The sequence below is a fragment of the Gorilla gorilla genome, chromosome X, assembly GCF_029281585.2.
Source record: "Gorilla gorilla gorilla isolate KB3781 chromosome X, NHGRI_mGorGor1-v2.1_pri, whole genome shotgun sequence".
NCBI classification, from domain to species: Eukaryota; Metazoa; Chordata; class Mammalia; order Primates; family Hominidae; genus Gorilla; species Gorilla gorilla.
In genome coordinates, this window is record NC_073247.2 from 32,333,359 (window position 1) to 32,405,447 (window position 72,089).

General features: G+C 38.7%; 1 protein-coding gene across 4 annotated transcripts; it reads left to right on the forward strand.

The window, feature by feature from the left end:
- The first annotated feature begins 1,894 nt into the window (after positions 1–1,894).
- On the forward strand, positions 1,895–47,707 carry MBTPS2 (membrane bound transcription factor peptidase, site 2). 4 transcript variants are annotated; one of them, XM_004063906.4, is made up of 11 exons: positions 1,895–2,133; positions 5,496–5,644; positions 7,478–7,694; positions 13,801–13,904; positions 15,666–15,793; positions 30,692–30,810; positions 31,723–31,903; positions 40,321–40,415; positions 40,776–40,971; positions 43,182–43,257; positions 44,717–47,707. In XM_004063906.4, the coding sequence occupies exons 1-11, from the start codon at positions 2,059–2,061 to the stop codon at positions 44,937–44,939; spliced, it is 1,563 nt and encodes a 520-aa protein (XP_004063954.1). In that variant the 5' UTR covers positions 1,895–2,058; the 3' UTR covers positions 44,940–47,707. The 4 variants fall into 4 exon arrangements, with proteins under 4 accessions (XP_004063954.1, XP_018875238.1, XP_055232353.1 ...); XM_019019693.4 differs by lacking the exons at positions 30,692–30,810; positions 31,723–31,903; positions 40,321–40,415; ... (1 more) ...; positions 43,182–43,257; positions 44,717–47,707 and adding an exon at positions 18,856–20,773 and having other exon boundaries at positions 1,917–2,133; XM_055376378.2 differs by lacking the exons at positions 30,692–30,810; positions 31,723–31,903; positions 40,321–40,415; ... (1 more) ...; positions 43,182–43,257; positions 44,717–47,707 and adding an exon at positions 18,823–20,773 and having other exon boundaries at positions 1,930–2,133.
- Positions 47,708–72,089: the final 24,382 nt, after the last annotated feature.

Genomic DNA, 72,089 nt, shown 5'->3' on the forward strand with positions numbered 1-72,089 from the left:
AAGAGGTCGAGACCAGCCTGGCCAACATGGTGACACCTTGTCTCTACTAAAAATACAAAAATTAGCTGGGAGTGGTGGTATGTGCCCATAATCCCAGCTACTCAGGAGGCTGAGGCAGGAGAATTGCTTGAGTCCGGGAGACGGAGGTTGCAGTGAGCCAAGATCGTCCGACTGCACTCCAGCCTGGGCGACAGGAGTGAGACTACGTCTCAAAAAAGAAAAAAAAAGTCTCAGTATAGTGTTAAGCTTTTAATAACTTCAGGAGTATAAATTATATGAACTCATACATTATTTGAAAGTAAAATTATTTAACTGTATTAACTATAAAATTATTTAACTGCCTATTTGGTTTGTGAATTTTTGAACAGAAAATGTGTTTTAATTTTTTGTTTCAGTCAATGTTTGCCATCTTCCGTTAAAGGGACTAAAAAATTTAAAAATGTTCAAAATTCACAAAATAAAATAAACATATAAGAAATTTAAATAAACCTTCAAGTGACTTTTTGCAAGTTTGTAGCATTAATACTTCAGAAATTATTAAAGCTTAAAACAGCACTAAGTCTTTTGGGATACTTGTATATGGAAAACTGTGGAGTAACAGGGTGCTTGAATACAAACTTTTATAATTTACACCCAGCTATGTCCAAAGAAAACGGAAATAATTTATAACAACACATACACACACAAACAGGCAAAGATATGTAAAACAGTCATAAGCTGTCTTGAAGCTGGAGAAACATGTCCCTAAGTGAGTAAAACTTTAGGAAAAGCAGGGAGAATGAGGCAAATTAGTAGCAATATTTGTAATATAGGTTTCTGGTATTATTGTATATTTTCACTTGGAAGGGGGTTGAGGATACATTTTTATTTGGGATACTTGTTCTTGAGATAGTATTATGTTCTCAATATTTTGGTATTAGCATTATTATAGCTAATGATACTTTTCCAGAAAAGCTGAAACAAATAACTTTTAAAGATGCACATAAATAGAACGTAAAAAAACCCCAATAAATAGTTTTCTTTTCTCTTAGAGATTATCTAGTTCAGTGGTTCTCAACCTTGGCTGCACAGTGCAATGACTTGAGGAGCTTAAAAAGTATAAATGCTTGGGTCCCACTGAGCATCTGATTTAATTGGTCGAGGATACAGAACGGGCATCGGGAATTTTAAAAGACCTTGGTGATCCTAAAGTGCAGGTAAGGTTGAGAACTGCTGCTCTAGTTCAATATATAATCAGGTATACATTAACGTTAAAATGTGTAGGTGTTCAGAGTTCTGATTTTTAACCATAGCACCATCTCAAATATTATAAAAGGTTGAAAAAAGAGCCTAATTTAATCAACATGGATAAATTTCAAAAAGCATGTTGAACGATACAAGCCAGACACAAAGAGTACTTATTGCTTTCTATTTACATAAAGTTAAAAATAATCAGAACGGGGGAGGGGCTACTGACTAGGAAGGGACGCAAGAGGGAAATTCCTGAGAGGGAAGTTTTCTCTATTTTGATTAGGGTACACGGATATATATATATATTTATCAAAACTCACAGAAATGGACAATTGAGCTCTGTATGTATGATTTCATTACATGTAAATTTACACTTCAGTAAAAAGGATAAACGTAATTAAATCTGGATATCTATGACAGGGTCGGGGAGGGAGAGATGATTACTTCAGACGACCCCAAATCCTCATGGGTTAAAAGAAACAGCAAACCCCTGACCAGAACTGGCGAGAATGGAGAGTAGACAGCAGGGAGGGCCAAAGCCTAAGAAATCGCTACAAGACTAGATGCCGAGTTCGAACTGCTGCCTGGACGGCAGCACCCGAGCGCCCGCAAAAATAAGCCCCCGCGCCATTTCCGGTACTAGCAAATCCTCCTGTATGTCCCCACTGGAAGAGTCCGGTGGGAAACCGTGCCACCGCAAGGAAGGAGCCGGCGGTAGCTTGGTTCCTGAGCGGATGCTGGGGCTGTAAGGCGCGCGCGGTCAGCTGTTGGCGGTGCAGGGAGGAGGACGCCGGGGCTCGCCTTCCCTCCTCTGCCGCCGCTGCCGCCATGATTCCGGTGTCGCTGGTGGTGGTGGTGGTGGGTGGCTGGACTGTCGTCTACCTGACCGACTTGGTGCTGAAGGTGAGGGCCTTGGGCCTAAGGTCCAAGCCCGCGGTGCCCATGGCCGGAGCGCAAGGCCTTCTTTTCTCTTCCCCTGCCTGGCGCCTCCCGGGCTGGACGGTGCCCACGTGCGACAGTCCGCGTGGTGGATCGGCCCGGTGGAGTAAATAAAACATTGCCGGCCGCGGGAGGGGTGTGGCGGCCTGCGCGGCTGACACTGTTGCAGTGCGGGGCAGTGCAGGCCCTTCAGCCTTCGGGTCCTGCCCGGGAGGCGCCAGTGGTGGGATCGGGAGGGCCGGGGCCCTGCCAGACCCAGCAGCTGCAGTGCAGTAGGGAGGAAAAGAAAACGTCTGCTTAGTAAAGACAGTGCTTTCCCTTATTGTTTTTAAGGTCAAAACGCTCTAGAGACTCAGATATTGGAATGAATCTAAATCAAGTCGTGATTGAAATCAGTAGTCTCAAATTTTTAAATGCATATGATCATCTGGTTTGCGGTCAAAATGCAGATTCCGATTCAGCAGGTCTGCGGCAAGGCCTAAAATTCTGCATTTCTAACCAGTTCCCAAGTGCTACTGATGCTGCCAGATCACAGAGTGTACTTCAAAGTAGCACACTCAAATAGCAAGGATTTACATAACCAGTTTCTAACTACTTGAATTCTGATTTACACCCTGCACCCCACTTCTTCACACTAACCAGATACCCTGGGTGCACGGTCCATTTTCCATTTATTTGAGAAGGGTAGCAAAAAATCAGGAAGAGTCGTCTGACCACATGCTTCAGGCAAGCTTTTGGAATTGAGTACTGGGGGGTAGGGGATGGGGAAGAGTAACTATATATGTGGAATAAGATCATATAAATTCTCAAGTGTTTAATAAAAATTCCAGTTATGAATAGAAAATCTTCATGTTATGAATACCATTTAAAATAGAAAACCATAGTATTGCATGTTTTAGCTTTAACAATAAAATGAAATGAGACTTTTCCTTCTATCATTTAAACTTGTAAAGTGCAGGAGGTTATATAGCGTAGTCCTTAGATCCAGGGCTGGGCTTCTAGCCAATGTGACCTTGGGAAAATTGCTATCTGTGCCTTGGTTTCTCATCTTTAAATAGAGATAATAGTAAGGATCTCCTAAGATTATAGAGAGAATTACATTAGTGTATCCACATAAAGTCTCGCTCCTCAACTTGAGGTTCAAGGACCAGTAGCACTTGCATCATTTCGGAGCTTGTTAGAAATGCAGAATCCCAGGCCTCACCCCTGACCTAGGGAATCCGAATCTGCATCTTAGCAAGATCCCAGGTGACTCCTCTGCACCTGTTTGTGTTTGAAAAGCACTGATGTGGCCGGTCACAGTGGCTCACACCTGTAATCCCAGCACTTTGGGGGAGGCTGAGGTGGGAGGATTGCCTGAGTCCAGGAGTTTGAGACCAGCCTGGGCAATATAGTGAGACTTTATCTCTACAAAAAATTTAAAAGTTAGCCAACCATGGTGGTGCATGCCTGTAGTCCCAGCTACTCTGGAGGCTGAGGTAGGAGGATCTCTTGAGTCTGAGAGTCAGAGGTTACAGTGAACCAAGATCGTGCCACTGCACTTTGGCCTGGGTGACAGAGCAAGACCCTGTCTCAAAAGAAAAAGCACTGATTTAAAGTACTTGGCATAGTGGTTAACATGTCATAAGCAATACAGGCCACAATGATTTTGTTGTTTGAAAAAGCCACATGAGCCAGTCATGGTGGTGCAGCCTGTAGTCCCAGCTACTTGGGAGGAAGAGGCGGGAGGACCGCTTGAGGCCAGGAGTTCCAGGCCAGCCTGAGCAACATAGTAAGACACACACACAAAGCCACATGATTTCTTCATGTTGCATATGTGAAAAAAAATCTAAAATAAAAAGAACTTTTACAGTCCCTAGTCACAAGTGTGTGAGGTGACCAAGATGTCACTGGTTTCAGTAACAACCCCTAGCTCCTTAAGAATGCACCAACCTCTGAGCAAAAGACCTAACGCCTACTCAGAGTATCTGCCTGGGAAATGGAGAGACCTCAACTTTTAGGAGCCTGCACCTTTAGTTTCTCTGCCTCCAGCTTGGTCTGCTGATCCACCCTGGGCTTTTCTAGGATTTCTGCATAGACATCTGTTGGAGAAGTTGTGTCACTCCTTTTCCAAGTCTTGGAAAACAAGTACACTTAAAATTTAACTACCTGAAGACTGAGAGCAGATAATACTACAGATCCAAAGCAAACAGCTACCTATATTCAGACTATGGTCATTTTTTAAGACTATGATAGGGCTAAGATTTCCTTCCTGGACAGATAAGTTTCTCACATGGGTGGGCATGAATATGACAATACTTACTGTACTTACTGTAACTGTGTCAGGTATATAACACAGCCTTATGTCATCCAAAATCCTATATTAGTCAAGGACTTCAAACTTCCCTAAAGGTAAAACTCTTGTTGGGGCTGTGTATAAGCCCCTATCCCCACAACCCCAGAGAATTTAAGGGACATTATTGAGCCCAAGATGGCTTTAGATAAGTTTTTTACTTTTTACATGATCGAGGTTGGCCTAACTTCTTAGGGTTGTTGCTCAGAAGAAGAAAGCAAACACTGATCGCAACTGTCCCTTCTCTTGGATTGGTAGGGTTTTTTTTTTTTAATTATAACACAAGGCTTCTGGACCAGTGCTGTCCAATATGGCAGCTATTAGCCACATGTGGTTATTGAGCCTTTAATCAGAGCTAGTCCAAACTGAGATGTGCTGTAAGTATAAAGTTGATGTTGAAATTCAACGAATTAATACCCCCCCAAAAGTAAAGTATCTCACCAATAGTGTATGTTGATTACATGTTGAAATATCTTGGATATTTTGGGGCATAAGTATATGAAAATTAATATTTAAAATTTGGCTGTTAGAAAATTTAAAGTTATATATGTGGCTTACATTTGTGGCTCACATTATATTTCTATTGGACAACACTGTTCTAAGCAGGGGTCAGCGAACTTTTTGTAAAGTGCTTGGTAGTAAGTATTTTAGGCTTTTTGGGCCACACAGGGTCTCTGTCGCATATTTTTGGTTTTTATTGTCTTTTTATAATCCCTTAAAAATGTGAAAACTATTCTTAGCTCACAAGTTGTGTGAAAACAGTCTGTAGTTCGGATTTGGCCTGTGGCCCATAGTTTACCAGACCCTAATCTCAGTAGACCGGTTAGGTCTGTGACCTTTAATATTCTGAAGAATAAACATAAAGCTTTAAGATTATAAACATTTCGGAAGTCAGCATCTTAATTTCCTCTAGAAAATACTTTGTGTTATTTTCTTACACATTATAAATTGTTCTTCAAAATTGAGTGATGTAGAACTTTTCTTTCTCTCTTAGTCATCTGTCTATTTTAAACATTCTTATGAAGACTGGCTGGAAAACAACGGATTGAGCATCTCCCCTTTCCACATAAGATGGCAAACTGCTGTTTTCAATCGTGCCTTTTACAGTTGGGGACGACGGAAAGCAAGGATGCTTTACCAATGGTATTCTTCATCTTCTTTTGTTTGGTTTAGGTTAATCATTAAGTGATCACGACAGACAGCTTGTTAAATTAACTATTTCCATTACTTTGCAGTTTTCTGAGTTTTAAAATATTGACAATATTAAAACTTTCTGGTTTTATATAACCTTATGGGATTGTATCATTGTGGCTTGCATACATTAAAAATCAAGGCATTTATGGCAATTTATAGTTAGGGGCTTTACAATGATCTCTGGGACACCCAAGATACAGGCAGGTTCTGTAGATGAGAGAATGTGAGGGTCAGGGGTGGCATGGTCTAGATTTCTTTTTGTTAAAAATTTAGCCCCAAATGGATTAGAGCTAAATGTAAACAATCAGATCATCAGAGTTAGCAGAAAATGCAATAGCAGATCAAAGCATACAAAGTGGAAAGAAGGATATAATAAAGATAAGAACAGAAATCAGTGAAATAGAAAATATACAATAGAGAAAATCAGCAAAGCCAAAAGTTGGTTCTTTGAAAATATTAATTGGGCTGGGCGCAGTGGTTCACACCTGTAATCCGAGCACTTTGGGAGGCTGAGGCAGGTGGATTGCTTGAGGCCAGGAGTTCGAGACCAGCCTGGCCAACATGGTGAAACCCTGTCTCTACTAAAAATACAAAAATTAGCCGGGCATGGTGGCGCACGTGGTCCCAGCTACTTGGGAGGCTAAAGCACGAGAATCGCTTGAACTTGGGAGGCAGAGGTTGCAGAGAGCCAAGATCACACCACTGCACTGCAGCCTGTGTGACACAGCAAGACCCTATCTCAAATAAACAAATAAATAAATAAATAGAAAATATTAATTGATAAACCCCTACCATGACTGATGAAGAAAAAAGAAACATAAGTAATTAAAAATGAGAATTGAGGCCAGGCACAGTGGCCCATGCCTGTAATCCCAGCACTTTAGGAGGCCGAGATGGGTGGATTGCTTCAGCCCAGGAGTTCGAAACCAGCCTGGGTAACATGGCGAAACCCCATCTCTACAAAAAATATAAAACTTAGCCAGGCGTGGTGGTATGGGTCTGTGGTCCCAGCTACTTGGGAGGCTGAGTTGGGAGGATCACCTGAGCTCTGGGAGGTGAAGGCTGCAGTGAGCTGTGACCGTGCCACTGCACTCCAACTTGGGTGACAGAGTGGGACCCTGTCTCAAAAACAAAAATTGGAATTGAAAAGAGGACATTACTACAGATTCTATAGGCATTAAAAACATAGTAAGACTATTAAGAAAATTCTATGCCTATAAATTTGACAGTTTTAGTGAAATAAACAAGTTCCTTGAAAAGCACAACTTACCAAAGTTAGAAAACATGGCAGATTATCTCCACTATACAATGGTAGCTTTTAATAATTAAAACAATAGAAAAAAGAAACTATTATTAAATTATACCATGTTAATATTTAAGCTCATTTTATCACAAAGTAAAGCTGAAATACGATGCAGACAATAGAAGAGGTAGATGAAAAAGGATGGATGTCTATAACGTCAAAAGGGCTTTCATAACGATATAAGGACAAGATCAAAACAATGTTATGTAAATGAGCAAGTGCATGAGAGGAAACAAACTTTTTTATTGGGAATGATATTCGGATTCTTTAGTTATCAGAGAATTATAAATTATAAAACTGCTTAAACTAGTGCTCATGCTGCAGTCAAATATTTGAAGTTCATGTAGGAAAAAGAAGCAGAGTTACTGAAATTTTTTAGCCATTATTTTAAAGCTATGAAATGTGGCTGCTTAGTGAATTTGCTAGTCCATGAATTGGGAGAAATTGTAAATTAACATGATTTTTTTCCCTTTTGACAGGTTCAATTTTGGAATGGTGTTTGGCGTAATTGCCATGTTTAGCTCATTTTTTCTCCTTGGAAAAACGCTGATGCAGACTTTGGCACAAATGATGGCTGACTCTCCCTCTTCTTATTCTTCCTCCTCTTATTCCTCTTCCTCCTCTTCCTCTTCCTCTTCTTCCTCTTCTTCCTCTTCCTCCTCCTCGCTTCACAATGAACAGGTGTTACAAGTTGTGGTAAGTATCGTCTGTTTGCTTTAAATAACTATCGAAATAGAGATGCAAGATACCACTTCTGATCTAGTGTAACTCCTATCCATAATATAAATATGAAAATAAATTAAAAGTCTCATAATTTTCAAATTACCTGCTTACACAAAAAAATTAATAAGAATACAGCAAGGAATTGTTGAAATATTTGGTACTAGTTGTAATATTAATGGTAAAAGAGAACAAATGAACCATCATTAAGACTGTCAGCAATTAAACAGATACGTGACTGTCTTTTTAAGATATTAAATGATTGTTATTTTCAAAGAATAAGCATGCTGATTTAAGATCTCTATAATGTATAAGTAAATTGCATTCTAATTATATGCAAAGTGTTTCCCTTTCCTTTTCATGGCCTTCAGAGCCTAACCAATAATATCCTTTTAATTAAAGATATAAGACCTTTCTGAATGGTCACTGTGATTTCTTAATGTGAAGAATAATGTGCTGAGTTGTACTCCTTTAAAACTCATGTGTAGACCTATACCTTATCATTTTATGTCTCCAAAGTTTGGAAGGGGGCTTTACATTGGCTCACTTTTATTTCACATTTTTACATTTATAGTTCCCATTTCCATGAGTCATGGATGTTGTTTTTAATCATGTTCTTATTAATGGAGTAGACTAAGGATTAGTAACAGATTGGGTTTTTTTTTTCTTGTCTCTTTGTGTCCTCTACTAGGCTGGGTCACTGGGAAGATTTAGAAGTCATTTATAGAGAACAATAATCTCTCCTATGGCCATAGCTCTTTCTTAGAGATTAAAAAGATTTAGCAGGTGAGGCCTCAGAAGAAAGTATTTCTTTCTTCAGCAAGCATTCCCTGCCTTACAGATGAGAAAATCAAGGCACAGACACGTTAAGTCACTTGCCTGTGGTCACAGCTCATAACTAGTAGATCCATCATCACTGATCTTACAGCCTATAGACATTATGCTCTATTATTATTTTATTATCATTATTATTATTATTTGAGACGGAGTTTTGCTCTTGCTGCCCAGGCTGGAGTGCAATGGCGCGATCTCAGCTCACCACAACCTCCGCCTCCCGGGTTCGAGCGATTCTCCTGCCTCAGCCTCCTGAGTAGCTGGGATTACAGGCATGCATCACCACGCCTGGCTAATTTTGTACTTTTAGTAGAGATGGGGTTTCTCCATGTTGATCAGGCTGGTCTTGAACTTCCGACCTCAGATGATCCACCCGCCTTGGCCTCCCAAAGGGCTGGGATTACAGGCATAAGCCACTGAGCTTGGCCTATGCTCTACTTTTAAGAGAGACAAATAATTCTTCAAGGAACTATAAGTAATTTTACTTACAGTTTTATACCTCTAGGTATATGGTGGGAGGATAGGTGGGACTGGAGGCAAGAGAACAGGATAGTGCAGGATATAAGGTGGGAGATACAGGTAGGGTCTAGGTTATGAAGTTTATATTTTACCTGTAGGTAGCAAGTCTGTACAAAATGGACCAAAGTCATTAGAGTGAAGATGTGGAGATCATTTAAGAGCAGTAATTTATTTTAGAAGTGATAAAGATATAAAATTAGTGGCAAGGAGAATGAAGGGGATGGATTCAAGTAACCTTTTGGAGTAGAATTCTCAGACATTGGTGATTAATTAAATGTGAGGCTGGAGGGAGAAGGAAAAGTTTAGGGTGACTCTCAGGTTACACAATTGGTTCTTGTTCAACAAGAAAGAGGGTAAGAGAGAAAGAAGCCAGTTGGAGAAAATATGATCACTGGCTTATCTGCCTGCTAGAATTAGAATGGCAAAACGTTGTTTAGAGAAGAAATTATTTCTTCTCTTTGCCACTCAGTTTATTCATAGTACTCACAAAAATGTCAGCTCTATTAGGAGATCCGTGCTTTGGAACCATTAAGAAGTCAGCTGCCCTCTGGAGCCCACCATGCATATTCATGTATAAGTTTAAGAATGTTATGAATCCTGACTTTGACATGAGCTCTTGTAGCTTAAGTAACATACTTTCTGTTTACTCTATAATTCCTGACAGCCTTGTTCAGTATTAATTCTCCAAACCATGGCACTCTGTGTTGTTGAAAGTATTCTGTATTCAGTATTCTGGTACATCTGATACCCTGTGTGAATCATGGCAGAGACAGATGGGCAATCGTGTACTGTTGCCAGCAAATAAGACCTACCATCTGTTGGTATTATCACACATTCAAATTCTTACTTTATCTCACTCACTAGTACATGCAGAAAATAATAAAGAGAAGGAAGAAATATCCTATTGGACCAAGCTTACTGATTTATTTGAAATAAAGGTAAGGTAAGCAGGATATTTTGTGATATAGAGGGTATGTATGACAGTCTTAAGTATGTAAATTTAGAGAGGGGTCAGAGAAAAGTATAATACTGGAAAGATGTCTGACAACTTAGGAATGGAGCAGGTATATAAAAAGGGACATAGAAGTTCTTGAGAAAAGTTGCTCAATAGGGTCCAAGTAAAGAGAATTTCAGATAATGAACATTATAAACATATCCATTTCCTTTGACTCTTTACCTCCACATCTGGGACTCTAGCTTAAGGAAACACTTTCAAATATAGAAAAAATAGTATTCATTAAGCTCTTTAGCCTAACGTTATTTATTATTATGAAGAATTAAAAGCAACCAAAATATCTAATTGAGGAATGGTTAAATTATTGGATTGTCATTCAATTAGATATTATGCACACATTAAAAATGATTATAACTAGTTTCAGCCGGGCTCAGTGGCTCACGCCTGTAGTCCCAGCACTTTGGGAGGCTGAGGTGGGTGGATCACCTGAGGTCAGGAGTTCGAGACCAGCCTGGGCAACATGGTGAAACCCCGTCCCTACTAAAAATACAAAATTAGCCGGGTGTAGTGGCGTGTGCCTGTAGTCCCAGCTATTTGGGAGGCTGAGGCAGGAGAACTGCCTGAACCTGGGAGGCGGAGGTTGTAGTGAGCCAAGATCACACCATTGCACTCCAGCCTGGGCAACAAGAGTGAAATCCCAGCACTTTGGGAGGCCAAGGTGGGCGGATCACGAGGTCAGGAGATCAAGACCATCCTGGCTAACATGGTGAAACCCTGTCTTTACTAAAAATACGAAATAAATAAATAAATAAAAATTAGCCGGGCGTGGTGGCGGACGCATGTAGTCCCAGCTACTGTGGAGGCTGAAGCAGGAGAATGAGATGAACCCGGGAGGCGGAGCTTGCAGTGAGCCGAGATCGCGCCACTGCACTCCAGCCTGGGCGACACAGCGAGACTCGTCTCAAAAAAATATATAAATAAAATAAAATAAAACAACAACAAGAAAAATGATTATAACTAGTTTCTTAACTAGAGAAAGGACACTTGGAATTAATGGAATTTAGAAAATGATTCAAGCAGCATTGTTTGAATCTTCAGTTACTAAAGGAAGCTTTTTAGATGAGATTTCTCTGTGTCCATAAAAATAAATTCCAGTTGAATTAAAATTAAAACTTGAAACCATAAAAGGCCTTGAAAGAAAAGACCCATGTTATCATTTTTATGAGCACAGAATGAGGAAGACATAGAGTGCATAGTAGAAACCATGAATATTTTTTATGTAACAGTAACACCTTTATTTTTTATTTTTTAAATACTTTATTAGAGCAGTTTTAGATTCACAGCAAAATTAAGAAGGTACGGAGATTTCCCCCCTTACAATGATGAACCGACGTGAATATGTCATTACCACCCATAGTTTACATTAGGGTTCACTCTTGGTGTTGTAGGAAACCATGAATACTAATAGATTTGACTACCTAAATTTTATATATCAAAAACTAAAAACAAAGTAAAATTAAAAGGCAAACAAACTGTGGAATACATTTATGTCATGTATTACAAAGGACCAATGCTGATATTTGAAGTGATCTTACGGATCAGTAAGAAAAAGTTGAATACTTTAGGAGAAAACAAGTCAGGTTATCAGTAGGCAACTCGCAGAAGCACCAAAAAATGGTCAAAAGTCCGGGGAAAGTTCAGCTTTACAAATGGTCAAAGAAATGTAAATCACATTGCAGATTTGAATAAAACGAGCTTGCCCAAGGTTATGGAAGGGTCTGCTTTTAGAGTATAATTTGATGACATGTATCAAAATCTTTTAAATTTTGTGTAATAATAGCATTTACTACCCTCTCTGTGAGGCATAACATTAAACATTGGACAAAGATTAGCTCATTTAATCCTCAAAATTACCCTTTTGTGCAAATGTGGTTATTTCCATTTTAATGATGAGAAAATAGGAATGTTGGAGGAATAATGCCAACTTTCCCAAGGTCATTTAGCTAGTTAAGAGATAGAGATAGGACCGGCCGGGCGCAGTGGCTCACGCTTGTAATCCCAGCACTTTGGGAGGCAGAGGAAGGCGGATCACGAGGTCAGGAGATTGAGACCACGGTGAAACCCCGTCTCTACTAAAAATACAAAAAAAAATAGCCGGGCGTGGTGGTGGGCGCCTGTAGTCCCAGCTACTCGGAGAGGCTGAAGCAGGAGAACGGCGTGAACCCAGGAGGCGGAGCTTGCAGTGAGCCGAGATCGCGCCATTGCACTCCAGCCTGGGCGACAGAGCGAGACTCCGTCTCAAAAAAAAAAAAAAAGAGACAGGACCTCAAACCCATAACATGTCTCAAGAGCCCAATCCCTTAGCAAGTATGCTCATCTAAGAATTTCTTCCTCCAAAATATTTAGGTGTGTGTGTCCAAATATCTTTATCACATTATAAGAGCAGAAACTTAATTAAATGCCCAACAGTTTATTCCATAGAACACAGTGTAGCTATTAAAAATCATATTGAAATAGAAAATACTCATGGGAAGATGTCTGTGATACTGTTAAGTGACGGGGCAAATTTCAAAACCAGATTTATAATAAAAGTATAGTTTTTAAAATTATGTGTGCAGGAAAAGACTAGAAGGACATACATCAGAATGGTTCACAATGGTTTTGTATGTGTATGTATGTTTGGGGAGCAGAATTTTAGGCTTCTGTTTTGCTTTGAATTTTCCAGTTTTCTTGCTTTAAACATATTTTTTATAATTAATATAATTATAAAAGAAAGCAGAAATTTCCTCCAGAAGGATACCTTTTAGTCCCAACTCCTGGACTGTAAGAAATAGATTCTCAGTATGTAAATGGTATTCCTGAGCCTGGTGTGTCCCACTTAGCCTAATTTATTGTCTCTCTTTAACAGATGACATAACTTGGGAGTGATTACTTATCTTACGAGAATATATCTTTGCTATCTAAAAAAATTTGCTGTGCAGCTCTTATGTTCCCTTGTGTATGCAATAATATATACCTGCACATTTTAGGAGCACATGATTGTAAGACAACTCCTGCTTCATATGTTTGTAACATGTCTGTATGTTCCAAATGCCTTAATTTCGACATTAAATTTCAATTTTAATGTATTTGTGTATCTCTTCCACACTATTTTTCTGACCAACATAGTAGACCAACTAATGGAATAGAAGGGTATGGTGCTCCCACACTGATCGGGATCCCTATTAGACCAGCTTTCATTACCAACTCACCTATAACTTGAGGATATTAAAATGAAACTCGCTGATTAATAATATGGAGTTCCTATATTAATCAACACAAATACTTGGAACCTTGCAATAACAATTCAGCGGAAGGTCTAGGAATTTTAACAAGGATTCCCAAATCAGGCATCCAGCCCTTGAGGTTGGGTCAGCTGCTGCCTGCTTCACTGTCATCCTGCATTCCTTGGCACTTTGCTGGGCTGCCTCATTCTTTCCCAAGGTGAAGACTCCAGGAAGCTAACATTTCAACTGTTTAACCTGGTGTTTCTCATTCTCTTTAGACTGGTGGTGTGCTTGTTCCAGAGAAACTGGCTAGTTCGAAAAATGAAATAGTGTTTTTGCTTTTTATTATGATAGAAATGGAGAAGTGAACCATTGTCATATTACTTTTAGTTTGCAGAACATTCAGCTTGAAGGTTTAATACAGAATGAACATCATGTATCTTAGTGCCCAAGTGGGACTCCCCTGCACCCCCACTGATAATTGCTGCCATATTGTGTCTATGAACAGGTTCCTGGTATAAATTTACCCGTCAATCAGCTGACCTATTTCTTCACGGCAGTTCTCATTAGTGGTGTTGTACATGAAATTGGACATGGGATAGCAGCTATTAGGTAATGATATTTACCTTTTTCTTTGTACTACATGCAAAAAACTTTTCATTTAGGAGGATTTATTACTAAAATCTGCTATATTTGATACTTCACTATTTTTCTTTCTGCGGCTATTGCCTAGTGCATAGCCATCATTTGTTACTTTGAGGAAACTTCTCTTTTTATAGAGAAGATTAATATGTTGATGAATATGCTCCATTAACCATGGGCATATCTGTAATCAGGGTCTTTCTATCCTTTGCCTTTTCCAGTGTGGTTATCCTCATGATGCCTCAAAGTTTTTTACCAAGTCCTAAAAGCCAATCTTTCTATTCATCGAGTCAGAATGATAACCACTGTACTCAAAACCCACTCACCTTAGAACTTGATTTGACTTATCAGCTGAAATAATTTCCTGCTTCTGCTTATGTCCTCTGCTGGCTAGAGCAAGAAAACTGAAAGCACTGGGTTTAACAAATATCATAGTCTATCTAGAAACCCAAGTGGAAGATAAGAAGACACCTGGGACTAGCTTTGAGTATCACTCCCTGTTCTTGGTCTTGGCTTCCCAAATGTATCATTGTAACTATACCTAAGCATTTAGAAGCCTATAACACATATAAAATCATGATGGGGAGAGGGCCACATCATAACTCCCCTGCTACCTCCATTGATAATTACGGCCATAATTAGCAAGCATGCTAATAGGAATGTGTTTTATCCTTTCGGTGTGTGGACCAGAGAAAAGGTTAAAAACCTCTGTTTTGGCAGAGAAGATGTAATCACTTCTTATTACTTTCCAGTTGTTTATGAACAAGAGTCTATTTATTGGCAATAAATCCTCATCTTGACAGAGCATATACTGTTACACAGATGTGCACAATAGTGGCTTAAAGTGGTGGCTGCTGGGTTTTTTTTTTTTCTTTTAAAATCGCCTTCAGTGCTTTGCAGCCTTTAGGATTTTACCTATAGACACATCGTTAATAACAGCTTAACAATTTACAATATGTTTGTAAAAATAACTTGGGTAATTTTTTTTTAAATCCCAACTGCCAAGAAAAAAAATGAACTGTACGGTTGTCTTATATATTTAGTATTAAGCAACAGCACAATATATTTAGGTGATACTTTTTTCTAGGGGGGCTGTTTGGTTTTATGAGACTTAAATATTAATTTTTGGAAAATGAAGTGATAAAAAATGGTTCTCTTTTTTTTTTAATATGGAGATCAAAACCTGCTGAAAAAACTGGTTCTCTTAAGGACAATCTGAGCATTATGCATGTTTAAACATACTTATTTAACGTTAGCTTGATAGGAATACACCTAGATAAATCTCCACCATTATTTGTAATTGCTAAGACAAATACAAGTTATTAGGTAATTTACTTGAATTATATCGTCTCCTATGTTCTTCTCTGAAAATAGTTCAGAGTAAACCATAAAAATGTTTTTCATTTAGTTTCTCATAAAAGCCATTTCTGTATATATGTGACTAACTTCAATTATTTGCTCAACATATTGGTTTCTAAAAATTTTGAAGTTATGTCTATTTCAGTATGCCCTATTTTGCAAAATTCAATTTCACAGATAACCAAATCTGTACATTATTATAAAATTAAGATTATATATAGTATAGGTATAATTTTTTTGGCTGTTCAGAGAGACTTTCTGTTTTTTAAGCAAGAATTCAAATTACAGTGAAAAGTTTTAAGATTATGTACACTATTAATTTGATAAATATAATAGTAGTAGTAAACTCCTTTTTCTTATGTGATTTCTTAGGGAACAAGTTCGATTTAATGGCTTTGGGATTTTTCTCTTCATTATTTATCCTGGAGCATTTGTTGATCTGTTCACCACTCATTTGCAACTTATATCGCCAGTCCAGCAGCTAAGGATATTTTGTGCAGGTAACAGACTTAATTTTGTTTTAATATTCATCTGTGGTTTTGGTTTTGATTTTCTATGGTTAGTGCTTTTTGGAAAATATATCACAAATAACAATATCTTATCTTTTGGTTAATAACTTCAGTTTATAAGACCCCTTCAAAAGTAGAGGAGTAAAATAATTTACATTCCAGCTGCTTCCTTAAAACCAACTAAAAACAACATAAATTAATTTTAAAAAATTTAAAAACAGAGGAAAACTTTGTTTTGTCCACAACATGAAATCACAAACTATGAAGAATGTCAACTCAGCTGAAATAGAATGAAATTTGCATCAAATCAAGGGAGAATATGAAGAATTGACTAAGAGATAAATCAAAAGTATCCAGGAATGGGAAAAAAAGGGTTATGAAAGGATGAGTAGTGAACTCTAGCACTGTCAGAGTTCAATCAGAGAAACAGAATCCCTTGGAGATGGAACCACAGTTCCAGCTGAGTGAAACTGACATACGACAAATTAATCACAACCCTGCATCACTTTTAATGGAATAACTGAGGCTAAGCAAGTGTGGAGTTAGAATTCTCAAACTAACAACGACAACAACAACAAAAAAAACTTGAAGGTGGGAAAAACAAAAACGGGAAATATAAATACTAATTTCCTCAACTTCATAGTGGAGAGGACATCTGCCTGAACCTGATAAATCAAGAAATAGAGGCTTGAGTATATCACTTAAGATTATAAATGTAAATACTACAAGATCTAAAAACACACATAAACTTTTCAAGTTATCACAGTGAAAGCATGAAACACAGACCAAAGAAAACAGACCCTATATCAAAAGATAAACCATGGTAATGAATTTAAGACCAAAACACATTTATTTTGTCAATAAACATAAATGAAATAAGCTCACCTACTGAAAGAAAGATGCCCTTAGTTTGTATTTAAAACATGTCCCAAATATGTGATGTACAAAATAAATCTAAATAATTACTCAAAAATATTGAAAGTAAAATGATGAGCAGAACATAACATGCAAATGGGAACAGAAAATAAGACCAAAAGCATTATATTAGACATTGGGGGCCATTTAACAATAATAAGGAATATAAGCCACAATGAAAATATAACAGTTGTGAATCTTACTGTATCAAGTAACAAACCATCAAAGCAAAACAAAAATGGGAAAAGTATAAGAAGAAACAGGTAATAAAAAGACTCACGCTTTAATACATGGCAGATAAGTATAAAAAAGTTAGGCTAAGGTAAAAATAGGTATGTCAAACTCTATACCGTGAACACAGAAGACAATATTTTTTCAAGTGCCCATGGGACTTAAAGTCACAGTAAATTCCCAAGAGAAGACTAGCAAACTAAGTAAAAACTACCTGAAATTTAGAAATTTATCTTAATCACACCTTGGATCAATTTAATTCAAACCTGTGATTTCAGTAGATCTAAAAATTATGATGATGAAATCATTTTACTGAGATAATGTTTAAAGTTTTGCTAAAAGAAAAATGCACTGCCTTAGGCAGTTATGCAAATACAAATGGAAATAGATTAGTTGAGTATTAAACTTAAGTGAGAAAAGAACTGTAAAATAATTAAGAAATGATGATGTAATTAGTAAGGATATAGGCAGAAAATAATAAATTAGAAAAAACAAAACTAGATCTGCTAAATCCAAGAGCTCTTAAAAAAAAATCAAAGGTCGAACAATGAGAAAAAGCATCTAAAGACAATTAGCAATCAGATTGGGGAATGACAATTGATAACAGAGAAAATAAAAACAATTATAAGTGTTGTTTGCTCATCTCCACAAAAAAAATTTCAAAACCCTGTATAAATATAAGAAAATAAAAATAGCTGAAATTAACCCAAGAGGCAATCAAAAAAATCTAAATAGGCAAATAATTACAATGGGAGAAATTAAGAAAGTTGATAAAGAACGCCCTTTCTTTTTCTCTTGAGATGGAGTCTCGCTGTGTTGCCCAGGCTGTAGTGCAGTGGCATGATCTAGGCTCACTGCAGCCTCTGCCTCCCAGGTTGAAGCGATTCTCCTGCCTCAGCCTCCCAAGTAGCTAGGATTACAGGCACGAGCCACCACGCCCAGCTAATTTTTGTATTTTTAGTAGAGAAGGGGTTTCGCCAAGTTGGCTAGGCTGGTCTCAAACTCCTGACCTCAAGTGACCCTCCTGCCTCGGCCTCCCAAAGTGCTGGGATTACAGGTGTGGGATTGCTGTGCCTGGCCCAGCTACTCTGGAGGCTGAAGCAGGAGAATCACTCGAACCCAGGAGGCGGAGGTTGCAGTGAGCCGAGATCGCGCGCCACTGCACTCCAGCCTGGGCGACGGAGCGAGTCTCCGTCTCAAAAAAAAAAAAAAAATCCTTAGTAAAAGTAGGAATAGCTGCATACATCATAATAGCACAACACTTCGCATTCCTATTAAAGGACAAGACAAATTCTACTATCAACTATTACTGATATTAAATGTCATATTAGTGCAATTAAATAAGAGAAAAAAGTATAAAAGGAGTAGGCTTTTTTGGCAGATACTGTTATATGGGATGGACAGGAGGGGAAGACATGAAAATCAACTAAAATGAAATACATAAAAAATCAGTAAAGAGCCTGCTTACGAAAGTGGAAAAACAACAGCTGGGCGGGGTCGCAGGGTGGCGAACGTGAACACGTGGGCATGTGCGTGTGTACGCGGGCACGTGCACGTGCTTTTGGGGCCGACAGACGCGCCAGTTGCCTAGGCGCATGCGTCTGGCTATCCCAGAAGCACCTGCGCCTTCCGGCTCGTGCTTTCCTCAGGCTCGCGCCTTTCTCTGCAGCTCGCGCCTTTTTCTGCAGCTCGCGCCTTTCTCTGCAGCTCGCCCCTTTCTCTGCAGCTCGCGCGTTTCTCTGCAGCTCGCCCCTTCCTCTGCAGCTCGCCCCTTCCTCTGCAGCTCGCCCCTTCCTCTGCAGCTCCCACCTCACTCCCCTCAGCGTTCTTTTTCCCACGGTCTTCCTGTTGCTGCTAACCTAACTAACTCTCAGCCATGGCCTCCAACGAAGATTTCTGCATCACAGAAGACCTGGACATCCCGGCAGAGATTGTGGAGCTCCACGACATCAATGTGGAGCCCCTTCCTATGGAGGACATTCCGACGGAAAGCGTCCAGTACGAGGATGTGGATGGCAATTGGATCTACGGTGGCCACAACCATCCGCCTCTGATGGTGCTGCAGCCGCTCTTCACGAACACGGGCTATGGCGACCACGACCAGGAAATGCTTATGTTGCAGACACAAGAGGAAGTGGTGGGCTATTGCGGCTCAGACAACCAGCTAGGCAACGACTTGGAGGACCAGTTGGCCCTCCCGGATAGCATTGAAGACGAGCACTTCCAGATGACCCTGGCCTCTCTGTCGGCCTCGGCGGCATCAACATCAACCCAGAGCCGCAGCAAAAAGCCCAGCAAAAAGCCCAGCGGCAAGAGTGCCACCACCACTGAGGCCAACCCGGCAGGCAGCAGCTCCAGCGAGGGCACGAGGAAGTGGGAGCAGAAGCAAATGCAGGTCAAAACGCTGGAGGGTGAGTTTTCCGTGACTATGTGGTCCCCTAACGATAACAATGACCAAGGGGCAGTGGGCGAAGGCCAGGCTGAAAACCCACCTGATTATTCCGAGTACTTGAAAGGGAAGAAACTTCCTCCTGAGGGGTTACCAGGCATTGATCTCTCAGATCCTAAACAGCTGGCAGAATTTACTAAAGTGAAGCCCAAAAGGTCCAAAGGAGAACCTCCCAAAACAGTCCCTTGCTCTTATAGCGGCTGCGAAAAGATGTTCAGGGATTACGCCGCCATGAGAAAACATCTCCACATCCACGGGCCCAGAGTCCACGTATGTGCAGAATGTGGCAAAGCTTTTCTTGAGAGCTCAAAGCTGAGACGACACCAGCTGGTCCACACCGGCGAGAAGCCCTTTCTGTGCACATTCGAAGGCTGCGGGAAACGCTTTTCCCTTGATTTCAATTTGCGCACACACTTGCGCATCCACACCGGCGATAAGCCCTTCGTGTGCCCCTTCGATGTTTGCAACAGGAAGTTCGCTCAGTCAACCAACCTGAAAACCCATATTTTAACGCATGTGAAGACCAAAAACAGCCCGTGAAAAGGAGAAGACCCCTCTCAGACTTGGGAATTATCTTCCAGGACTGCGGTAGGGAATAAATATGCCTCTCAAAGTTTTGTATGTTGTTTCTAAGAGTTTTTAAAAAAATGAGTCCTGCACATTTAAGGTTCGTGTTTTGTTATAGTAAAAATAGAATTTAAACGTTTTTAAAAATGTAAACCTTGACATAAGATAATAGTGCTAAGATGCCATAGCTTGTTCTGTAACTGTTTTTGTAAAGTTTGGTCCCAACAGGAGAAAAATTCGTAGACTTCACATCAAGAGACGGTTCTTACAAACTGTTTAAAATGGGACTTTTCACATTCTTAGAAATAGGAAGTTCATTTATTGTTTACAGTGTTTTTAAAAAACTTGTTAAAAAATTCAAAGTGTTCATGTTTATACTTTTAGGAATATGCTTAATAAGTCTATGTATGGTTTTTCTGGAGGTTGATAACTTTGGGAAAGATTTACTTTAAAAGAGTGAACAATTATATGCATACGTGAAGTATTTTCCGCTTAAAAAAGTTATATAGGTGTTATTTGTTTTAATCTTGGTTGTATTCTTGGATGTTAACACATCTTGCATTTTAGCTGTATTAGATCATGTAGTATTGATATTAGGTGATTTAATAGTACTAGTTTAAACCTATTTTAGTCATTTTATTTTCCCCAAAATACTACCAGATGCTGTTGTTTAGTGTAATTTCTTTGCCTGTTCAGTTAAAGTAGTGCTTACTTGTAGAATATATTGTGTATATGTTGACTTTAACACTTAAGTACAGCCTGTGTAATAGAAAAAGCAAAATAAAACACCTCTCTAAAGAAGGAAAAAAGTAGTTTGCCTATATCAGTACAGAAGTTAGAACTAAAGAAAAGGGGGAGGGTGCTACTGGCATCTGGTGAGTGGAGGGAGATCAGGAATGCCACTAAACATCCTACAATGCACAGACAGCCCCACGAAACACATAATTATTTGGCTAAAATGCCAATAGTGTCAGGTGCAGGGGCTCACGCCTGTAATGTCAACACTTTGGGAGGCCGAGGTGGGTGGATCGCTTGAGCTCAGGAATTGAACATCAGCCTGGGCAACATGGCATAACTCGGTCTCTACCAAAAATAAAAAAATTAGCTGAGTGTGGGGCACACACCTGTGGTCCTGGCTACTCAGGAGGCTGAGATGGGAGAATCACTGGAGCTGGGGAAGTCGAGGCTGCAGTGAGCCGTGATCAAGCCACTGCACTCCAGCCTAGGTGACAGAGTAAGACCTTGTCTCAAAAAAAAAAAAAGAAAGAAAGAAAGAAAAGGGGCCGGGGGGGGGGCTGGGCCCGGGGCTCTTGCCTGTAATCCCAGCACTGTGAGAGGCTGAGGCCGGTGGATCACTTAAGGTCAGGAGTTCCAAGACCAGCCTGTCCAACATGGTGAAACCACCCCCTGGCTACTTAAAAATACAAAAATTAGCCATAGACTTCGTAGACTTCACATCAAGAGACAGTTCTTACAAACTGTGTTTAAAATGGGACTTTTCACATTCTTAGAAATAGGAAGTTCATTTATTGTTTACAATTTTTTTTTAAATTGTAAAAAAATTCAAAATGTTTATGTTTATACTTTTAGGAATATGCTTAATAAGTCTATGGTTTTTCTGGAGGTTGATAACTTTGGGAAAGATTTACTTTAAAAGAGTGAACAATTATATGCATATGTGAAGTATTTTCCTGCTTAAAAAAGTTATATAGGTGTTATTTGTTTTAATCTTGGTTGTATTATTAGATGTTAACACATCTTGCATTTTAACTGTATTAGGTCATGTAGTATTGATATTAGGTGATTTAATAGTACTAGTTTAAACCTATTTTAGTCATTTTATTTTCCCCAAAATACTACCAGATGCTGTTGTTTAGTGTAATTTCTTTGCCTGTTCAGTTAAAGTAGTGCTTGCTTGTAGAATATATTGTGTATATGTTGACTTTAACACTTAAGAAGTACATCCTGTGTAATAGAAAAAGCAAAATAAAACACCTCTTCTAAAGAAGGAAAAAAGTAGTTTGCCTATATCAATACAGAAGCTAGAACTAAAGAAAAAGGGGAGGGTGCTACTGGCATCTGGTGGGTGGAGGGAGATCAGAAATGCCACTAAACATCCTACAATGCACAGACAGCCCCACGAAACACATAATTATTTGGCCAAAATGCCAATAGTGCCAGGTGCAGGGCCTCATGCCTGTAATCTCAACACTTTGGGAGGCCGAGGTGGGTGGATCGTTTGAGCTCAGGAGTTGGACATCAGCCTGGGCAACATGGCAAAACCCGGTCTCTACCAAAAATAAAAAAATTAGCTGAGTGTGGGGCGCACACCTGTGGTCCTAGCTACTCAGGAGGCTGAGATGGGAGGATCACTGGAGCTGAGGAAGTGGAGGCTGCGGTGAGCCGTGATCGAGCCACTGCACTCCAGCCTGGGGTGACAGAGTAAGACCTTGTGTCAAAAAAAAAAAAAAGAGAGAGAAAGGGGCAGGGGGGCTGGGTGCGGGGCTCCTGCCTGTAATCCCAGCACTGTGAGAGGCTGAGGTGGGTGGATCACTTAAGGTCAGGAGTTCAAGACCAGCCTGTCCAACATGGTGAAACCATCCCCCGGCTACTTAAAAATACAAAAATTAGCTGGGGTTGCTGGCACAGCACCTGTAATTCCAGCTACTTGGGAGGCTGAGGCAGGAGAATCGCTTGAACCCAGGAGGTGGAGGTTGCAGTGAGCTGAGAGAATGCCACTGCACTCCAGCCTAGGTAACAGAGTGAGACTCCGTCTCAAAAAAAATAAAGTAAATGCCAATAGTGTCCCTGTTAAGAAACCCTGCTGTAGAAAAAGTAAAAGTTTATAAGAAAGATTCCAGAGGTTTGCAGTACTTATAAACAAATCATTAATGGGCAAGAGGTTGTTTAGATGAAAGAAATGTGTGTGCTCCACCACCCTCATTGCCACTTAACCAGCATGGGTAAATCCAGAATCAGAGGGGTGATCTGGTACTAGCTACATGCCTGACGAGATAAGAGACTACACAAATAGTCAAGGAATCAGTGCTGCTGAGTGTCCCGGCTTTTACTCATTTGTTCATGTCTTGTTTCTGTGACTAGCAACTGGGCTGGGGTTGGGGGGAATTCATAGTGGTATCCTAAATTAGTTTCCCCAGAGTAAATTACTGTGCATCAAAGGATTAGTTTTTTTAAATTTTGTTTTAATTTTGTTAAGGAAGCTATGAAAGCAGTACAAGAAAACACAGGTGAATATCTTTTATAATCTTGAAGTGGAAAAGGCTTAGTACAAGGAACTATTTGATCACACAAAAATTTAAAGTATCTATACAGGCAAAACGACAAACCACATCAAACAACAAACTGGAAAGATAAAATTATAATACCTGTTATAAAGGACCAAATTCCTCCCTATATAGATTATAAATAATAGCATATACAAATTAGTAAATTAATAAGACAACTCAAAAAATGGCAATGGATAGAAATAAGTAGCTCTTAAGAAAATGGGCTTTAATTTTTCACCCAGAAGACTGGCAAAGAGTAAAATTATGATAGCATCCAGTGTCATTCAGAGTGGAAAAATGTCAATTATGAGAGTATAAATTAATTCAATAATGCAAACTCATTGGAGGTCAGCTTTAATGTTCATATTTTTTGACCCAACATTTCCATTTCTAGGTAATTTTTCATACCCTTGGAGATGCATACTTAACTGGACGCCTAACATTATAAGCAAAGCTGTGTATTGCAGTATTATATGAAAAGGTTAAAACACCCTAAGTGATTAATAGTAGGATACCTTATACATAAGTTGATATGTTAATAAAAATGGATTACTCTGTAGCAGATATAATGAGATTGATATGTATGAACAGATATGGAAAAATGTCAAAAATATATAAATTTAAAAGCAAATAGGGTGTGATGGCTCACACCTGTAATCCCAAATTTTAGGAGGCTGAGGTGGGAGGATCACTTCAGGAGTTCAAGGCTGCCATGAGCTGTGATCACAGCACTGCACTCCAACCTGGGCAATGGAGCGAGACTGTCTCTTTAAAAAAAACAAACAAACAAAAAAACACGAAACAGCAAAATATAGTATAATAATTTGATATCATTGGTATTTTTAAATGATGTATCTGTATATAATAGAAAAGATCATTTACCTGATAAGTCCTAGACCGTACTTTGTCTGGCTATTTCTGGAATTTAATAATTTACAACACTTTAAAAATTTAAAAAGGAACATTTTACAATGTGAATTCATTACTTGGAACATGTGTTAGCTAGGTATTTGACTGCTCTAATAACTAAAAATAAGTGGCATAAACTTTCAAAACATTCCAAATATAAGTAGTTCAGTGTTGATCGGATAACTCTGTAATTTGGGTACACGGGTTCTGTCTTGTTAGCTCTCCTATTCCCAACATGCAGCTTCTGTGTCGTGGACCTAAATCCAGCTCCATCATAGCTACATTACAGCCCACAGGACAGGGTTGTCTCCATGACATCCTGGTGCTAGTAGTGCCCATACCCCGCCCCATAAGGAAAACTGCAATAGGAAAAGGGAAGACTAGGTATGGGGGAAGGGGTTATCTAGTGGCGTGTTAAGTGAATGTTTAACATCTGGCTCTGCAGGGCTAAGGTAGGGAGCTCTGATGGTAGCATTTGCTGGTTTCTGTGGTGTAAATACTTGCACCGTGGTCAGTTTCAAGATGCAAACCTACACTTCCTGAAGGAGGAATTAGGAAGAAATGCACACAATTAGCTCTGGCAAGCTGGTAGGAGCAGCCTTCAGAGAACCACTGGGTTCATATAACCATATCTGCCATAGGATAGGATATAAGATGCTAAGGGGAAAAAAAGAGTTTAAAAAATATAGGCCTGGTGCGGTGGCTCACGTGAGCCTGTAATCCCAGCACTTTGGGAGGCCGAGGCGGGCGGATCATGAGGTCAGGAGATGGAGACCATCCTGGCTAACACGGTGAAACCACCCGTCTCTACTAAAAACATAAAAAAATTAGCCGGGCGTGGTGGGGGGAGCCTGTAGTCCCAGCTACTCTGGAGGCTGAGGCGGGAGAATGGCGTGAACCCGGGAGGCGGAGCTTGCAGTGAGCCGAGATTGCACCACTGCACTCCAGCCTGGGCGACAGAACGAGACTCCGTCTCAAAAAACAAAAAACATATATATATATAAAACATATATAAACATATATATAAACATATATATATAAACATATATATATATGTATAAAACCGACTGGGCGCGGTGGCTCACGCTTGTAATCCCAGCACTTTGGGAGGCGGAGGTGGGAGGATGGCTTGAGCTCAGGAGTTCAAGACCAGCCTGAGCAAAATGGTGAAACCCCTGTCTCTAGAAAAAAAAACACACACACTAAAAAACTAGCCGAGCATGCTGGCACGCGCCTGTAGTCCCAGCTACTTAGGACACTGAGTCAGGAGTGTTGCTTGAGCCCAGGAGGCGGAGGTTTCAGCGAGCCGAGATCACGCCGTTGCACACCAGCCTGGGCGACAGTGAGACTGTCTCAAAAAAAAAAAAAAAAATTAAATTAAAAAAAATTAAAAACTATAAAACTGTCTTGAAAAAGTTATTAGGAAACTTGCTGCTTTGTACTCTTGAGTAAATTATTAAAATTATTATACATGTATACTCATATACATGCTGATGTGGGCAGAGAAAATCTGGAGTAATGGAAAATGATAACAGTATGTTTACTGTGAGTCATGGGGCTGGTGGTTGAGAAATGGTATTTGGGAAAGATGACTTTTTATTACTTCTATATTGTTTGGAATTTTTATAGTCAGTGTGTATTTTTTAGTAATTTTTTAAAAGCCAATTGAACATTTTTAAATTAATTTCATATTAGGGTTAAAATGTACTGAGACTTCTTTTTCCTTAAAATTGACACCTAATGTCCAAAACTAAGACTAAAGAAGGTTATATATATCCCCACCAATAATTGGGTCCACGCACCTCTTTCAGAGCTTATTAAATGGTATAGAACTAACTAGTCCCGCTATCCCAAACATCACCTAGCCCATTAACTTCTCATTCCCAGTTGTGAGTTGTCAGCCTAGTAGACAGCTGAACAGCTTTGCCCTGCCGTCTTTCCCAGGCAAGGGGGCAAGGTTAGGGGTGGGGAGGAGATGCTTATCTTGCCCTGAATTCAAGACAGGACAAATTCAAAGATCTGGAATTGTCTCTAAGAAGAAGAGTTTAGTATCCCTGCTAAATGTTTGCTGAGCTGTGAGCTCACCGTGGTGTAGCCATCAAAGTGGAAGACAACGTGGGAAACCTGTGTGTTCCTCAAAGCTTAGGGATGTACATAAATTGTGTATTTAGAGGGAGAGAGAAATACATGTGTACCCTCTGCCTACTTTATTGGTTTTAAATTTAGGAATATAATTTCATTGCTTCTAAAATGTCTTCCCACTTCCATGTAAAAAGTCCAGGGTGTCATTTAAATCTAGTTTTTTGTTTTGTTTTGTTTTTTGTTTGTTTGTTTGTTTGAGACGGAGTTTTGCTCTTGTTGCCCAGGCTGGAGTGCAATGGCACGATCTTGGCTCACTGCAACCTCCACCTCCTGAGTTCAAGTGGTTCTCCTGCCTCAGCCTCCGAAGTAGCTGGGATTACAGGCACCTGCCACCACACCCAGCTAATTTTTTATGTTTTTTTAGAGACGGGGTTTCACCATGTTGGCCAGGCTGGTCTCGAACTCCTGACCACAGGTGATCCACCCGCCTCAGCCTCCCAATAAATCTAGTTTTATAATGCTACTTTTAAAGAGTTGCATATATAGGCCAGGTGTGGTGACTCACGCCTTTAATCCCAACACTTTGGGAGGCTGAGGTGGGCAGGTTACTTGAGCTCAGAGGTTTGAGACCAGCCTGGGCAACATGGCAAGATTCCGTCTCTACTAAAAATACAAAAAATTAGCTGAGCATGGTGGTGCATGCCTGTGGTCCCAGCTACTCAGGAGGCTGAGGTGGGATGACGGCTTGAGCCTGGGGGGCAGAGGTTGCAGTGAGCGGAGATTGCACCACTGCACTCCAGCTGGATGACAGAGTGAGAACTCTGTTTCAAAAGCAAAATAAGTTGTATATGTAATAGGTTTTTTTCTTTTTTTCTTTCTTTCTTTTTTTTTTTTTTCTGAGACAGGATATCACCCTGTCACCCAGACTGAAGGGCAGTGGTACAATCACCGCTCACTGCAGCCTCGACCTCCTGGGTTCAAGTGATCATCCCACTTCTCAGTCTCCCAAGTCGCTGGCACCACAGGTGTGCACCACCACACCCAGCTAATTTTTGTATTTTTTGTAGAGAGGCAGGTCTTGCCGTGTTGCCCAGGCTGGTCTCAAACTCCTGGGTTCAAGAGATACAACCACCTTGGCCTCCCAAAGTGCTGGGATTACAGGCATGAGCTAGGGCTACCACACGGGGCTATTTCTTTAAAAAAAAAAATGAAATACATACTGATTTTGAAAAGAAAAAGCCACTAAACATCTGTCTGAAATTTGGTGGGGAAAAAAGAGAGATGAGATGAGATATTTCCTGAGCACGCTGTAAATGAAGATGTTTAAATTTTGAATTATGGTGTATAGAATTTTTAGAAGAGGGATTAAACAATACCTGCTATCTGGTTCCAAGTGAAGAGTAGATTGCTTTAAAAAAATTCTCTATGCTTTGTTGCTAAAAATTCCTTTATAAATAGTGGAAGTAAAATTTGACCATTCTGTTTCTGTACTTAAATGTTTTTAAATCCTTCTTAAATATTGAAAACCCTGTTCTTATTTGTATAAGCCAGTTGTAAGTTTATTTGAGGGCAAAGTAAAAAACATTGGTGATAAAAGTGATGTTGTGATTATAGTAAGCTGGAATTTAAACTTAGAACACAGTGTAAGCCTTGCCAAATTGATAGTTTACATTCTTTCAGCTATAACTACTGTGAGTTATTCAAGGAATATTGAGTTGTTATTTTACCTATTCAGTCATCTGGTGACCTGTAAATCATTTCTGTGTGTTTAGAGAATTAAGGTAGTTGTGTTTTTTTTTTTATTATTTGCAAACCACACTAAGCGTAAGTAGGGCTTGATTGGGGTAGCCCTTAGCCCCCGCTTAATAATAATCACCAGCTTCAAGTCTATGGGTACCTTGCTGCCTTGATGACAACTATAGATTTTCTTCTCCCTTGACCCATGATTTTTGTTTGTTTGTTTGTTTTGTTTTTTTGTTTCTTTGAGATAGAGTATCTTTCTGTCACCCAGGCTGGTCTCAAACTCCTGGTCTCAAGTGATCTGCCCACCTCAGCCTCCCAAAATGCTGGGATTACAGGCATGAGCCACTGTGCCCGGCCCCATGATATTTTTAAACCCTGAGTCTCCCATATTCTGACTTTTCTACTGTTGCCCCAGTCTCATTGCTTAGTATATAAACCAGAATAAAATTGATCCTCAATTCCATATAAGTCCTACTGTTTCTTGGCTGTTGTTTTATTAAAATCATGAAGAAAGCAAAAGAAGGCATTCCATCACAACTATTTAAAAGTGTTCTAGAAGTTACAGTCATTGCTATAAGACCAAACAGGAAGGAAAAGATGAGGTATGAATGTTGGAGGAGATAAATGATTATTATTAGCAAATAATGGAAAATCCAAGAGAATAAAGACTAAGACATCCTAAATGGAAAGTTCAGTTTGGTGATTAATTGCAAAGTAAATATACAAAAATAAATGTAGTATTCCTGTGTATCTGAAAGAAACAGATCATGTAATAGGAAGAAAAGACCTCATTCAGAAAGTAATGTGACATATAAAAAATAAAAAAACAACATTTTAAAAGAAGTATACAGGGCCTATATAGAGAAACTACAAATCTGTACTGAGAGATGTAGAAGATTTCAGTAAACAGATGTCGTGTTCCTATGTCAGAAATGTAAAATTATGGATTTACCCCTAGTTATTGCAGTCATTGTAGTGACATTAGAAATCCTAATGTGGGCCAGGCGTAGTGGCTCACACCTGTAATCCTAGCGCTTTGGGAGGCCGAGGTGGGCGGATCACTTGAGGTCAGGAGTTCAAAACCAGTCTGGCCAACATGGTGAAACCCTGTCTCTACTAAAACTACAAAAAAATTAGCCGGGCGTGGTGGTGGGCGCCTGTAATCCCAGCTACTCGGGAGGCTGAGGCAGGTGAATCACTTGAACCCAGGAGGCAGAGGTTGCAGTTAGCTGAGATCTCGCCACTGGGCAACAGAGCGTGACTCTGTCTCAAAAAAAGAAAAAAAATCGTAATTTGAATAATATTTGGTGGTTGTCAAAATGATTCTCAAATTTATCAGAAAGGATAAGGGGAGAATAACCAAAATAAACAAATTGAAAGTATTTATTTACTAAATACTGAAATATTACTACCAGCAACAGCTTTATTATCACTGGAATAGTGGAAAAGAATGGAAATTCCAGAAGCAAGCCAAAGAATAGATGAAAATGTATTGTAAATTAAAAGTTGCATTTAATTTAGTAGGGAAAGAATGCACTGCTCAGTAATTATTAGCTAAACATTTGAATAAAATTAGTTATATGTATCAGTCACACCATACACAAAAATAAATTCCAAATGGTAAAAGATTTAAATGTAAAAATCACACACATACACAAAAATAAATTCCAAATGGTAAGAGATTTAAATGTAAAAATAAAACTATTTAAACCATCCTTCCCCACAAAAAGAGTGATTGCTTACATAATATTAGGGGCGAGAAAGTCTTCCTTTGCACAGCTGCAAAGGTTGAATATATAATGGAAAAGATTAATGAATTTGAGTACCTAAATTTTAGGGTTTAAAAAAAAATAATAAAGACGGTTTTCTCTTTTTTTTTTTTTTTTTTTTGAGACGGAGTCCTGCTCTGTGCTATGTCACCCAGGCTGGAGCGCAGTGGCACGATCTCAGCTCACTGTAGTCTCCGCTTCCCGGGTTCAAGCAATTCTCCAGCCTCAGCCTCACAAGCAACTGGGACTACAGACGCACGCCACCATGCCTGGCTAATTTTTTTGTATTTTTAGTAGAGACGGGGTTTCACCATGTTGGCCAAGCTGGTGTTGATCTCCTGACCTCGTGATCCGCCCGCCTCGGCCTCCCAAAGTGCTGGGATTACAGGCGTGAGCCACCGTGCCTGGCCGACAGTTTTCTTATGGTTTGTTGCTTTATAGTCTGTGACGTGATGTAAAATATATGCTCGGTTTGTTCCACCAATATTGTTCTGCATAATAGTTTAATTCTTAAAACAACCTCCTTTTTCCAAGTACCATTTGAGTTTCTGTACCCCTGTTTAGCAAGAATTTTTTTATTTGAATGTATATGAGGTTTCTTTCAAAGATCACAAATATGTTTAAATTAGTGATATATACATTTTCTGAAAAGAGAGTATAATTAGTGGAAGATATTAGTTCTATCAGTATGAAATCATGTTAGCATGTGGTCTTCCTAGTGTGGTATTAACATGCCCATTTTAGATTTCAATATCTAAAATGAAAGTAACTAATAATTGAACATCTGTCTGCTCTACTAATAAGTAGATATTTTTGCCTCATTGCTTCTTCTGATCACTTTATTAATTTATCAGAATGCCCAAGTGTTGTGAGGTCCAGCTACTTATATCATTCCTGCCCCCGGTTGAGCTTATTGCTTTTTTTCCTCTCTTTCCAGGTATCTGGCATAATTTTGTCCTTGCACTCTTGGGTATTTTAGCTCTTGTTCTCCTCCCAGTAATTCTCTTGCCATTTTACTACACTGGAGTTGGGGTGCTCATCACTGAAGTTGCTGAGGTAAATAATGGATTACTCAGGGCATTCTTTCATCAGATTTTGTGATGTAATACCTAGCATCTATTCAGAAACTTTTATTCAAGATCTCTTCATATACAAAATGCTTAGTTTCTTCTGAAGAAATTACTGTAGTCCTTTCAAATCTAACAAATAATGTTGGGAAACACATTGGTTTTTTTAAAGTTTCATGAAAATTGTTTTTGTCCTGATGCTGTACTTAGGAAGATAGTATCAAGATTTTCTACCTGTAGTTTATTGGTAAAATGCATCATTTACCTTTTCTGTTTATTTTTATATCTCTGCTTTTGAGTCAAATGTCTTTACGCCTCCTAAGTAGTAAGAAAGATGAAACCTAGGCTGTCCAGCCATAACATTTCATAGGAGTTTAAGTTAATGTCTTCAACTCTGTATTTCACTCCCTTAGACAATAACTGCTATGATGGCATCAAATCTTGTATTCAGACATTAGAAAGAGGAAAATTACCTTTGTGAGCAATTGGCTTACATATACATTGTACTGATGGTATTGCCTGCATATTGGGGATATGAAAGGATGTGTTTTATTGTTTTATGTGTTAAGGATATAGGAAAGGCAAGACAGTCTGATGATATTTTCACCAAAAAAATTTTAATTGGCAGTTTGGGAAAAAATTTTATCATTTTAGTCTTAACAGTCAGCAAGTCGGCTTTTTTTCAATTGTGAAAAATTCAAAATCTTGGAGAATTTGGGAAAAGCAACTATAATTGTTGGGTTTTATTTTAATTTTCTAGGACTATGTCTTGAATTCAAAGCTGGATTATTTTCTGCATTCAAACTATTCACTTAATTAACTCAGTGTCTTTATTATTTGCTCAGATTAATTATAGCTTGTCTTCATGCATTATCTGATTTGGTTTTACCCTCTTCCCAAGGACTCTCCTGCCATTGGACCCAGAGGCCTTTTTGTGGGAGACCTTGTCACCCATCTACAGGATTGTCCTGTTACTAATGTGCAAGATTGGAATGAATGTTTAGATACCATCGCCTATGAGCCCCAAATTGGTTACTGTATAAGTGCATCAACTTTACAGCAGTTAAGTTTCCCAGTTAGAGGTGTGTATATTTCCTCAATATAATATAATGCTTCAAGCACCAGTACCTGCCATTCACTAATCCTTAGACCATGTCTATAAATTTATTCAGTTCTAATCTGTTTAAAGCAAATCAGTAAAGTAAATAGATTCAAACCAATAGACATTTTTCTTGGTAAATTGGATGCTAATATGTGTGTTTCCTTTATTATATATTGTTGAACTTCTAACTATTTTCATTATATCATATTTAACTTTTAGGACTCTAATATTTTCTGCTTTCAAAACACTTGTATTAAATCATAGCCGGGCGCAGTGGCTCACGCCTGTAATCCCAGCACTTTGGGAGGCTGAGGTGGGCGGATCACTTGAGGTCAGGAGTTCATGACCAATCTGGCCAACATAGTGAAACCCCATCTCTACTAAAAATACAAAAATTAGCAGGGCATGGTGACGGGTGCCTGTGATTTCAGCTGCTCGGGAGTCTGAGGCAGGAGAATCGCTTGAACCCGGGAGGTGGAGGTTGCAATGAGCCGAGATCGGGACATGGAAAGAGACTCTGTCTCAAAAAAAAAAAAAAGTCAGCATTCAAGGTCAATCATAACCAATTAACTAATTCCAATAATCAAATACCCCAATATAATATTATCTTTATGCATGTGTGTAGATATATTATAGTACTTTAAACTTTTATAATTGAAAAAGGGAATATAATAAGAACCGGTTCTACTTTGCATAAGCTTATGTCAGAACAGATAAACAACGATAGTTAACAACTAAATATATAAAAATCAAAGCATAAACATTCTGTATTAATATATTGTTAGCCCAACACAGACATGCAATAAGGAAAGATTACAAGAAATAAGAAGGAACTTGGCAAACAAAAAACCCCATCTGGGATTTAGAAAAAATTCCCTTACTTCTTAAAAATTCCGTTAATACTTAAACAGTTCTAGTGGTAGCTGTGTGGATGTTGGCATGTCTGATTCTATCTGGGGTAGAGTTATTTTATGTATTTTATGTGGCAGCCATCCTAAAGAAGTTGTCTTGGCTTCCAAAAATACCATGTGAAGTCAGATATGTTGCTCTGTGCAGCAGATGACAGAGCTGAAGCAAGTTTCTTCTCGGATCCTGCCAAACTTATTTTGAGTTATTTCAGCTCTGAAAAATCAGCTTCCCAATTCTTTATACAAAATCAGCTTCCCAATTCTTTATACAAAATCAGCTTCCCAATTCTTTATACAAAATTGGAGGTGTTAGAAAATAGAAATTATGCTCACAGACTATATCTTTAAGTAAAAAAATATCCTGATACTTGTCCACATCTATTGGTGTAGGGAAATATGATTAATAATCAAGAATAGTTTTAGTAAAGTACTGTGTGCAACACGGGCAAAGTAGTAAGAACTGATTTTTTAAAAAAAACTTTTTAAAATTTACTCATTTGTAAGAATTTTTTTATTATCAAAAATGTTTAGACACGATGGAGAATATATTTCCTCAATATAATATAATGCTTCAAGCACCAGTACCTGCCATTCACTAATCCTTAGACCATGTCTATAGATTTATTCTGTTCTAATCTGTTTAAAGTAAATCAGTAAAGTAAATAGATTCAAACCAATAGACATTTTTCTTGGTAAGTTGGATGCTAATATGTGTGTTTCCTTTATTATATATTGTTGAACTTCTAACTATTTTCATAATATCATATTTAACTTTTAGGACTCTAATATTTTCTAGTATAAACGAGCCCACATGTATCTTTCTGCCAGCTTCGGCAGTTATTAACATTTTGCCAATTTTTTCATCTAAGCAGTCCACTTTTAGGGGAAGTATTTTAAAGTACATCCCAGGCATCCTATCATTTCATCCATAACCTTTCAGCCTGCCTTTAACGGATGATGACTCATTAAACACGACCACAATACTGTTATAATTCCTAACAAAATAACACTAATTTCTGATATCTAGTTGGTATTCAGTTGTTTCTAATTCTTTTCATTATAGTTGATTTAAATTAGTTAGGGTGTCTTCTAAGACTTTTTAAATTTGTAACAATTTTCCTTGACCTGTTTTTGAAATGTTATTTTTTTGTTGAAGAAACTGAGGCATTTGTTTTGTTGAATTTCCTAAATTCTGGGTTTTTCTGGTTATATCTTATCCTCATGATGTCATTAACTTGTTCAGATGTCTTCCAATTTTCTATAAACTGCTAATTAGGTCCATGGCGTTGATTAGATTCAGAATCCTTTTTTTTTGTTTGGGTTTTTTTTTTGGCAAAAACACTTCATAAACAGCACTTGGTACTTCCTGTGGCATCATATCGCATCCAGTATCTATTGTTCTCTGTTTTAATGGTGTTAAGATTGTTCAGTGGAGCAATCTGATTCTTTAAGGTTGAAATATTTATAAATTTTCCCCATTCTCAGGAGCCTCTTACCATCTTCCAAAACTTTTAAGATGACAGAAGATTGATATGTAATCCACAATGTGTTCTTCTTTAAAGAAATAATCCATTATTTTCCACTTCTTAAGTCCTTTATCCTTTTCTTTTGGTTTCTCTAAATTTGATGTAATGTGTATTGAATTACAAAAACCAAAGTGACACACTAGTTAAATAAAGTTCTCTTCAGTAGGATTGTTTTACTTAGGATATCTGCATTTTCAGATGTTTAGGGTTTTATCCTTTTCCTGACAGACAGACTGTAAATAAAAATTTTCCCTGAAATACTCAGAAACTCTCTTCTTATTAACTGTTTGAGTATTTCACTGTTATGGATCATGTGCTACATTTTGGAGGTATTTGTTTAAATACCTAAAGCAGATACTACTCTTTTTATACTAAAATCAATCCAGAAGTAATTCTTTTTTTTTTTTTTCAAGCCCTGGGCTGTCCCAGCCCAGGAGTAATTCTTCAATATCTATTTTGTCTCAGTATACATGTTTATTTTACATGATTACTATATCTGATAAATCTGTGCCTCTATTTAAGCTTTTGAAGATGGAGTATGTATACTTAGCCAGTTTAAAGGAGTATTAATGTCTGTAAATATCACTTAAAATACATACTATGGCTGGTCCAAATGCAGTTGTGCTTACAATTAATTGATCATAACCAGTTACAGAATTCTTTGTTCCTTCTCTATTCCCACTACATCACTTGACTAGCCTTAAAAAAAAAAATACATACTAGATTAATTTTGATGGCAGGCTTAGCCCCTGGGGCTGTGGACGTTTAAGAAAGCTATGGATTGATGGTATTTTATATGTTTCTAGGTAACTTCGTTATCCTTCATTGTAAGTAGGAATGAAAGATATGGTCAAATATACTATTACAAAGTGTCCAATGATCCAAAAGTTATTCATGTTCAATTTAGAGTAGAATTCAGTACACATAACTAAATTCTAGGAATTTATACCATTTCAGAGCAATAAAGCCACCTAGGAAAGATCACACCCTGGAAGTGCTTGTAAACCATCTCCACCAATTATCTCTAGCCTCTTATTTCATATCCTGTCTCTCTCAGATGCAGTATTAGATTTAAACTCTTTGAAGGTTAAACGGCCTTTTGGGGAAACTCCAAGAAGAACACTGAGTGAGGGCTTAGAGCCCTTTGTACCTGGAATAGATCTCTGGTCTTATCTGGGTCAGAACAGAAAAACATACACTCTTCCCCCATTCATATTGAAGCCTCTGCTTTTAGGGTTGCTGGCTGTCCATACACCACTCAGTGATTTAAATAGAACTGAAAGTTATAGACAATAACTAGTATGGCTCTTTTGGGGGACTATTTTCCTAGCAAGTACTTTGTATTTTCACTCTTTATTTTGAGGGAGGCACTCCTTATTTCATATATGCATAAAGCTAAATTCCTTTTTGATGAAAGCATTGTCTTGAGTAAGAAAGGCTGTCCTTAGCAAGTCCAGCATTTGAACTACATTTTAAGGAGCACGAGACAGAATGCTAAGGCAACTCTGCTTAAAATGAAGCTGTGAGCCCAGACTCAGGCATCCACCATGAACAGTTTACATTCCTGTTCAAAGGAGGTGAGGGTTTATGCCCTTACCTGCCTGGCAACAGAAATATTAAACTGTCTTACGTATCTTTAACTGGAATGAGAGAAGACCCTTCTTGACCCAGTTTAAGATAATAAAAGGAAAACTCTGGGAATCTTTTCAACAAACTTTGAGAACTCAGATTTTTTTATGCCCAAATTGCTCTAATATTTGAAAAGCAAAAAGACCTTTTTTTGTTATTATGAGCATCAAGTTATGGTCCAAGGTTTCTTTGCTATCCTAAATTGAAGAGTAAGAGTGTGTATATAAGTATATATGTGTGTGTCTGTGTGTGTGTGTGTGTATGTGTGTGTGTGTGTATATATATATATATATATATACTTTTTTTTTTTTTTTGAGATGGAGTCTCACTCTGTCGCCCAGGCTAGAGTGCAGTGGCGCGATCTCAGCTCACAGCAACCTCTGCCTCCCTGGTTCAAGCAATTCTCATGCCTCAGCCTCCCTAGTAGCTGGGATTACAGGTGTGTGCCACCAAGCCCAGCTAATTTTTTTGTATTTTTTTAGTAGAGACAGGGTTTCACCATGTTGGCCAGGCTGTTCTCAAACTCCTGACCTCAGGTGATCCTCCCGCCTCGGCCTCCCAAAGTGCTGGGATTACAGGGGTGAGCCACCACACCCAGCCTCGTGTGTGTGTGTGTGTGTGTGTGTGTGTTTAATTTTACTACTTGTTACTAGGCAATGATGGCATAAAGTCAGCAACAGAACTGAGAATAAATAGGCTTGCTTCCCTGTGTTGGAGCCCTAGCTATGTGTTATATATTTAATAAGCTAGGGTAAGAAAATTGTTCAGTTCATATTAGAGATACAGAAAGTGGTAAGCACTGTGAACTAGAGACTGAAAAAAATCTCTTCTCTCCAGCTTTATTCCACAGTCACCTCTGGTCTAGACCATTCTTTGTAGACTGGACTATTTCTGTGACTATCTTCGGGCTCATCTTAGGGTACATTCAAAATATACAAGTTCTCCCTGTAGTAACATTATGAAACTTTTCTGGCCTTAAATTTTTCTGATTGTCTCCCATACTGGGGATATTTAAAGGACAATTCTAATCTTCTAGAGTTAAATTGAACCCATAAATTCCCCTGGGGACATCCTATTGCAATCTTGACTATTACTTCCAAAGTAGAATTGTATTGGCCTCTCGTAATTAATAAAAATACATGAATGTAAAAATTATCTGTGTTGCACCCCCTCATCTTATAGATTAAGAATCAAGTCACAGAAATTGGTTGAGTAACTTGTTCTTTATGTGACCCAGTAGAAAAGATTCTAAAATTAACTATGTTTAAGCCTATAACTTTTTAAAATAGTGATAGAGAAATATCAAGTTTACTTCTCACATGCAAACAAAATATTTCACTCTTTATTGGAAAATTCAGTATGTTAGGAGGTACTTAATCTTGTCAGGGAGGCCACAGCTATGGATTTCTGTTTTGCTTGGAATAAATGCCAGAGGAAGAAAAAACCAGAGATCACAAATTGGTGGCAGCCTCCAGGCCAAATCCAGCCTTAGCAGATGTATTTGCTTTGGCTTGCCCAGTGTTTTTAAATTTTTAATTGGCTGCCAATGTTTAAACTTCAACAGGCTTCACATGAAGGTTCAGATTTCTGGTTTCTGTTGGGACAAAATGGAAGATCTGTCGATTCTGGGCCCCAAATTGAGTGGCCTGGCTGCTAACCCCCTAGAACAGGCCATGTATTTTCTAGTTCCTCACAGTTCCCACCACTTTGTTTTTTCTGCATATGACCCACTTCATTTATTTGGTATCTGCTTGGCCCATTTAAGCATTTATATTAGCAAACATGCGGTATCATTAGCGATAATAAATTCCTGACTTCCAATTCTGTATTGTACCCAGTCCTCTTAAGAAAAGTTGGTAATTAAGCATCAGCTGTAAACATTTTAAAATCATTACTGATGCAAAGGCAAATCGGGTAGAAAATCATTTATGTATTCAGTGTATATTGAGTAATCCACCTTATATAAGACACTGAGAAACCTTTCCCTCAGGAAGCTCAAAGTTGAGTCAGAAAAACAGACCATACCCACATTATTACAGTACAAGTTTAAATTTAAGTAACGACAGGCAATACTGGGAAATGATAACAGTCTTGACTGAGAAGATGAAGGCAGGTTTCACAGCATCAGCCCTTGAACTGGCCGTCAACAGTGAGTTTACTTTTAGGAGGTCAAGATGGACATGGACCTCAGCACCATAGAATAGAAGGTGGTCAAGGAACTGCCAGTAATTCAGTTTAGGAAGAGAATCATATGAGATAAGGTAGTTTAAAAGTGAGAAGGAATTAGTTTGCACTCAAGTGGGAATAGGTAAGGAGAAAAATGAGGAGGAGGTAAAAATCCATGGGACGTGGCAATCTGATCAAAGAGAATACTGAGGGTTTTAGCTTGGATTGATTTTTCTAAAGAATTCCTAAACAACTTTTTACCTTATACTTTACCATTAGGGCTGACAGATGATTATAGGCTAGGATTTGTCTGTGTCATTAGATGCTCACGGTCTCCTTTAATATTTTAAATACTGCTCCTCACTCAAAATTAAATACCCATTCAGTTATGATAAGAAAACAGAACAGGCCAGCTCAGTGGCTCATGCCTGTAATCCCAGCACTTTGGGAGGCCCAGGTGGGTGGATCACTTGAGGCCAGGAGTTCAAGACCAGCCTGGCCAACATGGTGAAACCCCGTTGCTACTAAAAATACAAAAAAATTAGCTGGGCATGGTGGCACGTGCCTGTAATCTCAGCTACTCAGAAGGCTGAGGCGGGAGAATCACTTGAACCGGGAGGCAGAGGTTGCAGTGAGCCAAGATCACGCCACTGTACTCCAGCCTGGGTGACAGAGTGAGACTCTGTCTCAAAAAAAAAAAAAAAAGAAAACAGAACAAAGAACAAAATTACCCATACAGCCAATCATCAGTTAGTTTCCTTTGCCGCTGTTGGGTTCTTTGCTATGTTTTGGCCAAGGAGATAGAGCGACAGTGTATGCCTAGGGGAAATTCAGTATTACCAATACAAAGATGTCTTCCTCAAACAATAGAGTAAAACAAAACAAAAAACTATTTAAAAACAAGCAAGCAAAAACTTTGGCTGAAATACAAAATTTTTATAAAATTAAAATTACATTGCATATCAACTAAGATTTTCATGCTAAGTGCTCCTGAAGGCACTCTTGTAATAGAAAAGCTTTTTGTAGTCCTGAGAAACAGGGATAATTTGGCGCTTGACTCTGTTTTCATCAGCACATCTGAGTATGGTAGTTTATATTCAAGATTCACATTTAATTGGTTCTTGCCACCCATAAATTTATACTTTACCAGTTTGATGTGTTGGAATGCAGCAAACATTCCTAAATAAATACATGAAATCATTTTTTGTCCCACCTTATAAGTGAATTAGATTCCTTATTCTGCTCCCAAATAAAGCAGTCTACTAAAGAACTTTAAAAAATAAATAAGCCAGGCGCAATAGCTCACGCCTGTAATCTCAGCACTTTGGGAGGCCGAGGTGGGCAGATCACTTGAGGTCAGGAGTTCGAGACCAGCCTGGCCAACATGGTGAAACCCCATGTCTACTTAAAATACAAAAATTAGCCGGGTGCAGTGGCGCATGCCTGTAGTCCCAGCTACTCAGGAGGCTGAGGCAGGAGAATTGCTTGAGCCCAGGAGGTGGAGGTTACAGTGAGCAGAGATCGTGCCACTGTACTCCAGCCTGGGTGACAGAGCGAGACTCTATCTAAATAAATAAATGGAATGAACAGTTGCCCCATTGCTGTTGTCTTCCAAAAATGGTAACTGGATTACTGGTGTACAGGCGGGTATGTGCACATCTGTGGGTCAAATTGGGCATCTCTGGTTCTCTAGGGGGAGCCCCAAAGTAAGCCTGGGGTAGAATCGGTATCTGGATATAATGGGGATGTCTTAGGCAACCTCTGGCCCCCTCTGTTTACCAGCACCACAGTGCAGGGGTTCAGCAGTAATGTTGGATCATTGGCATTCGGGCACATAATAGTAGTTCATTAAATGTTTGTGCTTGACCAGCCGGACTTATTATTGTGAAACCTACTGAGACACTGCAACTCCGGCTTTATGGGTAGCTCAGTTTATATGAGGACAACTAACCTAGGGTAACTGCTGCTTCATGATTTAAAATTGAATGGATCTCTTTTGGTAATGTAAAATCAAGCTGCAGCAAGTAGCCCTCAAGCTGAACTCTGAATTATACAGTTGCTTCTAAATTCATATGCCATTTTACTTATTCTGTATGTCTTAAAGGCATTTTTTGTTACAAATGTATTTTTATATAAGAGACTCTAATAAACAGTGTATTTCTCTTTAGCATACAAACGACTAGATGGTTCAACTGAATGCTGTAACAATCACAGCCTCACAGATGTGTGCTTTTCCTACAGAAATAATTTTAATAAGCGTTTGGTAAGTTGTCCCTGAAGCAGTCTTGCTTGTCTGATATAATTACTAAAAAATAAGCATATAGAGCTAAAATGGAATCTATGGAAACTTCTCTCTTTTGCTCTATTTGTATCATTTTATTAAAATCTCTACATTTCACATGTCACATTTCATCTGAAAATCTTTAAAAATTTATAGTGATAATATCTTATTTGACCCAAATGGGGTACTTGAATCTATTTTATAGTAGATGCACATAAATGGCATTTCTTTTATATGAACCTCATTCCTGATATGCTAGGTGACATGAAAAATATTGAAGGAATGTAACTTAGGTTTTTCTTAATCATTTTTAATATTGACTGATTAATATTTTATTTATAGCATACATGTCTTCCTGCCCGGAAAGCAGTTGAAGCAACTCAAGTTTGCAGAACCAATAAAGACTGTAAAAAAAGCTCAAGTTCAAGTTTCTGTATAATACCTTCTTTGGAAACTCACACTCGCTTAATAAAAGTAAAACACCCACCTCAAATTGATATGTTATACGTAGGACATCCTCTGCATCTTCACTATGCAGGTGAGTATTTTTGTGGTAGACCCTTAGAAAATCATTAAGATCACATATAGTCTCAGTGGTAGAAACTCACTACAAATCCTTGAATTAATACATTTATTATAAATTTGATCATTTATCAAAGTCTTGTTAACTTGTTCTTAAGCATTAAGTGAAAATTATGCAGTAGGAAGATAATCTGAATTTATAAAGTAAGGTGGAGCTGAATCCATGCCTGCCTATGGAGAGTGACACATTTTTCCTTCCCTACCATTTATGCCCAGGTCAAATAGGTGATCTCTCAGATGTCCTCTGAGAGTTTATTAAATTTATACAAGCTCCCCAAAACAGGCAAGAGCAACATACCCTAGAGAATGCCAGGATGCATGGGGATGTAACTGTAATTTATGTGTGACACATGACTTTCATATGAATATACTTTCAAAACTGGGCCAGCATAATCATTTTAGCAGTGGCAGCATCATTGGACTAAGTTCTTTATGGCTAAAGATCATGTAGTCTAACTCATTTTGTTGTACAAGATTTTTTAAATAGTTTACCATGCGATTTACCCATTAAAGTTTACAATTCAGTGGGGTTTTGTTTGTTTGTTTGTTTTTGTTTTGTTTTGAGACACATTCTCACTCTGTCGCCCAGACTGGAATGCAGTGGCTCAATCTTGGCTCACTGCAACCTCCACACCTCGGGCTCAAGTGATCCTCCCACCTCAGCCTCCCAAGTAGCTGGGACTACAGACGTGTGCCACTGTGCTGGGCTAATTTTTTGGGTTTTGTAGAGACGGAGTCTCACTTTGTTACCCAGGCTGGTCTCAAACTCCTGAGCTCAAGCAATTCTCCCTCCTCAGCCTCCAAAAGTGCTGGGATTACAGGCAAGAGGCACTGTGCCCGGCCCAGTGATTTTTAATATATTGAGTTGTGCGACCATTACCACAAGCTAGCTGCAGAATATTTTCATCACCCCAAAAAGAAACTCCATAACCATTAAGTAGTCACTCCCTGTATCTCCCCAACACCCCCAGCCCTTGGCAATCTCCAATCTACTTTCTGTTTCTATAAATTTGCCTGTTCTGGTCATTTCATATAAATGGAATATTTTATGACTAGCTTCTTTGATGTAGCTTAATGTTTTCAAGGTTTATCTGTGTTGTGGCATGAATTAGTACTTCATTCTTTTTAAGGCCAAATGATATTCCTTTGTATGGATAGACCACATTTTCTTTATTCATTCATAGTTAATGGATATGTGGGTTTTATGTTATTCTTTTTTTTTTTTTTTTTTTTTTTTTTTGAGACGGAGTTTCGCTCTTGTTGCCCAGCCTGGAGTGCAATGGCGCAATCTCGGCTCACTGCAGCCTCTGCCTCCCGGGTTCAAGCAATTCTCCTGCCTCAGCCTCCAGAGTAGCTGGGATTATAGCTGCCCACCACCACGCCCAGCTAATGTTTGGTATTTTTGGTAGAGACAGGGTTTCACCATATTGGTCAGGCTGGTCTCAAACTCCTGACTTCAGGTGATCTGCCCGCCTTGGTCTCCCAAAGTGCTGGGATTACGGCGTGAGGCACCGCACCCAGCCTATGTCACTCTTTAAAAGACTCTCTCATTGCTCCGTAGTCATATCCTGAGATACAACCGAGGTCATTTTTCTTACCTATTAGTTTGACACTAAATTACTGTAGACTGTAACTATGAAATAAAACCTCAATAAATGAATAAATGTCCCTAGTGGGGGTAATTCAGGAATGTGTACTGTGAGTTCTGACTAATTACAGGATAGTTTTAAAATGTTTTGAACAAAAACAGGATTATGGAATCCACAGAGTAGATGAGACTTTAAATCCCCTCATCTTAATCCTTGGTTTAGCCATGAAGAAAAAAAAAAGACCTGAAAGAGGTTAAGTAGCATAATAGTAGGAGTAAATGTAATTTTAAGGTTATACCTCTTTGAAAGGGTAAGGACTCTTAATGTAAATTTCTTACTCTCGCCTCAAAATGTAAATACACACTGGGACGTATTTTTTCATTCTGCTGTTTTTATTAGATGTTCTAGAAGTATTGATTGCTTTTATATATGACGTATATGGCCTGCATATGTTTAGGAAGGGCTTTCTCAATCAGTTTAATCTGCTAGCCCAATTTTTAACCATATGGTAGAATTCATAATGCTGTTGCTTCTCTGGTATGAATAATATTTATTATTCCTTATTTTTCTTTTTCAGTGAGCATCACCAGTTTTATCCCACGTTTTAACTTTCTAAGCATAGATCTGCCAGTGGTTGTGGAGACATTTGTCAAGTATCCTTTCTGGTGTGAAACATGTTTTAAAAGTGTGTTACTTGGATCTTGATCAATTTTACCTTGAATACAGCATTACAAATATAGACCTCACAAGTATCACTTAATTGCTAACAACTAAAAAAGAGTCTTGAAAGATGAAAAAGATCGGATTGTACCCAGGAGGGAAGAAGTCAGAGGAGAAAGATTAATGAGAGTGAGAAAGGTTTAGATGTAGAAGGGAAAGAACCCAGAATACAAATTGAGAATTGAATTTACAAGTCTAAAACATTTTAGTAAGTTTATAAAGGATGGAAGCTTCAGTTACTACTGAGGTAATGAATTCTGCCCCATCCGAGATTGTTAGTTCTGACCAAATAGAGAATGTAATCGCATAACCAGGAATTATGTAAATCCCAGGGAGGAATGCACAAGAAAGATCGAGCTGGTTTCAACTACTAAGATAGCAATTCAGAGGGCCAAATCTTATGTGGTCTTTCGCATATTATGATTGCACATAAAAGATGAATTTTTTCATATTAATTATTATGCAGAATTGAATTACTGGAAAATTGTGGAAGAGTTCTTTATTTTTGTCGCTTTTAAATTTTTTAATGTCTTTCCTCAATTATTTAAATTAAAAAAAGAAATGGAAAACAAATGAGCAGTTATTTTAAAAAAATGTGTTTAATCAAGATTGTGGCCAGGCGCGGTGGCTCACACCTGTAATCCCAGCACTTTGGGAGGCCGAGGCAGGTGGATCACCTGAGATCAGGAGTTCAAGACCAGCCTGACCAATATGGCGAAACCCCATCTCTACTAAAAACACAAAAATTAGCCGGGTGTCTTGGCATGCACCTGTAGTCCCAGCTACTCAGGAGGTTGAGACAGGAGAATGGCTTGAACCTGGGAGGCGGAGGTTGCAGTGAGCCAAGATCGCTCCACTGCACTCCAGCCTGGGCGACAGAGCTAGACTTCATCTCAACAACAACAACAAAAAAGATTGTACTTTATAGACTCTGCAGCTTTGTCACAAAGAGACTTATGCTATAACCTTATAGAGGGTAGTAAAATAAAGTAGGCTTCAAGGACCAAAGTCTTTGTTTCCTAATATAAAGTAATACTTTGTAAGGCCGAAAGAGTAATTTTCCCCTTATTTCTTATTCCTTCCACATTCCTTTCCCTGTTGTATCATTAAAGGATTAGAAAGACTTAGTCTTCCTACGAGTTCATTATAGATTGGGTTAGTTTATAAGTGGTTGGCCTTTATTTTTCTAGTCAAGGTTTTTGAACTTTGAAATAATATAAACTCATTTTTTTTAAGTAGTAGAGATCTAAGAAGGAATGGCAGAGATTTAAAGAAAGTAGAGAAGTCAAGTGTAATCTCAAATTCAGTCACAGTAAAATATCTTCTGACTCATAGAAATATGGTTTCTACTCAGACCTCTCACAGTTGGTTCCTTAACTGATTTTAACCCAGGTACCTGATTTCCCTCTCAGGAGCTCTGGCTATTGTTAATGCAGTACCCTGCTTTGCTTTGGATGGACAATGGATTCTAAACTCTTTCTTGGATGCCACCCTTACCTCAGTGATTGGAGACAATGATGTCAAAGATCTAATAGGGTTTTTCATCTTGCTGGGTGGCAGTGTGCTTTTGGCTGCCAATGTGACCCTGGGACTCTGGATGGTTACAGCACGGTAATGTTTGCACTCATCTGACAGAATCCCTGAGTTACAGTATACAGCTATGTGGTAATATTCATTGCCATTGAAATTCTTACTTGGTATGAAATATAAAGTGTTTCCTTAAAATTACATCTTAGCCAACAACCCTGAGCTCCTCCCATATCCAGAGTACCCAAACTCTGTGGTAGAAGATAAGCAGAAGAAACGAAAGGCATAGTCCCTGACTATATTCTAATTTAGGACTGAATGTACCCAGATGCTTGTGGAATAATATCTAAGCAAGTGAAAATTCATGTAATACCGTTTTGTGTGATTATATATTGTGTTGAAATAGTATAAAGGAGAACAGAACTGGGTGGAATTAATTGGGAAAAACTTCTTACAAAAGCATCATTAATCAAAATTTGAAGGAGACCAGACTTTGGCCAAGTGGAAGGATGACCATTGTCTTGGCCTGTATCTCTTGTCCTTTGTCTTGTTTGAAAAGTATTTTAAAACTTAATGGTGTATTATTTTGTGCTCTGAAAGCTGAGGTCTGATTACAATTAGTAAAATTCTATAGAAGAATCTGCTGACGTGAAAGGGAAAAATCTTTGTCAAATGATACCAAATAAATGAACAAAACAGGAAGTAGGGCCTATGATATCGTGAGACATGTTTTGCCCCACAAGAGTTGCATCTTTTATAAGGTGTCTCTGCCCCCTCATAAAGCAGCACTAGCTTTGACATCCACAGTGAGCTGCAGGAAGCATCACACACCAGCAGCATGTGAGCAGAGGGAGGCAGTTGGGGTTGAACTTCGGAACTAGGCCAGGTCTCCTGACAGATCACAAGACACCCCAGAGGATCTTCAGCAGTCCTACTTCCCATTCTCTATAGAGCTTTGAAGCTTGGAACCCTTCCAGGGTAAACATTTTCTCTTGTGCTGCTCAGGACATCTGGGGCCTAGCTCCTGGGTTCCTGTCTCCAAGAAGCAATGACCTTAAACTCTGAGCCATACTCTGTCCTCACCAGCGGCTCCCATGTTTTTCTGTGTCAGGTTATTAAGTACCTAGTCCTTGTTTTCTGTCTCTCTCCTAAGCTACCTCTCTGGGTCCACAGAAGACTTGGTAGTATAGTGAGAATGGCTATACGTGAGTACAAACGTGGATTTTCCAGGGCTTGGGAACTGACTCTTGAGCCCAGAAGAGCCACGCCTGCTTTGAGGTCTTTTGGAGTGGAGATGCAGCCCTGGGAAATTTGGGAAGTCAGCAGGCCAGTGTGAAGCTATTGGTCCTAGGAGTATATGAGCTTGCTGTTTCTTTGATGGAAAATACATGCTTCTCTTGTATACTCAGAAGTGACTAAGGGCAATAACTCGTTAATAGCCATTTATCCAACTTCTTTACTGAGTGATGTATTCCATGGGGTTACCTTTTTCAGATTATTGAGTTGCTCTGTAAGCACTAAAACTTTTTAAACATTTTTAAGAAACTTTTTAGATTGTATTACAAATTTGCCTTAACAGTAATTAGATGTTGAATATAATTTTAACATTTTATTAATGACTTGGGTCATCAGTTAATACCAGTACTAAAACCATACGAATTATTGGTTTATTCCAGAAAATACAGTATTTGTTCTATTTTTAGGTGGACAATCATTTGGGATCAGAGTACATTAGCATAGTAATGCTCAGTCAGACCTGTTCAAGTAGTAGAGCTTGGAGAATGCCATGAAATACTTATATAATTAATTTGATTGCAGGAACTAAGCAATTTTACTAATGAAAAGGTTGTATATGTGCAAGTCAGTTTTTTAAAAACCAAGAAAAAATTTTAATAGAGGAAATCTTATTCATTAATTTATTTTTCTGAGTAAAAAAACGAAACCCAAATCTCATTTTATTTCAGCTGTTAAACATTTTGATCTGTTGACCCATAGGATCAGGGTTTGGGAACCACTTTACTAGGAAAGAGCAGATCAGTACCATTTGTATAAAACTGGCCTCATTATGTAAGAAAGAAAATGTTACGTGTTTTCTTCTTTAGCTTGGTTGTGGGCACTTCTACAGCAAGGACCATATCATATTCATCTTTGCATCCCTGGCACAGTGCATGAGACATAAGTACTTAATAAATGCAGTTGAATGGATAATGATTAGTGTTATTTATGGATTAGAAAAAGCATGTTTCTATTTAAGTAAGCTGTAAAAAGTATTATTGAATATTTACTGTAAATATATGTTCACATAAAAAAATAACTTGGAAGGTCTTTGTGTCCCTGGCATATTATCATCTTCATGGAAAGAATCCACTGTGGTTTCTGTAGAGTGATTGGAAAAATGGATTATTTTGAGGATTGAAGAAAGTGTTCTTTCTGTGTTGTCACTTTGTTCAACAGTAAAACTTTATTCTCAGTGTTCCTACTCTGCATTGTTTACATTTTTGACAGTTTTTTTTAATCACCTACAATCTGTAAAGAATGTATATATTCTTTTCAGCATCTCAGTTTGAAAAGACATGCAGTTAAACTTGACCTTTTGATAATCGCTCTTACAGGTCATTGTCTGTTCTAACAGCAAATTGTAAACATGTGCTTCATAGATATTGTGGCTCTCAGTCATCACTTTGTCCTATGGTATTTATTGAATGTTCACATACTAATGGTGCACAGGTGTTTTTTTCTATAAATCTTCTGACTGTCCTGTAATTCATTCTTAAGCTTTAACTTGAAGGTATCGTAATTGCCGGCATTTGATGTTTAGCAATAAAAGAATAAATGTGTACCAGCATTTTATGTTTATCATCGTCTATGTGTTGTCTTTTTTGAACTCTTTTCTATCAAAATTGTTCCTATTACATAAAGCAAGATCTTAGTCATTTTTAAATTCTTGATTCTAGAACCAGCCTTCAGTTTTCATTCGTATAATCTATACCTGAAAGTCGTTGCAGGCCTTGAAAATAAGTCTTTTAAATGAGGCTCCTGTGCACTCGCTACTGTCTTGGAAATGGCTGGTTTATGGATAAAGAAAAAGGACTATCATGTTTCCTTTCATTACTGTGTCTGACAGAAAAGTCTGCTGTCAGTTAGGAATTCTTGAAAGAGAATGTTTTAACTATGGCATTTGGTTCTTCTTGACCTTTTGCCCTAGTGCTTCCTCCCATACTCTCTCTCTCTCTTTCTCTCTCTGGTAGTAAGGGCCAGATAAAATAGGCTAGGAATGTAGCCCAGTTTTTGACTGGTTAGCCTCATTCCACTACTTCTTGCCTCTGATCCCATTACACTACAGTTAAGAGCCACAAGACTAGATGACTGATTAAGCCACTTTTTAACAGCTTTATTGAGATATAATTAAATACTATCAAATTCTCTCTTTATGTGTTAACTTTGAAGTATTTAATTCCATGTAAACTATTTTTCTCTTAATGCCCAATCAAACAGTATGCATATGCTTTCGTATAATCTAACTTTTTAAGTAAATGTGCATGTGATAAAAGACTGGGGGGGGAATGTGTTTTAGTTATTTCACAACTATTTTAACTCTGGAATGGTTTTCAGCAACGTAATAGAATTGAATAACAGTTATTTTTAAGCATGTAAATATACTTTCTTTGAGACAATAAGCCTTTTTAATCAGTGCATTTGCAAGCTACTCTTGCTGTTGGGATCATACTAATTTGAATAATCCATTGTATATTTTATCAGACCATGACATATGAATTCAGTGAAAGGAAACCCCTCTGTTTCAGAACTCAGTGCTACAATAAGTTATACTTGGGGTGGAGGTAGGAAAAAAATGGCTAATTACGAAGCAGGTTATATTGTATAATTTAATTTTCCATTAAAGGGAGGAAAAAACACCCATATATGTTAGTTTTATTTAGCTAAAGATTGATGGATAGTCAACAATTGTCCCTTCTTATTAACTGAATGCTTCTCAAACTTTTCTACTGACATGCTCCTGACACTGTAGAGGAGGGAAAACCTAGAAGGATCTAAGAGTAGAACCCTGTAATTGGCTCTCCACAGTATAAAATTGAACTCTCACTTTATCTTAAATTTAGCATCCTATTAATCTAATCAAGCATTCTAAAGCTAATTCTCTTAAAGATATGGAACTCTAAAAGAATTAGACTCTAAGAATATTAAGAATTTCTTCATTTCTAAAACACATTCTGGTTTGTAGACTAGTGACAGTCTATGGTGGTATTTTTGTCCATCCAAAGTGAAATGAGAAAAATAAAGATCGTGTATATTGTCTTTAATTACAAAGTAAACATAATGTTTGCATAATGTTATAAGGCTTCCTGCTGCCCTTTATCAAAGAGCCCCCCCTTTATTTGGAGTATGGAAACACATACTTGGTTTCCCTTAGCACTGCTAGATTGCCCTCCAAAAATGTCTTTTTGTAACTGACACTCTTACTGGCAAGGCATGAGGGTTCCATGTTTGCCCACACCCTTGCCTCCATCTGGATTATCTTACTTCCATGTTCTGACAAATCTGTTGGGTTTAAAATGACATTTCAAAAAAAAATAACATTTCATTTTAATTTGCATTTCTTAGATTATTAATAGAGTTGCGCATTCATATACTTGTTTAGCCCTTTGGATTTTTCATTCTGCCACTTGCTTATTGATATCCTTTGCCCAGTTTTCTATTGTGTGTGCTAACTTTTTCTGTTTGATCCATAGAAATTTCTTGTATATTCTAGATTGGAGGTCAACAAATTATGGCCTGCAGGCCAAATCTTGCTCACTGCCAATTTTTGTACATAAACTTTTATTGTGTTTTATTGGAACACATTCATTCATGTATTCGATGGCTGCTTTTGTGCTACAATGGCTGAGTTGAGCAGGTGCAACAGAGATCATATAACCAAAAGCCTAAAATATTTGCTATGTTTTACAAATATTCAGAACAACCCATGTTCCAAATATCAGTCTACTTCCAGAACAACCCAAGTCCTAGATGTCAATCTCTTGTCCATTGTAGATGCTGCAAATAACTTTTCCCAGTTTGTCACTCGTCAGTAAATTTTATTTATGAGGTTGTTTGTTGAACAATGATCTTTAGTTTAATATAGTAAGATCCCTTAATTTCTTGGGTTATTGTTTGTGTTTTGTGGGTCTTATTGAAAAAGTCCTGTCCTGTCCCAGAGTCACGACAGTATTCTCTTACATTTTCTTCTATTTGCTTTAAAGTTGTACTTTCATGATGAGATCTTTAATTTCTGGAATATATGATATGAGGTAGGGAATCGAGGTTTATTTTTCTATATAGACTTAACTATCCTTAAAATAAACATCATAGTATTTTCTTTTGAAGACTATTGTATACAACAGCTTACATAAAGTAGTTAATATGGTGCCTGGGATGCTCAAGTCATTACTGGTATTATGAACTTAAAGTACTTATTTTCAGAATGCAGGATTAGGACTTAATTTGCCCTGAGATCTCAGTGTGTACTGGTGTTAGATGTTGCCTCCTTTTGATATGCCTTCTAGGCTTCCAGTGCCTTCAAGCTGGTTCTGATTGTCCAGAGTATCTTGCAGGCCTTGGCTCTTTTAAGCATTTCTTCCCCCAATCAAAATGGACCAACAATCGCAGTATTTAAGCAAATGGCTAAGGATTTTGCTTCCTGTAACTAGTCAAAATAACCTGTGTTCATGAGTGTATTTGCTGATAGTAACATAGGCCAGCATTTACATCTGGTCTTATGAAAACAGCATATTAACTCAGAAGGAAGCACTATGAGAAACCAATATAGGAGAGAATTCAGGATAGGATGGCCTTTGAAGCCACCAAATCAGACAATAAAAAACTTTCTACTCTGCGCATGGTCTGGGATCTTATATTTCAAAATAATCTGTTTTTTACATGTTCATTTTAATCTGCATTTTGTTGTTGTTGTTAGAAAAGAGGCTAAAGTTTTTAATTTTTTTCGAGACAGGGTCTTGCTCTGTCACCCAGGCTGGAGTGCAGTTGGCACGATCACAGCTCACTACAGCCTCGACCTCCTGGGCTCAAGCAATCCTCCCACCTCAGCCTCCTGAGTAGCTGGGACCACATGCACGCGCCACCATGCCCAGCTAATTTATATATATATATATATGTATATATACACGTATATATATGTGTATATACGTATATATGTATATATACGTATATATACATATATACGTATATATATATATATATATATATATATTTTTTTTTTTTTTTGGCAGAGGCCTTGCTATGTTGCTCAGGCTGGTCTCAAACTCCTGAGATCAAGTGATCCTCCCTCCTGCCTTGGCCTTGCAAGGTCCCAAAGTGCTGGGATTATAGGCGCACTCAGCTTAAACTTCTTTGTTAAAATGTGTGTGCTTTAGTAGATTCCTTATCCATATCCTTTGCCCATTATTTCCCTTCAGTGGTTGTCACCTTCTTATTCCTTTTCATTGTTCAGGAATCACGTTTTTACAAAGGATTTACAAACATATTTGACCATACCTTACAGTTCCTTGGCTTTCATACTTTATTCCTAGCAGTCTTTTCTTACCTTTGAACCTCTTTGTTTCCATCTTTTAATGGCTTCTACTTTTTTCCTAGCCTTTATGTATTACCAGAAATCTATAATGGGAGGTAGCACTTTGCAGTTTATAACATATTCCCTTCTCCAGTTTAGGGTACCCCTTTTCTGTCGAGGAAATACCTAGGGAAAAGAAGTTAGAACAGAAGGAGATAGGCCTTTATAGAAAAATAATTTCTTATCAGAAAATAAATACACTTTTTTTTTGTTTTTGTTTTTGTTTTTGAGATGGAGTCTCGCTCTTTCGCCCAGGCTGGAGTGCAGTGGCGCGATCACGGCTCACTGCAAGCTCCGCCTCTCCGGTTCACGCCATTCTCCTGCCTCAGCCTCCCGAGTAGCTGGGACTACAGGCACCCACCACCGCGCCCGGCTAATTTTTTTTTTTTGTATTTTTAGTAGAGATGGGGTTTTACCGTGTTAGCCAGGATGGTCTTGATCTCCTGACCTCGTGATCCGCCCGCCTCGGCCTCCCAAAGTGCTGGGATTACAGGCGTGAGCCACCGCGCCCGGCCAGAAATACACTTTAATCACAGAGAACAGGTTAATGAAAATAAATTGTGATTTATTGAAAACAAACAGGGTTGTATTATGCATACACTGGTAAGCCAGTGTTTAAACTTGACAATATATTACAAACACTTTTATGTTATTAATATTCTAATGTTATTTCAGTGGCCATATAATATTGCAGTGTTAAATATGCCATAATTTAATCAACCCCTATTATTTCTAATTTTGCAACATTATAAATAAAACTGTTAGGAATATCCTTACAACTAAATCTTTTTGCATTCTATGACTCTTTAGACAATTCTAGAAACTCTTAGGAAAATCCTAAAGATGACTTTCTTAAAGCATGAACAGTTATATATATAGTATACATTTAATTTTTTTTCTGTTAGTTGGATATCCGAAGATGGCATCTTGTTTTAATTTGTACTTTTTGATTTTTAAAAAAAGTTGAATATTTTAAAATGTGTTTATTGGCCGTTGTCTTCTTTTTTTTAATCCACAACCTTTGCCCATTTTTCATGTGAGGGATTATCTTTTTACTGCTTTTCCTCGTAAGCTCAGCTATAGCATTCGATTTGTTACATGTAAATATATTAAAACTTCATTTAAGTATAATGCTTATTTTTGTTTTCAATATATTATTGTTTGTCAATCTTTGTTTTGTTTACTGCCTTTGGCGATATGTTTTGGAAGTTTCCCCCACTCCAAGATTTTATAAATATTCACATTTTCTTGTAATAATTTTGTGATCTAATTTTTTAAAATATTTAACTCTTTAACCCATGTGGGATATATTTTCATGTTGGTGCAAAGTAGGGATATAATCTTATGTTTTGTTTTCCTCAAATGATTGGCCAGCCATCCAAAAGAGATGGCTAGTCTTCATATGAGAGGCAACTATTTATTAATTTACTTTTACAATTCAGTAATACAATGAAATGAGTATATACCTCATGTGTTTCCTTAGAATAGAGTGCTTAAATCTTTTTTTTTCCTTTAGGTGGCTTTTTTTTAATGGAAATAGTGTTTCTCATTCCTAAACAATATAGACTATCAATCTGGAGATTACCCTTAACGTACATCATTATCTAAAGGTACTGTTTTCACCACCTTCTTAATTAAAATATTTTTTGCTTCATAGATTTTCAAGCTTTAACTCTTCTATCTATCTCTGAATCATTTACTATTCATTTTTAAAGGTTAAAAAGGCAATCTGTCTTTAGAACAGATATCCTGATTTTAAACTAAGTATTTTATCTTCATCTGTTTTCGTTATATAACAATTAAGCATGGAACATTGCATTTCTTGATTACTTGTTCAAATACATGCATTAATTTTTATTGTCATAATTTAAATCATGAAAATTAGGGTTAATGCAGATACTATGAATTTGTATTTTATTATAAGATTTAAGCTGTTTTTTCTATTTATAATAAATGATGAGTTTAAAAGAAGTTGGTTAGCTGTGCTTTTTTCCTATTTGAAATGTTTTTCTTCTGAGCTCACTGTAGTTGGTTTTTAAGCTTGTCAAACTTTAGAATACGAGTCTTACAAATATGATACACTAAGAGATGGCTATTGGTTTTAAAAAGTTCCATTTTTCATATTCATGCCTATTCTTTAATCACTGGAACCAATACATAAAGTCTTTCATTCATTTAACAAATGTTTATTACACAATTATTATGTGCCAGGCACTGTTCTAGGCTCTGGGGATACAGCAGTAAATAATATAATTTTTCTCTTTTGTATTTTGTAAGAAAAAAATCCCATTTGTTTTTATACGTTAAGGAGAGTCTGCACTTTAGCCTCATCACAAATAGGAAGTCATTGAAAATTTCAAGCAAGATTTGCCTTTTGGATGGATCATCTCAGCTAAAGGTAAAGCATGGATGGGAGAATAGCAAGTCTGGTAGCAAAGAAATTGGTTAGAAGACTATTTCACAGCTCGGCGTGGTGGCTCATGCCTGTAATCCCAGCACTTTGGGAGGCTGAGGTGGGTGGATCACATGAGGTCAGGAGTTCGAGAGTAGCCTAGCCAACATGGTGAAACCCTGTCTCTACTAAAAATATGAAAATTAGCTGGGTGTGGTAGCAGGCACCTATAATCCCAGCTACTCGGGAGGCTGAGGCAGGAGAATCGCTTGAACCTGGGAGGTGGAGGTTGCAGTGAGCTGAGATCATGCCATTTCACTCCAGCCTGGGTGACAAGAGCGAAACTCCGTCTCAAAAAAAAAAAAAAAAAAAAAAAAAGACTATTTCAGTAATCTTCAACAAGAGATGACAGTGATGGCGAATACAGTGGTGGCAGTAGAGATCAGAAGGAAGAAGAGAACAAACCAAAAGTAGACTCCACTGTATTTGATGGTTAGGCGTGTATTAGGTTCAAGGAGTCAAGAAGGCAATGAAATGATGGAAATGCCATTGACAGAGCTAGGGAATACCAGAAAAGGAGCAGTTCAATTTGGAACTCCTTTTTTTTTTTTTTTTTTTTTTGAGATGGAGTCTCATTCTGTCGCCCAGGCTGGAGTGCAGTGGCTCGATCTTGGCTCACTGCAACCTCCACCTCCCGAGTTCAAGTGATTCTCCTGCCTCAGCCTCCCAAGTAGCTGGGATTACAGGCGTGCGCCACCACGCCCAGCTAATTTTTGTATTTTTAGTAGAGACAGGGTTTCACCATGTTGGCCAGGCTGGTCTTGAACTCCTGACCTCAGGTGATCTGCCCGCCTCAGTCTCCCAAAGTGCTGGAATTACAGGTGTGAGCCACTAGGCCAGCCTCAATTTGGAACTCTTGAGTTTGAATACCTGAGAGACTTCCAAGTGGAGATGGCAAGTAGGTAGTTGTATGTACAGATCTGGAACTTAGGAGAAATTAGTTGGAGATGCCATCTGTGAGTTGATGCACCCCAAATACATAATTGAACCCATGGAAGTGCATATTGTCCAGCAAAAACAGGGAAAAATGAAAAGGGAAGGTGTCCTAGGATAAAGATCTCAGGAATACCGGCATTTAAGTTAAAAAAAAAAAAAAGTACAGGAAGAGGAAACAAAGGAGCTTCAGAAAATTAGAAGGAAAACTGTAAGACTTTGGTATTAGAGAAAGGGAAGAGAATGTGTCAAGAAGAGGGGGATGTCCATAATATGAGATGTTGCTGAAAGAGAAATGATGTCGGATGAGGACTGAAAAATATCCATGGGTTCTAGTAGAACAGCAGTCCCCAACCCTTTTGGCACCAGGGACTGGTTTCGTGGGAGACAATTTTTCCATGGACCAGAGGTGGGGGATGGTTTCAGGATGATTGAAGCACATTACATTTATTGTGTGCTTTATTTCTATTATTATGGCATTGTAATATATAATGAAATAATTAGACAACTCACCATAATGTAGAATCAGTGGGAGTCCTGAGCTTGTTTTCCTGCAACTAGATGGTCCCCCGTCTAGGGGTGATGGGAGACAGTGACAGATCATCAGGCATTAGATGCTTATAAGGAGCATACAACCTAGGCCCCTTGCATGCACAGTTCACAATAGTGTTCTCACTCCTATGGGAATCTAATGCTGCCACTGACCTGATAGCGGGCAGATTTCAGGTGGTAATGCAAGCAGTGAGAAGCAGCTGTAAACACAGATGAAGCTTCTCTGGCTCACCCGTCGCTCACCTCCTGCTGTGCAGCCCAGTTTGTAACAGGCCATGGACCCGTACCAGTCTGTGGCCTGGGGGTTGGAGACCCCTGTAGTAGAAGAGTTCATAGATGATCTTGAGAGAGAAACTCTAGTGTGGCAGGAGAAGTTGAGCCAGGTTGGAGTGGATGGTGGATGGTGGAGTGGGTGGGGTGTGTGCGGGTAGAGACTGCAAATACAGAAAATGCCATCGAGAAGTTCAATTTGGAAGGGGAGGAAAGAAAAACTGTGGGACCTAGTGAAGGATGTAGGAGAAAGTTGTTATCATTGCTTTAGCAATAGGAGAATTGTGTGCATGTTTTTGGTGCTAATGGAAAGGACCCGAGATAAAATAATTGAGGGAAGAGATGGGAGCCAGGGCACGATAGAGCCTTCATTAAGAGGGATGCCCTTTCTAAGAGAAGGAAAAATGGATGCAAGCATAGTTGTCATGGTTTTGATAGAGAACCTCATGTGGCTGTCCATCAAACATCACTTGAGTCATAGGTGTCTAGAACACTATTTTGCACCTTAGAAATATTTGAATAGACACCTTAGAAATCTTTGCTGAGTAAGACAGATTCCTCGCATAGCTGCAAGAAGCTTAGCCAACCCCATTTCTAAATTAAAACTACCAGCAAAGAGGTACTTGAGTAATAGGCACAGGGTGCTCAGCTCTGGGCTAATAGCATTGAATGTCCTGATTTCTAGAATGTTCTGTGCTTAACTTCTCAGGCAACACAGGCTGAAGTATAAGAGTTGAAGGGATTTAGAATAAGTCATTGTTTCGTTAAAAATTATTTTTGGCTGAAGGAGAAATAAGATTTGGATGGGGACACAGCTAAACCATATCATATACCATCTTAATTGGGGATGGTATTTTTTTTTTTTTGAGACAGAGTCTCGCTCTATGGCCCAGGCTGGAGTGCAATGGCATGATCTTGGCTCACTGCAACCTCCACCTCCCAGTTTCAAGTGATTCTCCTGCCTCAGCCTCCCGAGTAGCTGGGATTACAGGTGCACTCCACCATGCCCAGCTAATTTCTGTATTTTTACTAGAGCTGGGGTTTCACCATGTTAGCCAGGCTGGTCTTGAACTCCTGGCCTCAAGCGATCTACCCGCCTTGGCCTCCCAAAGTTCTAGGATTACGGTGTGAACTACTGCGCCCAGCCAAGTTCCTGAAATCTCTTATCTGTCTAAAAGCAGAATCTACCAAAAAACAAAACAAAACAAAACCCTCGATTGCCATAAATCCCCTCCCTGAGAGCAACATAGATGGAGATGACAAGTTGGCACCACACCCAAACAGACATTGTCACCAAACTCATATCTCCCATCTATTCTCCTAAGGGTTCATTTATCTTTCAAAAAAAATCTTTATTTTTCCATAAGTGCCCTTCCCTAATCCCCTTCTAAGAAGTTATTAGTTCTCCCAGAAGTGTCCTCTGACCCTCCCCATCGCCAATTAAGATGGTATGTGATATGGTTTAGCTGTGTCCCCACCGAAATCTCATCTTGAATTGTAGCTCCCATAATTCCCATGTGTCATGGGAGGGACTCAGTGGGAGGTAATTGAATCATGGGGGCGGGTCTTTCTCATGCTATTCTCGTGATAGTGAATAAGTCTCATGAGATCTGATGGTTTTATAAAGGGATCTTCTCCTGTACATGCTGTCTTGCCTGCCACCATGTAAGACATGCCTTTGCTCTTCCTTCACGTTCTGCCATGATTGTGAGGCCTTCCCCAGGCATATGGAACTGTGAGTCCATTAAACCTCTTTCCTTTATAAATTACCCAGTCTGTCCATTAAACCTCTTTCCTTTATAAATTATCCAGTCTCAGGTGTGTTTTTATTAGCAGCATGAAAATGGACTAATACAGTGTATAAGCCCCAAATTCTAACCACCTCCTTGAGTCACATTTCCTTGTGAATTTCAATGCCAACCAACATAATTAAATGTTGCTGTCTCTTGTGAATCTGTCTTTTATCAGTTTAATTTACAGGGCTCCAAGAAAAGAACCAAAGAGGGCAGAGGAACAGTTTTTCCTCTCTGACAGAATAAAAGGGCATGATGTTTGAAGCTTACTTCCAAATAGTTCTGAGAGAATGAGCTAATAGAGCAAATGTAGCAAAACATTAACAATTGTTGAATCTGGGTGAAGGATTTGAGGGAGTTTTTGGTACTGTTCTTGAAACTTTTTTTTGAAATTATTTCAAAATAAAATTATTTTTAAAAGAAGAATAAGCTTCTGCATTTATTCATCACCTCTGCTTTTTTTTTTTTACTCTATTTCCACTTTCAACACTTTTTTACTCACAACTTCCTATGAGTGGAAAGGATGAGGAATTTGAAAGACAGAGCTGCCTTTTGGGTTTGTGCAAAATCTCTGTGTCTTAATTTGTCGATCTGTAAAATGAGGATAATATCTTCAAACGTTTGCTACATGAACTGAGATGAGGATACAGTAGGCCCTCAATAAATGTTATTGCCGACCCTTCTAAGACCAGTTCAAGTCCTATTTCCTTTATTAAGTCTTCCCTCATCACATCCATGATAAAAATTTATTTTATATCGTACCATACATTTAGCTAAATGGCTTTCTCATACATTACCTCATTGAATTATCCCAATAACCTTACAAGTTAGGTTATCATTTTCTCTACATCATAGATAAGGACATTTAATGAAGTTAAAAGATTTGGCTAAAATCACACAGTCGGTCAATAGAAATAACAGAATGAAAACTCAGGTTCTTTTAGCCCCAAGTTGTATCCTCTATGTTATACCACAATTTGATATTTCTCCTACTCAAGTGTTTTAAGTGTGGTAAGAATATACATAACATAAAATTTACTATGTTAACAATTTTAAAATGCACTGTTTAGTGGCATTAAGTACATTCACGTTGTTATGCAACCATTCCCACTATCCATCACTAGAACTTTTTCATCTTGCAAAAACTGAAATTCTGTACCATTTCAACACCAACTCCCCACTCCTCCCTTCCCCCCAGCCCCTGGTAACCACCATTCTACTTTCTGTCTCTATGAATTTGACTGCTGTAGATATAAGTGGAATCAGGCCTGGCGTGGTGGCTCACACCTGTAATTGCAGCACTCTGGGAGGCCAAGGCGGGAGGATTTCTTGAGCTCAGGAGTTTGAGACCAGGCTGGGCAACATAGTGAGACCTGTTGTCTACAAAAAAATTTAAAAATTAGCTGGAAGTGGTGGTGCATACCTGTAGTCCCAGCTACTTGGGAGGCTAAGGCAGGAGCATCGTTTGAGCCCAGGAGGTCAAGGCTGCAGTGAGCTGTGATGGCACCACTGCACTCCAGTCTGGGCAACAGAGCAAGACCCTGCCTCAAAATAAAATAAAATAGGCCAGGCGTGGTGGCTCACACCTGTAATCCCAGCATTTTGGGAGGCCGAGCTGGGTGGATCACCTGAGGTCAGATGTTTGACCAACATGCTGAAACCCCATCTCTATTAGAAATACAAAAAAAAATTATCCGGTTGTGGTGGCGGGAGTCTGTAGTCCCAGCTATTCGGGAGGATGAGGCAAGAGAATCGCTTGAACCTAGGAAGTGCAGGTTGAAGTGAGCCAAAATCAGGCTACAGCACTCCAGCCTGGGCAACAAGAGCAAAACTCCATCTCAAAAAATAAATAAATAAAATAAAATAAAAATTTAAAACTAAAAAATAATTATACAAAAAGGGAATCATACAGTATTTGTCCTTTTGTGATTGGCTGATTCCACTTAGCACGATGTCCTCAAGGTTCATTTATGCTGTAGCATGTGTCTTAAGTTTTATAAACACTTGTGCTCATGGCACTCCTGTACAACTTCGTGTGTCCTTATTTTCTTTCCTGGTTTATAAACTCTTTGGGGGCTGAAATCCCATGCTTTCTCTTGGTATTGCCACGCTCATAGTGCCTCATTCATAACAGTGCCCAATGAGCTCTCTTGAATGGATAGATACAGGCCACTCTAAAGTAGAAAACGATCCCTCTCCTATACTTGATGAAACTTGTATACAGTTTCATCACTGCTGTCAGCTATTGGAGACAAGGAGCTGGACAAGCATAATTGTTCTCCCTACTATTGAAACGGGAGCCAGACGAATTAAGAAGATTCCCCAGGTTGGAAGTATGACAGGCAGGTGAACTTTAGTCAAGTAGAATTAGCTCTCTGCCCAGTGTAAAAACGTATATGCAGTATTCTTCAAAGAGGAAAAAATCTCATCTTTTAGTCCTATGAAGTGAGAGAGAGTTTGGTCGTGGCTTTTTTTTTTTTTTTTTTTCCCCTGAGAAAAAGAAATGAGATCTGTCAAGACTGAACTTTGCAGGAGAGAAATCATCAATCTTTGGTGTCATCTGAGTGCATTGGAAATGCATTTGCCTTGTCTTGCGGTTTGATTGTTGTCTAATCCCTGTAAACATTAAAGGATAAAAACAGGAGAAATGGAACAAGAAATATGTGGGATCCAGGTTTTAGCTGTGCTGCCCACTGGTGACTTTCGAGGTGAAGCTTTCAGGTCCCTTCTCCCTAGCACGCCCGTGCCTCCACCTCTATGAAGCAATAGAGCTTCAAGGGCAAATCTGGCCTCAGAGCCTAGAGGGGAATATGGCCACATCAGGGACCACCCCAGGAGACTCAAAGGCCTGCATTTCTTTGTCTTGCAGGAGTTGCTGCTGGACCACATGACACCAGTCCCATTCTTGAAGCAGAATGTTCAAAGAGTGTGTACAAAATGCAGAAGCCACCCATTTCCAAGAAAAACGGCTATGCTTCAACCAGCCTAAGTCTACTGCAAGCAAGGGCACCCATAAGAGATGGACCTTGAGGGATTCAACCTAACTAACTGTGAGTAAGGACGTCTAGCACATTTTGGAGAGTACTGGTATGAGACAGATTCCAAATAAAATAACCGGAGGCAGGCTGGGTGCAGTGGCTCATGCCTATAACCCCAGCTCTTAGGGAGGCAGAGGCAGGAGGATAGCTTGAGCCCAGGAGTTCGAGACTTGCCTGGGCAATGTAGCAAGACCCCATTCTCTACAAAAAGAAAAAAACAAACAACAACAACAAAAAAAAAAAACAAGAAATAACTCGAGGCAGCCTGTAACATACTAAATTATTTCCCATTAGCACATTAGCACATAAACACCATTAGCACATCTTTTTGAATATGTAAGGTCTGTGGAGATAAGACTACACACAGGATCTCAAAGAATCTCCCTTACTAAGGGGGAAATCAAGTTGGCTTTTATCCTAGCAACTTACTTAAGCCCTAACATACTTACAATTGTTTTACATAGTATATAATATTTCCCATACTTGATTGTGTTTCTTAAGTTTCATTTTTAATTTTCAAATCAAAACAGGAAATATGGGCTGGGCACAGTGTCCCACACTCTCAGCACTTTGGGAGGATAGCTTGAGGCCAAGAGATCAAGACCAGTCTGGGCAACATAGCAAGACTCTGCCTCTACAAAATTTTTTTAATTAGCCAAGCATGGTGGCATGCATCTGTAGTCCCAGCTACTCGGGAGGCTGAGGCAGGATTGCCTGAGCCCTGGAGTTCGATACTGCAGTGAGCTAGGATCATACCAACATACTCCAGCCTGAGTGAGAGAGGAGGATCCCGTCTCAAAAAACTGTCAAAAAAAAAAAACAGAAAATACAGAGAAGAGGTAGCTATTTAGAATGCTTGTAGAACTTTTGTAACATTACTGTTTTTTAGACTGAGGAACATTCTCCAAAAATATGATTTTGCACACACTTTTGATTGCCTAACCAAAAGTCATTTCTCTCTCTCTTTCCCTTCTGGCAGGGCCTGCTTCCCATAAGAAGGGCTAAAAATGCCAGACACTCTCTTTCAGCCTCTTTTGCAGGTAGGGCTGGCCACATGACCCATCTGGTCAAATTAACCTTTCAGCCACACTCTTCCAAAAGGCTTTTAGAAAGATTTTTCATGGTAATGAAAACAACAGATATTCAAGGAGAGCTTTTTTTCCCCACCTCTTCCTTCCTGACATTTCATAGGCATTTCATTTCGTGGGAGCTATGGAAGCTATATTGCAGCCATTAAGCAGTAGACAAAGCGAACGTGCTGAGGATGGCAACAAACAGGGATGGAAAGAAACTGGATCGCTGATGATGACACTGTTTAGCTTGGGACCATCACCTTCTGTATTAGTCAGGGTTCTCTAGAGGGAGAGAACTAATAAGATTTATATATATATACATAAAGGGGAGTTAATTAAGTATTAACTCACACAATCAAGAGGTCCCACAACAGGCGGTCTGCAATCTGAGGAGAAAGGAGAGCCAGTCCGAGTCCCAAAACTGAAGAACTTGGAGTCCGATGTTTGAGGGCAGGAAGCATCCAACACGGGAGAAGGATGTAGGCTGGGAGGCTAGGCAAGTCTAGTCTTTTCACATTTTTTCTGCCTGCTTTATATTCTACCCATGCTGGCAGCTGATTAGATGGTGCCCACCCAGATTAAGGGTGGGTCTGCCTTTCCCAGTCCACTGACTCAAATGTTAATCTCCTTTGGCAACACCCTCACAGACACACTCAGGATCAATACTTTGCATCCTTCAATCCAATCAAGTTGACACTCGGTATTAACCATCACACGTTCTAAACACCTTATTATGTAAAATGATACAATCCTGTTGGATATGCCACCTTTTTTTGAAACAGGGTCTCACCCTGTTGCCCAGGCTACAGTGCAATGGCGTGATCATGGCTCACTGCAGCTTCAAACTCCTGGGCTCAAAGTGATCCTCCCACGTCAGCCTCCTGAGTAGCTGGAACCACAGGCATGTGCCACCATGCCTAGCTAATTTTTTTTTTAGAGAGAGACAGGCTCTTGCTATGTTGCCCAGGCTGGTCTCAAACTCTGGGCTCAAGTGATCCTCCTGCCTCAGCATCCCAAACTCCTGGGATTATAGGCGTGGAGCCATTGTGCCTGGCTGGATATTGTTTTTACCACTTTTAGCTGGATATTGTTATTCACAGCTGAAAGCACCTTAACATATTCAATGCGATTTTAAATACAGTCCAAGAGGAACTATTTTACACCAAATATTGACTAACTTTCTCTCAGACATTGGAAGGGCATGTTCCTAAACATAAGCATATGAGAAAATCCTTGTAATGACGAGATAAAGGGAGTTTGCCAGTTTAAACACCCGCGGGTTGCCCTGGCAAATGTCAGGTGTCACAGGGTCGGAAAGATTAGTTCATAATGTACTAGGAAAAACATCCTGCAATGTATATGAAAATATATATTGTAAAAAATCTTTTTGGCTAAATGTATTGGCACGATTATTAGAATACAATTTAGAAACATTTACTTTAAATTTTAAGAGCAAAGACAAGACTTCTGATCTTAATTAGTCAAAGTTTTTCTTAAGGATTTCAATTCAAATGTGTCCTTTATTCTGATTGTGATGGGACTTTTGATTTCTCCTATTTGAAATGCCATGTGAATATCTTAGAAAACCCAGACATCTGACCTTATATTTTACTTGATAAATTGAAAAAGCCACTTGCTGATAAAATTTTGTTATTCACAGGTATTACATGAGTGAATTCATTTTTCTACTTGCTAGTTTTCTAGACAACTATCTTCATTAAAATTTTAGATTACTATAATTTACATGGAGCTCACACATTCAATTTACAGATTTAGAATACTTAATCAATTGATGTCCATTTTATTTTTTCATTTAGTTGCTGAGATAAGACATCCATTTTTCTCAAAATGTATCAGGTCAAGCTAAAAAAAAAGAAGTGAAATTAATATGAAAATATCTATTAAAGGACATCAGTGTCCAAGCTTACCATCCTTTCTAACTATCTTTCATCTGAACATAGTCAGGGCTTATACAATAGAATTAAATATACCATCCCAGAGGACACCTGGCAGTGTCTGGAGACATTTTTGGTTGTCACAACATGGAGGCGCAGTGCCACTGGCATCCTTGGTAGAGGACAAGGATGCTGCTACACATCCCACAGTGCACAGGACAACCCCCACAGCAAAGAATGCTCCAGCCCAAAATGTCAATAGTGCCAGGGTTAAGAAACCCTGTTCTACACCAAGCACCTTGATGTCTAAAATACAACACAAACTCGTTCTTTGTTCATTAGAATTCCTACAGAGGAAAGAATAGATTACTATCATTTTACAGTCATCTCAACAATTGAAGTCAGGAGAAGCCTTGATTCTTATAAACTGCAAAACATTAGTTTGAAGTCTAGTTTGTAGGTATCATTTGTTTTCTATGAGGAATTCCTTCTTTTGCTGTTATATTTTCTTTCATTCAAAGACAGGACTTACATGAGCCTTCCTCTCTGCTGTTCCTTTTCTTAAAAAAAATTGTCTTATGGCTGGGTGCAGTGGCTCATGCCCGTAATCTCAGCACTTTGGGAGGCCAAGGCAGGCGGATCATCTGAGGTCAGGAGTTTGAGACCAGCCTGCCCAACATGGTGAAACCCTGTCTCTACGAAAAATACAAAAATTAGCTGGACACGGTGGCAGGCGCCTGTTATTCCAGCTACTCGGGAGGCTAAGGCAAGAGAATCGCTTGAACCCAGGAGGCAGAGGTTGCAGTGAACCGAGATCGCGCCATTGCACTCCAGCCTGGGTGACAAGAGTGAAACTCCGTCTCAAAAAAAAAAATTGTTTTATATCTAGTGTGTCTTGAAGTGAACCTGAACTTCACTAACATTGCAAAGAGTCTTCCCCAAGACGTGGACCATAGATGTGAGTTCAGTATAAATTATATGGCTATAGGAAAGTCACTTAGAGAAACTTTCACTGTGCCTCAGTATCTCCCTGAGATGCCTGCCTTGCTTGTAGAGATAATGTGAAAACATTTCACTTGGAAATAAAGTCACCATCCAAATCTAAGACCTGATATAAAAGAGATGATAAAGAACACTAAGTTCACATTACCCTTCCTGGTATTTTAAATGTTTTTTCTATCTTTGGAAAGCTGACCTGGAACACAGAGAAGGGAATTTTTTTTTTCATTTTAAAGATTCCTATGGAGGATTGTTCTGGAATCCATCAGAATGTTCTAATACCTAGCCTCTAATTTGTCATAATAGGGCATGACACATTACAATGTAGATTGATAAAACTGGTTTGGAAAGCAATTTATCAACACTCATCAACCTCAAAAATGTTCATGCCCAATGCCTGTAGTCCCAGCTACTTGGAAGCCTGAGGCAGGAGGATCACTTGAGCCCAGGAGGTTGAGGCTGCAGTGAGCCATGATTGTGCCACTGCACTCCAGCCTGGGTGACAGAGCAAGATCCCATCTCTTAAAAAAAAGAAAAAAGTTAAAAAGAGTCCATGCCCTTTCAGGCATTAATTCTTTTTTTGGAAATTTATTCTAAAGTTCTAAAGTAATAATCCTAAATATATACTAGGCTTTCTACAAAGAGATGTTCCTAAACCTGTGATTTACCACAGTGAATAACTGTAAACTACCTAACTGTCCAACAACCAAAATAGTGGAATGGATACATTAAATTCACTAACTTAACTCAGCTTTATGTCTACATGAACATAGTAAAAATTATTTTTATAGAACATGTGTGATAACATGGGGAAATATTTTTATTAAAAAATAAAACAATATGAAACTATACTCACTACATGATTATAATAGCATAAGAAATCAAGCAAAATCCTATAAATTGGTGTAATCAAAGCTGTGTACCCAGAAATTCCACTTCTAAGATCCTTAATCCTAGGGAAATGATTAGCTACAGGGATTTTTTTTTCTGAGACAGGGTCTCACTCTGTCACCCAGGCTAGAGTGCAGTGGCACGATCACAGCTCACTGCAGCCTCGACCTCCCAGTCTCAAGCAATCCTCCTGCCTCAGCCTCCCAAGTAGCTGGGACCACAGGCAGGCACCATCACGCCCGGCTAATTTTTTGTATTTTTAATAGAAAGGGGGTCTCCCTATGTTGCCCAGGCTGGCCTTGAACTCCTGTGTTCAAGTGATCCTCCTGTCTTGGTCTGCTGAGTAGCTGGGACCATAGGCACGTTCCACCATGCCTGGCTAATTTTTTTTTATTTTAAATAGAGATAGGGGTCTCCCTATGTTGCCCAGGCTGGTCTCGAACTCCTGGGCTCAAGTGATCCTCCTCGGTCTTTCCAAGTTCTGGGATTACAGGGGTGAGCCACCATGCCCAGCCTGTTACAGGGAAATTAATCACCATGCAAAAAAGTCTAAACAATTTTAATTTTTTTTAGTAAAAAAGTAGAAACAACTCAAATGTCCAACAACTCAAATAATAAGAGATGCGTAAAAATCAATTACGGTACAACAATACAGTGGAAAGATGAGCAGCCAATAAAATGATGTTGAAACACGTTTATTAACAAGACAACATGTTCATAATATATTAAGTGAAAATTCAGGCTTAAAAGGATAGACACATTAAAAATCCCTTAAAAGAGTAGGAAGAGGTAAGAATGTGTATGTTCAGTATATAAGTCCAAAAGAATATTCTCTGCAAAAGTAGCTGGTTGTCTTTGAGTGGTAGAATTATAAGGAGATTTTTTTTCATTTTGCTTGTACGTATTTTTCGAAATTTCTATAGTAAGCATGAACTATCTGCATAAAAATAGAAATACATCAAATGTTATCAAAGCCTACAGAATAGAACTATGGATCTCTTCTTATTACATTTTGTTTCCTGTATTTTCCTAATGGTCTTTACTTATTTCACTTGAGAAGAGGTGAACAATTAGAAGAAAGCACTATCCGGTGTCTTCTTTAGGAGAAATATCTTGGGTCAGTCACTTTCCTTCTTTAAAATACCTGTCTCAGATGGGATAGGGTAGGTTATGTTGTTGTAACAAACAAGCCCAAACAACAAAGATGTATTTCCCACTCATGCTACATGTCCATCACAGGTTGTCTGGCAGCTCTGACCGCCATAGTGACTCAGAACCTTAGTCTGTGGATCAGCTACCATGTCAAACTGTGCCAGTTGCCACATTAGAGGAAAAAAGAGCTCTGGAAAGTCACACATCAGCAACAAGTTGCCCCAGCCTGAAAGTTACTCTTATTACACAGTGGCCACAATTAGTCACATGGCCCTATCCAATTCATAGGAGGCCAGGACATGGGTAAGACAGATTATGTTTGGTGAACGGCACCTAATTCACCAGCTCAGAACATTGTAAGCAAATATTGAAAGAACTATAAGGAGACATCAACAAATTTATAATCACAGTGGTCATATTCCTGGCACCTGCTACTTTAGTCTGTGGCCAACTTTATCTTGTTAGATGCAAGCATTGTAGAAAGCATACCAATGTGTCAGATGGAGACCAGTTACCACAAGCAAAACAGGACATGCTTTTTGTGAAATCAAAAACTAACAATGCATTTGTTGATTGTGTGGCAAAAAGAGGATAAAGGAGCATGCAATACATATGCAATATATACATAGGTGACAGCATTTCACATTTACTCGGGATATACACAGCTGGGCAAAGAAAATTGTAGCTTTCATCCCTTCTTGGCCTTTTGGCTAAGATCAAGTGAAAATTGTAGCTTTCTTCTTTCTCTCTGACTGCTCTGATTTACCTTACAAGCCCCCACCCTCTAGGTAGAAGTAGGGAGGGGAAACAAGATTGAATTCAATTTATTAACCTCAATTCAATCCCTAACTTAAAATGTCTTTGTGGGTAAATAGTCCCTACTTGGATGACTCAGTTAAGTGCTCAACCAGTAAGAGTTCCACCCCTTCCTCTGCTCCTTTCCAAGATGGCATCAGGTGTGTGAGGGAGGGGTGTAGCTTTGGAGACCTCTTAGTGGCAAAGGGCAGATGCTAATCCTCCCAAAGAAAAGCAAGATCCAGACCTCCCCATTTGCAGTCCTCTGCCTTCTCAGCAACCTAGCTAACATACTTCCTGCCCTAGGACTTCAACCTAGAAGGAGGCGATCAGAACAACTGTGTCTTGTGACCTGCCCCCAGACTGGGAAGTGGGAAGGGGTTAGGGAGGGGGGAGGGTTTTTCTCTCTACTCTTTACAGCCTGACCATGCCTCCCTTCTGTCCTGCACACAGGCCTGTGTATTGAAAAGGAAGCTTTGTTATTTAGAAATCCCTTTCTCCAAAAAGCCTGGGTTTTATATATATTGTTTTACTCAAAAGAGGTCAAGAAAATCAGCTTTGAAATTCAAAGCTGATGAATGGGCTCTGTTCTAGACAGCACCTGTTCGTCCTTTCTTTCCTGGGACAATAACCTTGATGACTCTATCAAAAGGCTAGCAGGAAGTGGGATTTAAAGGGGAAAATCAAAATGCATTGGTTTAATTATTATAAAAGGTGTTCCTCAGAGGCGAGATTGGAAGAACTAAAGTAATGAGGTATCTGTTTTCTTGGCTGTCTTGTGAGATGTATCTCTTTTCCTCACAGAGACAAAGTAAAATTTTCAAAAATATGACCCTAATGAAAATACAGAATGAACACCTCACTGGTTTTATGCATTAATGAGGGAGCCAGCAGGATGGTAAATCTGGTACAAAGGAGAGTTCAAAAGATATGTTTAAAAAGAAAAAGCGTGCCAAAATAAGCTTACTAAGTTAGAGGCAAAACAGGGCAATAAAACCATAACCTTTGAGGTCACCCCTTCTACTGCAAAGAAATCATTTGCATCTCTACTGGACAAAAACCTCCAAGTTAACATGCCTGGGCTTTAATCAAGCAACAGTGCATTCTCACAGAGAATTGAATAATCCTTGGGTGGGCGCTTTAAATGGAGGCCTTTTAATAAAGCTTCAGTCTGGAAATTGAAAGGACAAGCAGTCATTCTGTCTCCTTGTTTCCAGGTGTTAGGTAATTTTTCTTAACATACTCAAACACTGCCTACATCCCACCCACCTTAACACACACAAAACCGATCTGCTGAGAGCTGATGGAAGAAAGAGTTATGAATGGATTAAAGAGCCTATAGGAATAAAAGATGGGGATTTAAAGCAAGCACAGGTTTCTGCTTCAGAGACACAAGTGAATGGGTATCTTTAAAAGCCTAAATATGTGATTTTGTTGTAAACCTACATATTTTAAAGATGTTTAAATTACGCTTTCCTTTTAAAATTACCTTTTCCTTTTCAAAATCTAGATAGACTTAACTAGGCCTGAATGATTCCATTACCAAAGCAGATTAATATGGTTAAATGAAACTGTAAGGGCATGTGATAATTATTTTTCAGTTGTCACAGGTTACATAGGTTACCACAGCCCATTAATGTATGCTAGCCTATTAAGTTACTGAAATGACAAACATTATTGCATCGATAAGGCATATTCAGTCCAGTTGAGATAGAAACCATTCTCCAAATGATAGTAGTTTCTAAAAGAAACCTATTTTTAAAAATCTCATAACAGCTCATTTGTAATACAGCTTGCTGCTCAGATGGTTTCTGAAAAGTATCTTCTTAGAGAGAAATCAAAACATTTCATATACTCCATAAATATACACACCTATTATGTACGCGTAAAAATTAAAATTTTAAATTTTAAAATTTTAAAAAACAAAACAGACAAAAAAAAGAAAACAAATATTATAATAGGACAAAGCCTGCTCTGAATAGCAGGTTCCCCATGGAATTTTGTTTTCTGAGTAGAGAGCAAGATCATCTGATTAAAAGGCTCAAATTCTCTGAAACTTTCTATTGAAGGCTATGATGTGTAACATGAGCACATTTCCATATAAAGGTTATTCAGCTGTGGAAAACACCAGAACCCACACAAAGCTTTTCCTTTAAAAGCTGAATAAAATCTAAGACACTGCATGTTGGTGCAGAAATGAGAAATCTAAGTTGTTGTTCGCTGACTGCTTGGCTGTGTTTTTTTTTTTTTCCTGCAAGAAAGCAGAGACACACATTTGAGAAAGCATTGTAACTCAAAAGCATGACCACAGCTAAGAAATTTAAGCAACCATGTCACAGAAACACAGGAACATAGATTCTGTTGGCTAATCTAAATAGATAATTAATCATGTTCCTGGCAGTGTGGAATGCAGATCTGCATGCTATTCACAGAGACTTTGGCAGGCAGGCTGAGAGCTTTCTGGAATATCAGAATCTGGAGTGTCTTGAGGAGCTGGTAAGTCAGTCATTCTGAGATCTACAGATTTCTTGGATCAGTAACATTTAAAAATAATGTTGAAGACCAACATGGTATTAACAACTTCTTATTTTGGCAAATAATAATATTGTAAAAAATACTTACTATTTATAATTGCCATTATTTCATAAAAGATATGGTTTCACAGACTTTTTTTTAGGCTAGTTCGTAATTGGATTCGCTGTTGGATTTGGGGGTCAAGATATCTTTAAGTAACTTAACTTATTTCTCAAACCTTTCATTAGTGACTGAAAGGCATATTGAAGTACCTGCCATGTCCAGTCAAAATGAATGTTACTTCTGAGACAGGTGAATGTGACAGGACTAGACTGGCTCTAGATAGAAGCTTGGATCTTGAGAGTTCTTCTGTGGGATCATCTTGTCTTAAGGAGGGTTTTTTCAAATGGTGGGGAGATAGGAGATTTAAATATTGACCAAATTCCAACTGTGGCATGTTTTCAGCTTTCTTCTGCCCTCCCTGACCTGTAAATAAGAATTAAATCAAGTAATACTGCCCAAATGCCTATTACTAACAGTGCAGGGTTAAGCTTTGGGGCAAAACTTCTCAAACTTAAGTCTTCATAAGAATAGTCTGAGAACCTATCAAAAGGCAGATTCCTGGGTCTTAGTGCCATGGGTTCTGAAGTCTGAGATGGCAACCATGGAATCTCAATTTTTAACAAGCATAACATGATTTTGGTGGAAATGGTCCGTGGGCCCCATCTTTAGAAACATTAGCCTAGGAGTGAAAAAAAAAAACACTTCCAATTTCTGTAATGACATACTAGGTATTCAGACCAACTTTCTTGCTGAACATAATATATTAAACCTCTTCTTAAAAGCATCAAAAAGCTAACAAAATAGTGATAAATTACTGGGATGCGATTCAGAAAAGAATGGAAATCCACAGAAGTGAGCCTGACATTCTGAACCACTTTTGCCTTCCCATTACTAGCAGATCCTGAAGAGACAACTGAGAGGGTGAGCTGTCTTCTTAGCAAGCTCATGGGAATAGGGAGGCAAAAATCAGACATCGGGACCTGCCAAGGGTGGACACATGGTAAACCAGTCCTCGTCCCATACACATGCACACACATGTTAGGAGGAAGGGTGAACTGGAAGTGGCTTGCTCAGAGAATCTCACATCTTGAACTTGGACTAGGGTGATCAACTTGGGCCTCAAATTATTCTGACAAATAATTTTTCTTATATAGTGCCCAGCACACAATCAAAGATAACCAAGCCTAATTGGGACAGAAAACCTTGAGCAAGAACCTCTAGGAAAAATGAACGACGAAATGGATTTAGAATGACTCCAGATATGAGTAAATCTAAATGAGTATCAACTATGTGAAACAATTAGTATAGTCCCCTGTGGGAATACATAGATAGATAGATAGATAGATAGATAGATAGATAGATAGATAGATATTTTAAATGCATGATAATCATAGTATAAAGTCTTGAGAGGAAAATAAATGGAGATAAAAATGTTCTAAATTCCTAACATTATCCAAAAGGAGAGGAAAGGTATCAATTAAAGTTAGATATTTGGCTGGGTGTGGTGGCTCATGCTTATAATCCCAGCACTTTGGGAGGCCAAGGCAGGAGAATTGCTTAAACCCAGAAGTTTGAGACCAGTGTAGGCAACATAATGGGACTCTGTCTCTACAAAAAATAAAAAAAAGTTAGCTGAGCATGGTGGTGCACGCCTGTAGTCCCAGCTACTCAGGAGGCTGAGGCAGGAGAATTGCTTGAGCCCAGGAGGTCGAAGCTGCAGTGAGCTATGATTGTACCACTGCACTGCAGCCTGGGTGACAGCAAGAGACCTTGCTTCAAAAAAATGAGATATTTAGGCCAGTCGCGGTGGCTCACGCCTGTAATCCCAGCACTTTGGGAGGCCGACACAGGCAGATCACCTGAGGTCAGGAGTTCGAGACCAGCCTGGCCAACATGGTGAAACACCGTCTCTACTAAAAGTATAAAAATTAGCTGGGCGTGGTAGCAGGCGTCTGTAATTTCAGCTACTCAGGAGACTGAGGCAGGAGAATCGCTTGAACCCAGGAGGCGGAGGTTGCAGTGAGCTGAGATTGCGCCACTGTACTACAGCCTGGGCGACAAGAATGAGACTCCATCTCAAAAAAAAAAAAAAAGGATATTTATAAGTGAAACATACATGCTGTAATTCTAGGCTAACCACCAAAAGAATAAAAGAAGAGTATATGATATATAAACTGAAAGAGATTTTTAAAA

Excerpts from the sequence above, each read along its gene's own strand:
- MBTPS2 (XM_055376378.2), top strand. The coding sequence starts at position 2,059 with ATGATTCCGGTGTCGCTGGTGGTGGTGGTGGTGGGTGGCTGGACTGTC. Across the intron at positions 7,695-13,800 it reads AACAGGTGTTACAAGTTGTG|GTTCCTGGTATAAATTTACC; the intron begins GTAAGTATCGTC and ends GTCTATGAACAG. Across the intron at positions 13,905-15,665 it reads CATGGGATAGCAGCTATTAG|GGAACAAGTTCGATTTAATG; the intron begins GTAATGATATTT and ends GTGATTTCTTAG.